Raw genomic sequence first — 72089 nt, forward strand, 5'->3', positions numbered from 1 at the left:
GGGTGGACATATATCAGCGGTGACGGATAGGGTAACATTAGTCCAGGACGGTTTTACAAGGTTAGATAGATCGGTGACCGAACTTGACGCGCAGGTGAAAAAATCTGCCACCGAGGTGAAAAAATCTGTCGCCGAGGTGAAAAAATCTGTCACCGATATACAACTCACTACCGCTAGTTTTTTTGGAACCCCGACGGTAACCGAACCGAATCTTGCAACAATAAAAAATACTATTTTGGAGTTTACGACGCTGTCGGGCCAATTTACCTCGTTACGAAAAAATGTTAACAGGATCGATGACAACTTTGATAAATTCCTTGGTAAAAAAAATGCCAAACCGGATGAAATCACAATAACTATAAATGATATCACTGCGTATGGACAGGAAATAGAAACAATCAAAACTGATGTTGCAACGAACAAAAGGAGTGTAGACGCGCATGAACGGGAAATAGAAATAATCGGCGCTAATGTTGCAACGATCATAAATAATGTAGACTCGCATGGACGGAAAATAGAAACAATCAAAACTGATGTTACAACGATCATAAATAATATGGACACGCATACACAGGAAATAGGAACAATCAAAACTGATATTGAAGCGAACAAAAAAAATGTAGACGCGTATTGGCGGGGAATAGGATTAATCAAAACTGATGTTGCAGCGAACAAAAAAGGTATAGACGTGCATACATATGAAATAGGAACAATCAAACTTGATGTTGCAGCGAACAAAAAAAGTATAACCGAGAATACACGGGAAATAGAAACAATCAAAACTAATGTTGTAACGATCATAAATAATGTAGACGCGCATGGACAGAGAATAGAAACAATTAACACTAATGCTATAGCGAGCAAAAAAAGTATAGACGTGCATGAAGGGGAAATAGAAGTACTCAAAATTAATGTTATAGCGAACAAAAAAAGTATAGACACGCATATACAGGAAATAAATACACTCATTACTAGGGTTGCAGCGAACAAAAAAGATGTGGACACGCATATACAGGAAATAGGAACGATTAAAACTGATGTTGAAGCGATTAAAGACGGACTACCGAGAGTAGCAGAGCAATTCGAAAAAATAAAAATCCCTCATGAGAACATCATCAACACAGTATACACAATTCGGCATGGATCATTCGATTGGACTCCTACACAGAATACAGTAAATATTACCGCAACTGTTAAGGGTATTTATCGATTGACACTGGTTTCAATGATGCAGTTTAATATATTATCGTCGAGTTCATCCGGGTTTAACAATACAATATCAACAATTATAGACAAGAACGCAACTGAACTGTTTACAATTTATGCCGTTGATAGAAATCTAGCCGGGGCAAACATTACATGGTATGTGGAATTTGCAGCGAATCTAAGTAATTAAAAACACTAGCTCTTTTAAAATAAAAATGACCACCAAGGAAATTGAATCAGAGGTATCACCGACGTCACATCAATATCGATTCGATACCGCAAAAGAATTCTCCGCGAACTTAAAAACGCTTTCCGAACAATACCGTGTAAAAATAAAAAAATACCGTCGTAAAATAACCGCCATCGACGCGGTCGTGTACTCAGTGTCGGGCATAGTAGCTGGCGCCGGTGTTATTTTATCCACGGTAACCACGATAGCCCCGATCGCTGTTCCAATCGCTGTCTCCGCAATGACAACAATTGCTGGAGTCGCCAACGCAATCACTAGGAAGATATCATCGTGTTTTCAGAAAAAACTCGACGAGTACACAGTAAAACATCAAATAGTATCCGACGCGTACTCGAAATTATCCGGGTTGATCTCGTTATCGATTGATAATTTGTTCGTATCCGATGTTGAATTCTCCACGATGGTCCAGTTGTATAGCTCCGCGATGTCAAAAATCGAGGATTTTCAACTGGAAGCCGGAACCACCTCAATGGGCTCTGGTTATTAATATTAAACACTAAAGACAACAAATAATAATAATGTCGCTGAACCCCGAAGGGTTTCAATTACTTCAGCGGATCGCGGAGAACACCACTCCGGTACAAACAAATATGATATCAATAACGTCAACGAAACCCGAATTCAGTGTGAACTTCCCGTCGCCGGTTCCAGTGAAGGAAATAGCGCTGGCAAAATTGCGAGTATATCACAGTTGGCCTAATATTCGAGCGGACGCATTTAACGGACAACAACCTAATAACTCGCTGGTTTTTGCACGGACAAATAAACCCGATGGAACCCCAGACTGGAAGGAGGTTACAATACCAACTGGGTCATACCAAATAGAACAAATCAATAAAGAATTTCAACGCAGGATAAAATCGATCACAGGAAAAGAATCAAAAATCGCTATTACGGTTCATGAACCGACGTTATCGTCGACGATTGAAATAAGCACACCGGGGTATATGGTTGATATCTATAACAGTTCAATAAGAACCATACTAGGATGGCCTGAGAATCCACCTCATGAAAACCCCGCGGACAAGCAATCGTATCATGAGATTAATCCCAGTTATCGAGATGTTTTGTTTATTATGAAAAACGCGTCACCCCCCGACTGGTTTACATTTCAAGACAGGAATACCATGTATTGGCATTTTAGGTACGAGAAAACTCCTAGATCGGTCTCGACGGCCGAAGTTAATTTAAATGATATCGATAGGTTTTTTATCGAGATTAATCGTATTTACCAATCACAACTAGAACAGCTACGGGAAACAAAAGCACAAAAACACGTTGAGGTGTTAAATCAACTTATATCAGACATGGAATATATCAATGAACGAATCGTCGGGGTAATATCCGCTAGCAGAACTAATGATAAACAAAAATTCCTAACCGAGTATAATATCGCAGAAGCCGATTTACCCGATTTTAAGTTTCCAAGATACAACGCGCCAGAACTAAGAAAGTCTCTTAATGATTTTATCAGTCCATCAACTTATATCCTCAGACACGATAACGGGGATGATGGTAGGCATATTGCTCCATACAACGTAAATATCGCATCGGTGATAGCAATCAATCTAGTGTGTGATGTTATCGAAGGGAGTTACCAGGTAGATACCAATCAATCAAATCAAGCTCAACAGGGATATATCCTTTATTCATTTTCACCAACAGCCCCTCCGGGATATTTAATCGTTGAGAATCCGATTAATCCGGTCTATATGCGATGCCATGATCGGTTTTTAACGAGAATTAATTTTAAACTCACCGATCAGTCAAATAACCTAATTGATCTACAGGAGGAGGAGTTAGTGATCACTCTGTTTGTAAGATCATAAAGACCCTCATTGTAAATAACCACTTAGCAGCAGAGGGGGCGATGACATCGACGCGGTCGTCGATGTGCTTACCGGACGCTGACGACGCTGGGGATCGGCGCGCAGAAGGTGTTAATTAAACCAAATGACGATTGGACGATCCCCCAACGACGTCGTCGTTTTTTTTTTTACCAGGCGCTGACGACACTAGATCGTTGAGTGCAGAAAGTATTAATTAAGCCAAATGACGATTGGACAAAATGTCCGATTCGCCCCCTCTGCTGCTTTCTGAAAGATGTTTTTCTCCTTGGTATTTAGCCCATGGAGCTCTTGGTAATTTTCCTAATGAAGTAGCGATATCACCACCAGACACATTGTGTCCGGAGATAAATATATATTTTTTGTACCACATTTTACACATTTTTACCTGTAAATGCACGCTTTTTTCTTTTTTAATTATTTTTGCTAATCCACTTGTGGGGGTGGATGCTCTACATCGAACACAATATAGAGCCATATTATTTATTATATTTTTACAAGCAAGAGCCAGTCAAACATATTTCAGCATTACCAACTTCAATCAGAATGATAATAATAGGTCCATCTGGGTCTGGCAAAACGCAATTATTACTTAATTTGATAATGAGATGGCTCAAGTGTGACAAGTTATATTTAGTAGCTCCGTCAGTTGATGATCAGAGATATTATGACGTACTGAAAGATTTTAATGAAAATGTAAAATTGTTGGATGAAGATGGTAATGATATTATTAATTGTATGACCTTAATGGATGTATTAATAATTTAGTTGTAGAAGTTAGAAGCTTCGGTTTGACGTTATTGACCTTATTTTTAACGTTTTCGTAAGAAGCTTTATTTTTCAAAAAAATGACGTTTCAGCAAAAGATCTGTTCACCCTCTCTGCTGCTTCTTTTTTACAGTCCACACACTAAAGAACCCCCGTTTGGGTAATTCGTCAATTATACATAGAATGAAGCATATACACTAACATTTTTAGCATATATTCCGACGTAAACTTAATTACCGATTGGTTGAAACTGCTGTTTGTCTTTGCAACTTCGGTTTTGCATTTAAAACTTTCATTGTTCTTAGAGCGGATGACTCATTGGTTCAGGCTTTCAACTCGTGACCAGAAAGGTGCTGGTTCGATTCAAACCTACGGATCAGCTCGAAATAGTTACTGTAGTGTGCCCTTGGGCGATACACTTCAATATACTTAAAAAATCTTGCTTTACTATAAAACTTCAAGCCAAACCAAACCAAGTCTTATTATTAACCTTCTCCGCACAAAGGCTGGCGATATAATTTTAAAATACTTTTAAGGGATAGCGTCTACCACACTTGTATGACGCTTTAAGCATTGTATATCAGAGTCTTACATCTAAGGCAAGTAATTGTAGTTTAGGTGTTCTATTCTATCTAAAGAACGATGACGAAGACATAATTCTGTTTAACTGTTTATTGTAGAAAGACACATGTTGTCGAGTGAGACATTGCCTGCGGTGCACCCTATATGCACTTAGAAGTACACTAGTACGCATGAATGCGTGCGTTCCTCAGTGATAACTGTGTAGGCTATAAATAGAGAAATGTTTGCGCTAATTCGGAACCGTGGCGGTATTGCATCTCCCAGTTATTGAAAAAGTCTTTTTAAAAATATATATATTCAGTAGGATACAAACTGGCATAAAACCTAGTAAGCTCTCAATTACATCATTACAGGGGGCTTTTAGAAGCATCTAGGTTGCAATATGACTTCATTTTTTGGTTAACGAATTAACTGATTATGATAATGAAAATCAAAGCAGATGGTACGCATCTTTCCTTGATACCGAAAGAACTTTTGACACTGCGTGGCATGAAGGATTATTCTATAAATTGTTACAGCTCGGTATCAATCATAGAATATGGATTGTGATTATCAGTCTATAAACAGATACGCAGAGCGGAAGAATTAATTCAATTCAAGACGAATTTGTAACTGATTTCCGGTGTCAAAAAACAAATGGCAAGGTGGAATATTATCCCCTTGGCATTACGTTGTCTTTATCAGTGAACTGCTTGATATTTTAAACACTTGCAACTTTGGTTTTATATTCCTGGACGATCCGTGTCCTTGTACTACTGTAGCAGATGTTATGCTTCTTCTGAGTCTTTCAAAGCTAGGCACGGATCACTTACTGAATGTACGTTTTAAGTACTCCATAAAATGGAAAATCAGGTACAATTCAAATAAAAGTAATATTATTGTTTTAATGAAAGCTCATCTGGCTGTGTCTCTTGAAACTGGGTTTGTGCATTTCATCATTATCTCAACGTAGAGGTAACCCGTCTAATCCCCCTATCCCACCCTCATCCCCATCCCCACTTATGACTCTTGAGCGCCTTTTGAGGACTGGCCAATATCCGAAATAAAATGCACTCATTTGCTTCCTTGTTGACAGATGCGATCTTCCTCGTTTTTCAGCAGTTGTTCCTCCATCTTGATGTCTTAATTCATGTGAATCCAACTGGTCCAAATAAGAACATACAAACAAATCGAATCAGATCTCACCGCTGCTACAAAAATGTGTTTTGAAATCGAGTCCACCATACTCATGTAGCGTTTTAGTAGTTGCAGTTCAGGGTCTTAGATCTACGGATTGTAACTAGAATTTGGACAGTCTATTATATCCAACGAAAGATAAGGAAATTGTAATTCACTGTAACTGTTTATTTGTATTTATGATAAAACTGCACAGTTTGTTGGGTGAGTCACTGCCTGCGGTGCGCCCTATACCAAACTGGAAGTACAGTCGTACGTATTCATGCGTGCACACCAAATTAACAAATACGTAGACTGAAAATAAAGGACTATTCGTTCTAAATCAGAACCAGTGTTGTTGCCGTTAACTGTGCCTTATTCAGGACTTCACCTTATTCCGGAATCCGGTCTTCTCAACTCAGGTGAGTCACATTATTAACTGAAGGAAAATCAGTTTAATATATAACTTAATAGTTAAAGGGCGCATGCTAGAACACCGGTGTCACCACAGGGACTACATAAAACAAGAACATTAACCAAGAAAACGCCTATTCTAAGAACGTTAACTATTACAAAAATGTCAGCATTAATCAATCAACAACACAGCAATATCTCTCCAGCAAATGTGTCCAATTTTATTAAATTAGACTATGTGCAGAAAGGGCTCAAATGTTGATTATTCACGTGATAATCTTTTGTGATCGAGAACATGGCAAAGCGATGGGGAACTGGAGCATTATTTTCGCTTGAGTCTTGTTCCGAAAAATAAATCCATCTTTCCTCACCTTATTTATCTCATTAAACTGTCTCTAGTCATTATTATAATACTTGGCGTGTAACTGTTTGGCGATTTCAACCCGAGTCTACTTTTGATCGGCCGTGAGCAAATACGGGACCCAACTTTTTCGAGTCAGCTTTGATCTATGAGAGTATTTTAAAAGTGCCCAGATTTTACATTATCTTCTTTGCACAACAGCAGATTTTTTCTCTTTTCCGACACTTTTACGCCACTGTCATTTGTCTATGTTACGTCATACTTATATATCTTCAGGTGCACGGCATGCTGCACGTGTAGATGCAAATTATTTTATGGAACATTATTTTGTCCTTCGATCGGCATTAAATTTGTTGACAGGTTCAAAGAAGTAAAATGGGTTATAAGGGAAAAGATAGGTGCACCTACACATTTGTCAAATTTGTGCAAGTTTTAAGCAGTCAGCAATCGTCTAAATGTAGCGATAAGTCAGCGGCAATAATCAGTATACACGCATATCAATTTATTTTTAGGGGCCCCGAGTGGTCTAAAGCGCTCTCCGTTACGGATCACTGCCATCTCACCTCTATCTGCGTGGGTTCGAGTCTCAGACCCAGCCAATGTGGGTATGTGAGAAAGCTTGCCAGTAGCTTCTCGTGGGTTGGTGGTTCTTTCCGGGGTTTTCCCGGGTTCTTCCTCCACCATTAATACTGGCCGCAATGTATAGCCTATCTTGTGCTGAAAAATGGCGTTAAACCCTACAACAACAACAACAACAACAACAATTTATTTTTAAAAGAGGTATATTGTCGCTGAGACCCGCTATCGTCACCGAAATTGGTAGTGACCGTCGAGAGAGTTCATACAGTTCTCGTACAACCAGCTCATCCAAGGCTACGCTCTGCTTGAAGTACTAGTAGAATGGACGAATAATTGAATGGTGTTATGTGTCTCGGTGCAGGATTTGTGCCTTTTTTTTTTTTTGAATTTATCTGTGAGTCAACTTTTATTATAAACCACGAGCTTAAGCAGCATGAATACCTATGCAACTATTAATTTTTATGCCGCTTTGCATGTACTTGTTAGAAACTATCTCACGAGTTAAAGATGTCAGTGTACGTCCACAGCTGAAAGATTTATGTTGCTTATCTTTATTTGTATCCTATCACGTTTGCTTGTTCATTCATAGCGTAGGCAAAATTTCATTATCATGTGTATTTAATAATTTGTGTAGTTCTTTCAAATAGCACACCAAAGAAAACACAATATTTAAATTTTAACCTTATGTTATGAGTAATGATTGTTTATCATCATTTAAGAAATGTCTTTGCCCATGGCGAGAGAGAGAGAGGGAGAAGAAAAGAGTTATGGGCGCTCCTGAAAGAGGGTGCCACTCATAACATTGTAAATACAGCTATATCTTGGGGAATCTTTGGCTTGCGAGGGTACGGGACCGAGCTGCAAAGACAGAAGCCTGTTTGAGTTTCTGACGAGCAAACTTTATTGAAAATATAAAATTACATTGCAATATCAATCTACATAAGCTTAAATTGCGGATATAAAAAATACATGTAAAACTACGATATTCTTTCACTTACCAACATCATACATTGTATAATTTCTGCTTTTTAAAATATAATAGAGATAACTAAATATCGAATAAATTCACGATAGCAAAAGGATCTAAAATTCAATATTTCAGACTAATACCGTAATTGAAATATATGTTACTGAATTTATTCTAAAATGTCAACATATTAAACTCTATTTCTTAAAGAGTGTTTTATTTCTAAATTAACTATTACTGAGTATGAAGTTGGTAACGAACGTTGCTTTTTACTATAATCAACAATATAATTACAAGCAAATATAAGTTCTTCAAACAATTAAACTTTCCAATATATTATATTAAAGAAGGGTAAAGAAATATTGAAATAATCTAATGTTGACACGTACTGATGTTAGATTAACGTTAATCTTAACACTAAAAATTCTTATCACACTAAAAATCCTTATAATATATGAAAAATTGTACATAGACGATAACCTTACCTGTAAAGACAGAAAACTGTTTGAATTTCTGGCGAACAAACTGGCGTGCCCTAGGGTTGGGGCCTTTTTTATATCAGTTTCTTAGGTTAAAGCCAAATATGGACATTTGTCTAGCCATGTGTTCGCCAGAATCTCAGTGTGAAGCTTCGTAGTCTCTTACAGATTATCGTCTGGGTCAATGTACGTTATTACGTAGGTACTTCTGCAAGATCAGCGCATTTGCCCTCTAGAAAAATCTTTGGAATCTGTCTAATTCGTCAATTTACGCAACCTACCGAATGTACTTTTTGCTGACTTTAAGATTCAGGGGAAATGTATGCATAAGACGGTTTGTGTTTGTTCATAAGGGCGCAATCTGTATTAAATAATATATAATTGTAATACCGAAATAAATGGATTTAATCTCAATATATTTTAATAGAAAATTACTTTCAATATAATTTAATCAAAACTTACTTTTAATACAATTTAGAGAAAATTTCAATCTTATTACTTGTACTAAAAAATTCTGTCCTAATACTTACATCATAAATCATCACGATTTCATTTTAATGTTTTTGAGTTGGTGCAAAAGATGGTGAATCCAAATACCTAAGATAGTAAACCAAGGCTAAACAGAAACACATAAGAAAATACATGTTTGGCTTTTTTAAAAGAACTTTATTTTTTGACCAATGCCCAAATTTTGAATAAATAATTTAGGTTAATGAATTAACATATTATTATTTTAGACTTCACGTAACAATTATGATCGTTGCTTTATTTGTGAACCATCGTAAAACAGTACAGTGCTTTTGGATGAAATACGTATGTTTCCTTTTCCCGAATAATGTACAAATGTTAACTGTTATTATTTTTGTTCTGTACAGGCAATGACTGGCACATTGGGGCCCTGATAGTTATGACCTTGCCAATGATAACACGTTTGGTGCTGAAATTTGCAATTATAGCGTACGCCTGCCTACTAGATCTCAATAAGTACAATCGCCATTTTAGTTTCACTGTCACCTTGACCTCGTATGGAACAGGTCAGTGATTCATAAACGGTGGACATTGTAACATACTTTTCAGTTAATAAGGCTAGATCAGGCCCATAATTCTCATGACTGATTTTATTAAACTTGAAGTAAAGATTTAGAACCCGGACGTTAAATATCGTTCTAAAAGTATTCTGAAAATATTAAATCAGGCATTCCCATACTCGAAGAATTAGTGACTGTTCCACATTATGTCTTTCTTCTTTTTTTAATAAAATAAACAGATTTCGTATACGTTGACTGAGTCTTAAAGCAATAGTTATTGTTATATGGGACTGTGACGCCTAAGTCTGATATAAACATATTTGTTAATGTTTGTATGAAAAGTCTTTTAAATAACTTCCCTGATGTATTCATAAATACTTTCCAAGTAAATTAGGTTGATATTGATATTCATCTGAGAGTACAAGCAGGTCAGATCAATTATTTTCAAGACGTACGCAGAGCGGAATGCAATCATATATTCTTTTCTTTGTTAATCGTAATGTAATGATTTGTCTTTTATATGGTGAATGGTGATTTTATTCTCCCGGCTGATGCATCGAAACATCGTTTGGACCAGTTTGAACAAAAACATCGATCCTTTGGACCAGTTTAAATAAAAATAATTTTTGTAACGACTTTGCTGACTTCTGATTTATAAAGCAGAGAACTTTCAGCAAGTAACAGGTTATAGATCAAAACCTGCAAAAGAGAATAGCTAATCTTATTACTTCCACATTTCTTTGCTTTTACATCTATATACTCGATTGTCAAAAATACGATGACATCCCATTTTAAGTGGAGGGTTAGTTTATGTTGTTAACTTATTACGTCAAATTCGGAAATAAGTTTAATTTTCTTGGAGGATACATGAAATGTTTTCCATTGCAGCCGGGCTCCATTTTATTGTTATGTTAATCTATGACACGGAAGCCATTAAACTACCTCAGGGAGAGCTGAAATGGTCACATGGCATGATCGTTTTAACTTTCCTCATAGAACTTGAAATTCCTATTCTTTTTCATTGTGACAAAATTAAGGATCATTTCAAATCGAAAAACTTAACAGTAATAGAGCAAATAATTGTAGTCACTGTGACGAGCTATGAAAAAGATGCAATAGTACGAGTCACACGTGATGCGCGTGCTATACATGAAACACGTGAAAAAGATATGTCGGAACAAAGCAGTCCTGCTTTTGAGAGTGCTGGTGAATATTTAGAAGAGTATGACCACCCTACAAAGACCTCACAAACAAATCTGACCAACTTTACAAGATTTATAAGATTTCTATTGAGGATAATTCGTGGTTTACCCAATCCACGGAGTTTTCGATTTTATCTTACGGTAAAGGCAGTTCTTATTCAAAAGATTCAGTAGAGAGTTAAGTATGAGAATCTCGATTAGGCTTTGGTCTTCCATTACAGTCGATCAAATGCGAATGGTTCTATTGAGAATTGGATCACGGTTCATGATCATTCACGACGTTGTCTACGTGGAAAATTAAGGATGCATCTGGTACAGTAAGATTTTGGTGCAAAGGCATACAAAAATGCCAATTAAGTGAGAAAAATTGGTAATTAAAGAAATTGCAGCAGGGAATACTGTGCATGAAGCCAATATATTGAATATGATGGGAAGATAATGATGGATTATATCTGATCTCTCGAGCAGTAGCTGACCGTCGTCTCGATAGATGGCAAAACAAGGGATCGTGGATACAATTGCAAACATAGTACGTTGGCATTTTAATTTGGTTAATTTGGCGTCTTGTTTAAAAGCACAGTTTCGTTAACTGGTTGTCCTGGTTAAAAGGTACAGAATGTCTTCAAACAGTTCTGTAAGCTGATAGAAGTAGTCGTAGATGATTTGCATATAAAATCATAAAATCTACCAGTTTGTATGTTGAGTATTTGAATACTCAGTATACAAACTGGCAGGTTTTATAACGCTTCGTAACGCTACTCCAGTCTTTCTGATATGGTCCAGCCTTCATGTACTTGTATTCAAAAAGACATCGATCAGAAACTAATTTCTTCCCCTTGTTGGTTCAGATACTTTTGTTTATTCCACGTGCGTCTACTGTTTTTTTCTTCTAATAGTGAGAAAGCTTCAATCCACAACAGATTTGAAACTTTGGAGCGAGTAATCGTAATGCCTATTCGTTTTGGGATGTTCCAGCACGTACAAATATATAAAGAAAAAATTCATTAGAATTGGGGTCTTCTAAAGAAACATTTTTGATTATTTCTGCGATTTTGTTTAAAGAAATATTATGGGAGAGGGGGTGATTTGGAATTACTGTATTAATTTTGAAGCTGTTCTTATATCACTTCCGTGGCGGTAGATGGTCAGGTCGGATACTCTGAAATGTGTTTGAACTCAAGCCAACATATTTTGACATTGTGTATTTTTTTCCAGATCAAGTATGAATGCCACCAATATCTCAGACGCATCGTATATATTACAGCAATATATTAGTGACAGGAACATTTTAAGCAATGTTCCAAAGAGATCGCGAATGGAAGCAATATAACAATTTGTCCAGTGAAGATGCTCGTCACATTTTGTAAGTTCTAAAAACAATCAAAGAATGTGATTTCATCCGTAAATTGCTTTTCTATTGTTATATCGGCGACAAAATGTTAGGCCTAACTGCAAAGACTCAAGCCGTTATTTCTCATAGAATCATATTTGATATAATAAATAAGTCTACTTGTTACGTACCGTCTGTATTCATTTATAAACCATGTTCAACTGCAGATTGTATAGACCCAGATCTGTCATTGCATAATATGCTGGCAGATCTGGGTCTGTGCAGTTCATTAGGAGTAATCAGTAGATAAAACAACATAGTCCTTGATCTACTGGTGAATTATGCGAGGGAAGATCATGATCTATGTTGTTATATAAGCGTGTGCTGATCTTACATGATGCTTAACAGGGTTACAATAGATAGTTCCCGAATGGTGTCATCAGCAGCCACATTTGTGATGTTACGTATATCTGATTTAATTCATATTTTTTTAAATTTAATTGTTTGTCAGTTTTAACGTTTTTATTCTATTATATGCTATTATAATGTAAATTTATTCACTAGAGATGATACTTTTTCAGAAAATTGTTTGACCTTGACTGTTAATTTGTAAACACCAGGTGATACAAAAATGAAGGAATTATAATTAAAATACAAGATGGAATTTGAGTTGAGGAAGCTGGAGCTGCAGAAAGATAAAGAAGAAACACAAATGCAGTTGCAATTGGAAAAAGAAAAAGAACAAATAAAACTGGAGAAAGAGAAAGAACAAATAAAATTGGAGAAAGACAAAGAACAAACGAAATTGGAGAAAGAGAAAGAACAAAGGAAATTGGAGAAAGAAAAAACAAATGCAATTACAAGCAGAAGAAAAAGAAAAAGAAAGACAAATGCAAGAAAAACAAATGCAGTTAGATAAGGAAGAAAGAGAGAAAGAAAGACAAATGCAGTTACAAAAAGAGCAAATACAGTTACAGAAAAAGCAAATGCATTTACAGTTGGAGAAATAGAAGCAAGAGAGGGAATATCAATGTAGAATGAAAGAAATGGAATTTGCAAGTGAAAAGCACATTCATACTTCAAATCCAAATTTAAGTTTTGATCTTGCAAAGAACATCAGTGCCCCCTTTCAGAGAAAAAGAAGTAGACAAGTATTGTCCTTATTTTGAAAAAGTTGCTAAAAATTTGAAGTGGTCAAGGGAGCATTGGACTCATTTATTACAATGTGTATTCACTGGTAAAGCCAGTGATATTTACCGTTCACTGTCAGTTCAGCAATGTGGTGACTATGATACGGTCAAAGAATGCATCTTAAAGGTTTATGAGTTAGTCCCTGAAGCTTATCGGCAAAAATTCAGAAACTATAGAAAAGAAGCTTTACAAACTCGTGTCGAATTTGCTAGAGAAAAAGAGCAGTTATTTGATAGATGGTGCTTAGCCAAGAAACTTGAACAAGACTATGAAAGTCGTAACCTGTATTACTTGAAGAGTTCACAGACTGTGTACATAGTGACATTAAGTCTTATCTTGACGATCAGATTGAAACCTTGGAAACTGCTGCTCGTGCTGCTGATGAGTATTCTTTAACTCATAAAGTTCCCTTTGTAAATAAGACTTCTATACAACAGTCTATTGGCAGAAACGTATATTAGCTTAATACAAGCCCTTCTAAAACTCAAACTGGCACAACTTCTAAAAATCAAACTTCGGAGAAGCTTGATTCAAGATACTTGTCTCTTCCTACGTGTACCTTTTGCAAGAAAAAAGGACACGTTATTTCTGATTGCTACAAATTGAAAAATAGGCATCAGAATCAAGACAGAACTATTCCACATGCTCTAATTTCTAAAAGGTCGAGGTCACGGTCATGTATTGAAAGCAATACATTTGCTGGGTCTAACAAACCCCAGTCTGATTTGATTGTGGAGAATTATGAACTGTTCACATCGAAGGGTTTTATATCACTTTTGGCTGATTCGGCCAATCCTATCCCTATTAAAATTTTAAGGGATGTAAGAGTTTCTCAGAGTCTTTTATTGTTGGGTACTTTGACTTTTTCTGAGAAGTCCTCTTCTAATGAGAGTGTTCTTATTCCGGGAATAGAGTGCGGCTTCGTTAATTTTCCTCTCCATTGTGTAAATTTGTCATCAGACTTATTTTCAGGACCCGTGACAGTCGGAATGGTCTCTGTTTTACCCGTTGAGGGCATTCATTTATTACTAGGCAACGACCTATCTGAATACAAGGTTGTGGTTAATCCACTTGTAACTGACAAGCATCGCTTGGATCAGAAAGTCGTTCCAGCTGAAAAAGACTTATGTGATGTATTTACAGCTTGTGCAGTTACCAGAGCTATGGCAAAGAAAGTTCTTGAGAATGATGTTGATAAGGAACGTATCCCTTTAGCTGACACATGTACTGGTCAGGCTTTTGATGAGGTCACTTTCACTCCTTATTTGGATCAATCAGAAGGTATTGATCACAGTGATCCTCTTTTAACGACTCATTCTCTTTTCTCTAATCAGGGTGATAAACGACAATCGCTTGTCGTCGAACAGGAAAAAGATCCTCAGATCTCCTGTTTGTTTCAGAAGGCCATTAGTGAAACTGAAGTTCCTGTCTGTTATTTCATTAAAAATGGAATTCTTATAAGAAAATGGTGACCTCCCGAGATACTTTGCTGATGACGAATGGTCAGTGAACTATCAGATTGTAGTTCCTATACCTTACAGACTGGAAATACTTAGTCTGGCCCATGAAACTCCATTGGCTGATCATTTAGGGATCAATAAAACTTATCACAAGATCTTAACTCACTTCTATTGGCCAAAACTCAAGAGTGATGTTGGTAAATACTATAGATCTTGTCATACCTGTCAAATAGTAGGAAAACCAAATCAGAAAATTTCCAAGGCTCATCTACAACCTATTCCTGCCTTTGACGAACCATTCAGTAGAATTATGGTAGATTGTGTTAGTCCCTTACCTAAGACCAAGTCAGGTAACCAATACTTGTTGACCATTATGTGTCCGTCAACAAGGTTTCCAGAGGCAATTCCCTTGAGGAATATAAAATCTAAAACAATAGTAAAAGCTTTTGATAAAGTTTTATACTCAATTTGGCCTTCCCAAGTCCGTACCGTCTGATAAAGGCTCAAATTTCAGGTCTGGAATTTTCCAGCAAGTTATGTACGAATTAGGCATTCAACAATTCATATCAAATGCCTATCACTCTGAGAGCCAAGGTGCATTAGAAAGATTCCATCAGACTTTAAAAATATGATTCGATCATATTGTTTTGATACGGGTAATGATTGGGATGAAGGCATTCATTTACTATTGTTTGCTGTTAGGGAATCAGTTCAAGAATCTTTAGGTTTCAGTCCCTTTGAACTGGTTTTTGGACAAACTGTGAGTGGACCATTGAAGTTATTGAGAAAAAAAAACTATTTTCTAATGAAGATTCTTAAATTAGTCTTCTTGATTATGTTTCTAATTTTAAATACAAGTTGACAAAGGCTTGTGAGGTCGCAAGAGCAAATATGCACTCTACTCGATCCAAAATGAAGTTAAGAAATGATAAAAACTCGAAGTAAAGGAGATTTCAGCCTGGTGATAGAGTCCTGGCTCTCTTGCCAATACCACAAAATCCTCTACAGGCTAAGTATTATGGTCCCTACACAGTTGACAGGAAAATAAATGATTTAAATTACATTATAAATACTCCTGAGAGGCGAAAACCAAAATCATCTCTGTCACATTAACACGATAAAAGAGTATACTGAAAGAGATAGCCAAGTTAAACATGCAATTAATTTGGTTGTACCTGTCCCACTCAGTGAAGATTTAAGTGAAGGAATATCATCAGATTCTACTGACATTGGTGTGACAAATCTTCGGAATTCAGAAATTATGAAAGATCTGCACCAGATATTTTCACATTTGCAAGATCAAGAAAGAAATGAACTTAAACAGTTATTATTTGAATATGAGCATTTATTTCCAGATGTTCCTACAAGGACAAGTAAACTTTTCCATGACGTTGAAATTGTAAATTCCAAACCTGTCAAACAACACTCGTACAGGATGAACCCTCTCAAACAGGTATACTGTGAAGGTTCGAGTCTAGGATTCGGCCAATGTGCGTATGTAAGAAAGCTTGCCAGTAGCTTCTCGTGGGTCGGTGGTTCTTCTCGGGGTTTTCCCGGTTTCTTCCTCCACCAATAATACTGGCCGCCATGCATAGCCTATCGTGAGCTGAAAAATGGCGTTACACCCCACAACAACAACAACAACATAAACAGAATGCAGATATGGCTTTCTGTTATTATCTATATTTGTATTTTATAAGCTGACTTTGCTTCAGTGTGCCTTGTTCAGAATTTTCGAGTTTGGTGGTCGCATATAGAAGAAACTGCCGGGTTGCCCATCGTTCAGGTGAAATGGGCAGAATATCGTCTGCTAGTGACCTTATCTAGAAGCATCTGTATTTGCAAAATACCATTCTATGAACCTGCAAATATTTTTAAGGGGCATACATTACTTGTATTCATTCAGTCGTGAAATATTAATTTTGTTACTTTCATCATGAAAATAAGAGCACGAAAGATGATAATGATATTCATCGCCTATTTCTTAAGACTGGTAACAAAGTATGCAATATCTTTCGTTATAGGGAACAACAGCCCACCAATAGGCTAAACCTTTTTTTTCAGTTCTAAACTAAATTAAATTTTTGGGGAACTTTCCATTCTTGTGAAATAAAAAAACAAAAGTACTTATATTCATCAACAACATACGTATTGGTATTGCTTCCTTTTTTAACCTAATAAGATAACGATAATTTTTGTTTCCTCTTTATTGATTGTATAGCAATATCTGCAAAGAATATTAAGAATATGTTGCATGTCAACAGGATTATCTGCGACAAGTGTGTGTGTGTGTGTGGGGGTATTAACGTAGCTTTGACAATTTTTCAGTCATATCGCTATGATGTCTGCAGTGTGACAGTTTATAGTATGTCTAGCATTGGGGCATCATGCCGCAGACATGTAGCATGATGTCCCACAGTCACATTATTCTGAAACCAGGCCGACCAGTCATAACATTAACCTCTTAATGCTGAGCGCCATGCGAGGCAGCTGCCAGTACCATTTTTATTAGTCTTTGGTATGATTCGGTCGGGGCTCTAACCCACGACCTCCCGCTTCCTATGCGTACGCTCTATCCACTAGTTCACCGGAACGGTCTGACAAGTATGGTGCTATAAGCGTTTAAAACAACATCGATCTAAAATATTTACAAAGTCAGTGAGTTTGGAAGGTACAGTTCATACTATACAATCATTTACTAATAAAAGAGATTCTATGTCGTTTAGGAATAAGGAGAATATTAATGGAGATAAATTTTCTCCTGTTGTACACTTTTTTCACACGAGAAAAAAACACGAAAATGTATTATTTACACAGACACATGATTTGATATCATTACAGATATTTAATTTAACATTAAAACATTTTCATCTGATGCCTACCTAGTACAATTTATGTCATAATCCAACTCTCCTGACATTGTCCAAGGCACTTTTAAAAGCAACTAACGCGCAATAGTTTCTTTTTTCATTTTATTATAACTTCAACAACGCGATAGAAAAGAAAAATAATGTCGAATATTGGATAGCCATTCCTGAACCCAGCTTGAGTCTCAGATAATTTACTATCGTCAAGAAATTTAGACAATCTTAAGTTTAGTATTGCGGTAAACACTATAAGTAGTTAAGTGGGCCACTTTACCGTCAATGGGAATTAGCATTACAAGACCCCTTGGGCAACTCTAGCGTCAAGGGAAATTTAACATGGAGAAAAATCGTGGGCAACTCTAGGGACAATGGGAATTTAACATAGAGTTTGGGTCTGTCTAGGGACAAGGGAAATTAACATGGGGAATAGAGTTTGGGCTTTTGGGATTTTTTTTTTTTTTTAAAAAGTTTTTTTAAATTTAAATTTAAATTTAAATTTACAAAAAGGTGTAGGCAATGGAAAGGCTATCTCTTTTCGAGAAATATGCCTGGCCCTGAAAAGGGCCTTTGGGTTTATGTTAATGTATTCATTAACATAAATGGTACCGCATTGGTCTTCTTCTTGTCCTTAGGCTACGTCTCACTGTTGGTCCGTAAATCAGCACTCTTTTCAGGCATCCTTGTCTTTCTACGTAGATCCTACGTATCCACAGGCTGGTGTTTGTCCTGTGGACAACGGCCCACTTGGATCGGACATACATGGGTATGTCCGTCCGGAACATCATGGAAGACACAAGCGTAGAAGATTGCACATCGGTCCACATCTTGAAGCGACGAGAACAGGTGAATCAATGCACTGAACCGCGCTTATTTATAGGTAGAGGCAGGATTGAAACGGATTGAGTTCATTCTCCAATCCAAACACGCGTTACAAAATTCAGTCAGCCCGCATCCAATCCGAAGAGAGTAGTCTGTGACGTCAGTTGGTCTATATAGATTCGCTAGCGCTTGTGTGCAGTCAATCTATGCGACAGTGATTCAACATGACGGAAACACAGAAAACGATCCATTGGGGTGCACCAGCAAAGGAGACTGCCCAAGGGAACCCGGACTTACTTTCAGAAGAGGTACATTGGGATTTTGTGGATTTTCTTACCTCGCAAGAATTTGTTCCGGAACCTTCGTTACCTTCTTCATTACCGCAAGTGGAGAATTTTAGACAGAGACAGAAAGAAGAATTGGAGAAATTTATGCAACGACAAAAGGAAGCGGAACAAGCTTTTCTCCTACAGCAACAGCAACAGCAACAAGAAGAGGTAAGAAAAAAACAACAGCAACAACAGCAAGAAGAAGTAGCAGCAAAGAAACAAGAGGGTGAAAATCAAACGGCTACGGTACTGTTGGACATTTTAGCGGAGTTAAGAAGTCTGAAACAAATGTATCAGACTTCTTTATCACGACCGAAGAGAATACGACCTTCCCGAGCTAAACACGCCAACCCTGTGACTAAGCCTGTCGTACCACCCTTAGTGATTTCAACCCAATCATCAGAAGTAGGCCTTGGCCGTGGCAAAGGCTTAAGGCAGTTAAAGTTGATTGGTTAAACTCACTCCTACACCATAAAGAAAAAGGCCCTTTTCAGGGCCAGCCATATTTCTCGAAAAGAAATACAATTTCAATTTGCCAATAACTCAAAAATAAACCCACCCATTTTACCCTTATAGTACGTGTCTGTGTATGAGTGCGTGAGTGTAGCTTCTTATTTTAAAATCAAAACTCAAAGACACTTACCTTATATCATTCATGTATTCTTTTATCCATTTTTTTACAATCCAATTCACAATTCACCACAGAACACTTTAAAAAGTTCGTACACTTCTTCTTTTTCATTATTTAGTCTCTCTGTTTTTTTAATTTCTTCACCGTTTTTTCCTCATTTTCTTCCCTTCTTCTTTTCTTCTCCTGTTTCTTTGCCTCTTTTAAATAGAATTGTCTTCTTTCTTCCTCTTCTTCCTCTGAAGAATCCCTCTCTTCTTCCGAAGAATCCCTCTCTTCTTTTGAAGAATCCTTCTTTTCTTCTGACTCCTCTTGTTTCTTTTTTGGGCAATCTGGAGACCAATGTCCTTTTTCTTTACAATAATAACAGGTATCTTGACTTTTGTCTTTTTTAGCCCCTGTTTTTGTTCTTTTTTGACGGTCTGGACACTCTGAAGACCAATGCCCTTTCTTCTGACAGATATAGCAAGTATCTTGACTTTTATCTCGAAAGGAAGGAGAGTAGTCTGTCGGCTGGTCTGAAGAGAATTTTCTAATGACCCCTCGCAAAGCTCTGACGAAACGTTCCATCTGGGTAGTCTCTTCCATCGTTGTGCTCAGCTTGAGAGTGAAATGAATAGTGAAAGGACAAGACACACACCCTTTTTATATACGCTGGTTTGCCAAGACTATAAATTAGTCTATGGTGTTTAAACTTGAGTCATTTGACGTTTTGCACTCAAGATGAAACGATCCCATTCATTCGAGAAGAAAGAAGAAGAAGAAAGTAAGAGGCAGAAACGTGATCTATCGCCTCGTACCAGGGTTGAAATCTTGGCACAAATTCATGCCAGTGATTTTGAAGAGGACATGAGTGAACCAGAATCCGAACCCTCTAAACCAAGTTCACCACCCTTAGTCAACCCTGAAAAGTACTATTCCATTCGAGAGACGGAAAAGCGCTCCTCTAGAAAATTTAGAACCACGGCTTACACCTACACAGTGAAGTTTAAAGATTTCAAGTCCGACGTACCCTTGGAGAAAGCAGAAGGGTTTATCACCGAGATGTGGGATTCTTTGCTCACCGCACTCAAGCGACAATGTCAAGCCAAAGAAGACGATCGCTTGACACTATCCATAGATCACGACGGTTTGAAATCCCCTGTTTGGATCGAGTTTAGCAGACCCGCAGAACTGACCCCTTCCAAAGTCATGGACAAGATACAACACGTACAACAATCTAATGACCAGTTTGACATCACCGATGGTAAAGCCGCACTGAAAATGGCCCACGTCTCTCCTCCTCAAGGGACAGGACGCAAAAAGATGTTATTGGTGGACGACCTTCGCAACACCAAAAAGAGTCTCGTCCGAATTAACAACCCTCAAGACCAGATGTGTTTAGCCAGGGCCATCGTGGTGGGACGAACCTATGCCAACAAGAACGACACGGTAGAATGGAAAAGAACCTGGAACACTATTCAACAATCCGACCGAGCCAAACAACGAAACGAAGCAGAACTCCTGTTGCAACAAGCTGGCCTGTCCAAAGACACACCCTGTGGCATTCCTGAGATGCAAAAATTGCAAGATGCCCTAGCTCCACGCTACACCTTGAAAGTGCACCCTCAAGAAATGCGCGGGTCTCTGTTGTTTCGAGGCCAAGACTTTAAGGACGGAAAATACATTCATGTTTATCATCACGATGACCATTTCGATACCATTACCAGTATCACCGGATTCCTGGGATACAGATATTACTGTGAGAAATGTGACTATGGTTATAATAATCGAGAGCAACACAAGCATTGTGGATGGAAATGCCCAGGATGTTTGGCCTCTCCACCCTGTCTGAGCGAAGAACCAGTGCCTTGTTCGACTTGTCTGCGCACGTTTGTCAGCCCTACCTGTTACCAACAACATTTGAAAACACAAGGTTCACAGAAGAAATGTGCTTGTCAACTCCTGAGATTGTGCCCTACGTGTAGACAAGGCATACGTACCAACAATGCCAAGGCACACGTATGTCGAGGAAAGAAAAAATGTCACATTTGTCACCACATCGTGGACTTGGAACACCAATGCTACGTGCAAAAATACCAACCCCCAACAGAGAAAAAGGACGGTCACAAGAAGAAAGGCAATTTCATCTTTTTCGATTTCGAATGCATGCAAGAGACTGGCATTCACGTTCCTAATTTCTGCGTGGCTCATCGAGCGTGCGAGAAGTGCATTCAAGAACCTATCTTCAGTCATTGCCCTCACTGCAGCAAGATTCCTGGAGGACGGGAAAAAATCTTTCGGGGACCGAACACGCTAGCCGATTTTGCCCAATGGGTCTTAGACCCCATCGACAAGACGTGGAGCCAAGAGGACATCGAACGTTACGGAGATTGTCATCGTCATGCCACGGTGATGGCTCACAATTTCTCCGGATACGATGGACAGTTTCTTTTGAGATACTATACGGAACAAGGCACCGAGCGTCCTAAAGTGACTTTGAACGGAGCCAAAATCATTTTCATGCAAGTGGGACAAGTACAGTTTAAAGATTCGATGAGTTACTTGGCCATGCCTTTGAGCCGAATGCCTAAAACGTTTGGAATGACAGAAATGGCTAAAGGGTACTTTCCACACTTTTTCAATACGGAAGCCAATCAACAAGTCGTTCTACCCCATTTACCCGAGGCTCACTATTACGACCCTGACAAAATGCGTACCGAACAACGAGAAGCTTTCTACGCTTGGTACCAGGCTCACGCCTGGGACCCTTTCGACTTTCAGGAAGAAATGTTAAAGTATTGTCGTTCCGACGTGGATATTTGACGGCGTTGCTGTGGAAAATTTCGAGAACTGTTCATGGAACACGGAGGGGTCGATCCTTTGAAAGAAGCTTGCACCATTGCCAAAGCGTGTTCCTTAGTGTACCGCCAACGATTCATGCCTGAAAACACCGTGGCTGTCATCAGTCCTCAAACGACCCACTATGTCAAGCGTCAATACTCGGTCAAAGCCCTACGTTGGTTACATTACTTGTGCGACAAGGAAGACAAATGGATTCAGCATGCCCGCAACGGAGGAGGCGAAAAGACCATCGGAACGTATTCGGTAGATGGCTGGGACTTAGAAAACCCCAAGATCGTGTACGAGTTTAACGGTTGCTTATTTCACGGATGTCCCGTCTGTTACCCTGACCGTGACACTAAAAATCAGTTTTTGCAACGAACCATGGAAGACTTGTACCAGGACACTTGTCAGCGACGCCTAAAGTTAGAACAGCAAGGATACCAAGTGGTGGAAATGTGGGAACACGAGTACGATCACCGTTTGAAAACCGATCCCGAGTTTAAACGCCTCGTGGAAAGTTACCAGTTGATGGACCCGCTGAACCCGAGGGATAGTTTGTACGGAGGAAGGACCAATGCCACCTGTTTGCTGTACCAAGCCGACGAAGAGAAAGGAGAAGAAATCAAATACTTGGACGTGTGTTCGCTGTATCCCTACGTGTGCAAATATTGTCGCTTTCCTGTAGGGCACCCGCAATTGTTCACGGAACACATCGACCTGAAAAACATTCGACAATACGAAGGCTTGATCAAGTGTAAAGTTTTGCCTCCCACGAACCTATACCATCCCGTCTTACCTCACCATTGTCAAGGCAAACTGATGTTTCCATTGTGTCGTACTTGTGCCGAAACGTGCAACCAGGACCAACCTTGCCATCACAGCCAGGAAGAACGTGCCTTGACGGGAACCTGGGTCAGCGTGGAATTGTTCAAAGCTCTGGACATGGGATACCAACTGTTAGAAGTGTACGAAATTTGCCACTTTCCCAAGACACAACAGTACCACAAGGGTGACCCTACTCAGAAAGGCATTTTCGCCGACTACGTGGATGCCTTTTTGAAACTGAAACAAGAAGCCAGCGGCTATCCTTCCTGGTGTCACACTCCCGAAGACCAAATACAATTCAAAGAGAAATACTACGCACAAGAAGGCATCTCTTTAGACCACATCGAAAAAAACGAAGGCAGGCGATCGTTTGCCAAAGTGATGTTAAATTGCTTGTGGGGTAAAATGGCACAACGACCGTGTTTACCCAAGACGGAATATTTGACAGAACCTTCCCGCTACTTCCAGATGATTCACGACAAAACCAAATACATGAAACACGTGGACGTCGTTCGAGAGGATTTGATCTTGGTCAATTACGAAGAAGATCTGGACTTTGTACAAGACGACCCTTTTGGAAATGTCATCATTGCGGCTTACGTGACAGCTCATGCTCGCTTAAAATTGTACGAAGCTTTAGAACTGTTAGAAGAACGCGTCCTGTACTTTGACACGGACAGTTGCATTTACATCCATCACCCGATTCAACAGCACCCTGACATCGAAGGGGACCGTTTAGGAGCCTGGACAGACGAGCATCCCGACGACAAGATTCTAAGTTTCGTCAGTGGTGGTCCCAAAAATTACGGCTACGAATACCGTGACAAACAAGGAGAAGTGCACACGACGTGCAAAGTGAAAGGACTGACTCTGAATCATCGTACCAGTCGAGTGGTCAACTTTGGGGTATTGAAAGAAGCCTTGCAATCGGGAGAGGATGGAAACTTTAAAGTGACCACCTATCAACCGAACAAGATTGTACGTTTACCCACTCACCACATCGTCAGTCGACCCTTGGAAAAAGTCTATAAAATTGTATACCAGAAGCGAGTGCGACTTCCCAATCACTTCACCTTACCGTACGGTCACGTCGGTATTGGTCTGTATATGAAAAGGAACCCTAGGCAAGATCGATAGTTCATTGTTCATTGAAGTAACTTACCATGTCGTTGACGAAGAAGAAACCAGATTGGTTAGGAGTCAAATGTTGGACATCACCGAGACCAGGGTTTTGAGGCTTGGACACAAGAGGTGGCCCAGTATGCACGAGAGTTATTCAAGGAAAAAAGTTACTTTTCAACCTGTGTTAGTGACGGTGCCAGAAGAACCCGTCACCCAGGACACGACTGTCGTGGACAGGCCTGAAAGACCCTTTCGGGAGGACACTTGTGTGACCTTACCCCTACTATAGAACTGGTTAGAACTTTACCCAAAACATGTTGTACAGACACTTGTGTTTATTCCACGTTTATGGTTATCATGTGCCTTTTATTCTTGTACTTAAGCCTTTGGCTTTTATGCATTTTTGTCTTTCGTATTCATGTTTGAAACATTTAATAAACGTGTTCTGAAAAAGTATATAAACTCTTGTCTTGTTTGTTTTTTCGTGTCACAAGTGACATTTCTCACACCATGGCTACCTCTGCTGTCTCTGCTCCCTCTTCCTCTACTGTCAAAGTCATCGACGAACACTTAGATCGTGCCAGTTGGGAGGCTTTGTATCTTCGCCATCCCTTTAACATGCTCATTGCTGGACCTAGCGGTTCAGGCAAAACCGAATTCGTCAAACGTTTGATCGAACATAAACATCATTTGATCGATCGACCCCCTCAACGAATCGTGTGGTGTTACAAAGAGTGGCAATCGGCGTACAGCCTCTTGCGAGAAAGTCAAGGCGATTCCATCGTGTTTGTGGAAGGCATTCCTAAAGAAGACGACGGCATCGTCTCTGACTCCCGTCTATCCCATTTGGTCATTTTCGACGACATGTTAGGAGAAGACGAAGAAGAAATTAAACTGTGGTTCACGCGCAAAGGGCATCACCGTAATGCCAGTGTCGTTTACATCACCCAAAATTTGTTTCAACAAAGTAAAGCCCATCGCACCATCAGTCTCAATGCGCATTACGTGGTCTTGTTTAAAAGCCCTCGAGATAAATCGCAAGTGCAAGTCTTAGCCAAACAGTTAGGAACGCCTTGGCTGACTCAGGCGTACGACGATGCCACTCAAACTCCACACGCCTATTTACTCGTCGATTTGAAACCTACGACTCCCGAGGATTTGCGATTTCGTACCCGCTTGTTTCACCACTGGTGCCAGGACGGAGGGCCTGTCCTGTACACGTCTCCGTCCTCGACTTCATTTCACTCCCCATAAAAAAATCTATAAAAACCTCAGACCCTTTTTCGTCTGTCTCACTCTCAGTGCGAACATGACGTCCCTTCAGTCGCATCTTCCCGTCAAATTGATTCGTGCCTTGTATGGCATCAGTCGAGAAAAAGATCCACAAACACGAGCTCGTGTCTTAGAAGCTAGTCTCAAAGAAGTCTTACGATGGTTCACGGTGACGGCACGTCAATTACTCCAAGGAATCATTCAGATTCCTCATCAAACCAAACGCTTTTTCGATCGAAACAAAGTCGCTTTGGTCCAACTGGCCGATGCCCGCATCGACACTCAAACCAAAAAACAAATCATTTTGAAACCTGGAGGGAGCGGTACTCTAGGAGGGGTCATCATTCGCTCACTCTTAAGATGGGATCCTAATGCCCCCAAAGTTATACCCAAGACAAAAGTCCAACGAAGCCCCAAGAAGAAAAAGACCAGGTCCCCAAGGAGAACTTCTCCAGAGGCAGGACCCTCCTCTGACCAGACACCACCCCGGAAAAAGAAAAGAAGCCCCCAGAAAAAGAAAAGTCCACAGAAAACTAGTCGCAAGAGAGGCACTTCGGCCAGGACGCAACCTTACACTCGCAAACCACGACCTGCCACAGCGGTGACTGCGTCTCCGGCAGCTTCACGTTTGTCCACTTCTCCGTTAATGACACCCAGAACTGAAGAGTACTTGGAGACGTTGATCACACCAAGAACTTCTCCGTTGATGACCCCCAAAAGAACTTCCCCAGTGGCAGGACCTTCCAATTTAGTGGCAGTGGCTGCTGCTCACAAAGTACCTTCTCCCAAAATCAAAGTTCAAGAAAGATCGGCCATGTTACAAAGTTTACTGGATTTGTCCAAGCAAGAACTGGCTCGATTTAGTCCGTTCTGTACCCCTGCACGACGTGTCATGCCTGTCCTCAAACTGATACGACGTAAAGACAATCAGTGGCGACGCGTTCCAGTATAAAAAAGGCCTGTGACCAAGTCGGGGTATCAGTGTTTTTTCGGTGCTCCTAAAGACTCAAAGATGTCTCCCTCCAGAAAACCCCAAGGAAAGAAAAGGAAAGGACTGCCACCACGTTTAGCCAAACATGGGGACATGTTATCTGTCCTGTCCAAAGCTTCTCCACCCCTACGAAAAAAACTCATTCAAACGGCCTCCAAAGAGGTCATCGATACCGTGTGCGAATGTTGTTTGAACGTTTTGAAAGGCACGATCCCTTTGTCCAAACACCAGAAACAATGCTTAAGCAAACATCGTCACGTTCTTCGCCAAATGGTTCGAAAGAAAATTCCCATTCGTCAAAGAAAGAAGATGTTAGTGCAACGTGGAGGTATTTTACCTCTCTTGTTAGGCCCCATACTGAAAGGAGTCTTGGGAACCATGTTGGGAGGACTGGTGGGAGCAAGATAAAAAGGCCTTCGGAAGTCCCAAGATCTCAGAATCGACCCCTGACAACCCCATGGAAGGACGAAAACTAGCTTTAGTGCCTTACAAACGATGGATGGAATACCATCGTTGGCAAGAACAACGCACCCCGCATTTACCTCCCAATCCCCATTTGAGCGAGATGTCCCAGTTACAACACGAATTGCAGTCCTTGATGGATCGCCAAGATTTGTCCGAAACAGAAAAATCGCAAAAGTACGGTCAACTCTTGCAACGACTGCAACTCTTTCACCAGAAAGCTTTAGACGAAACAGCTCTACCCACTTTGAAAGATTTTAAGACCTTGATGAAAAGTCCAGCACCATCACCAGTACCAGTACCAGTACCACCAGTACCCGTGACCAAGACAGAAAAAGGAGAAGAAGAGGAAGGGTTTCAAACTCCACCAGAAAAAGTACGCAAGTTAACAACACCACCTACCTCCAGAATTGGATGGATTAAAAAGATGATGGCCACCCCTTCTTCCTCACAAGAGAAAAAGAAAGTGAAGACAGAAGTGAAGACAGAAGTGAAACAAGAACCGATATCCCCCGCTCAGACATCCTTCTCCTCTTCGACGCCTATTGCTGGACGCACACGCAAAGCATTACAATCCAAGAAAATACCCCAAGAGAAAAAGAGTAGCATCCTCCAAGAGTGGGTGTCTTATTAACACACCAACCAACACAAAAAAATGGAAAAAGTCTTAGCCAGCATTTACTACGATCCCTCGCATCCTGCAGGTTACGCAGGAGTTCAAAAATTGTATCGTGCTGCCAAAACTCGACTGAAAAGTCTCCGTTTACCTCAAGTGCAACGATGGTTACAAGAACAAGCTACCTACACTTTACACAAACCCATTCGACGCAAGTTTGCCAGAAGTCGCACCCGAGTGGAAGGCATCGATCATCAATGGCAAGCCGATTTAGCCGATGTCTCTCATTTGGCCAGCTACAATCGTGGCTACAAATATTTGTTTTGTGTCATCGACGTCTTTTCCAAATTTGCCTGGGTCGTGCCCTTGACTTCCAAATCGAGCAGCGAGTTAGTGCGAGCCCTGCAACGAGTGTTGAAACAAAGCGGTCGTCACCCTCTTCGATGGCAAACGGACAAAGGTACCGAATTTCTGAACCAAGCTTTCCAAAAAGAATTAAAGAAACGTGACATTCATTTTTTTACCACCGAGAATCCCGAAACCAAAGCCAGCATCGTGGAACGTTTTCAACGCACTTTGAAAGAACGCATGTGGAAATATTTTACGCATCACCACACTCTGAAGTACATCGACATCTTACCGCACCTGGTGCAAGCGTACAACCAATCTTACCATCGAAGCATCGGACGTGCCCCGCAAGACGTGACTCCCGAGAACGAAGTGTTGGTGTTTGAGCGCTTGTTTGGTACGTCCCCGACGAGGGCTGTCCCCAAGAAAAGTGGAGAGTTGGCCGTAGGAGATTGGGTGCGCATTGGCAAAACCAAACGCACTTTCGACAAAGGTTACTTACCTAACTGGACGACCGAATTGTTTCGCGTCACTGGACGAGTGCATGGCCGTCATCCTGCCGTCTATAAATTGGAAGACATGAACGGAGAAGTGCTCAAAGGAACGTTTTATTTGCCCGAGTTACAACGTGTCACCAAAAAAGAAGACGACGTGTACGACATCGAAAGCATTCTCGAACGCAGAACCCGTAAAGTGGGCAAACGACTTGTCAAAGAAGTCAAAGTACGTTGGAAAGGATATCCGCCCAGTTTTGATTCTTGGATCGACGCTTCGCAAGTCATCGACTATAAAAAGAAGTGACCATCATGCCTTTTCACACAGCAGACGCAGCTACGTCGACCACTCCTCCTTCCCCTAGTTCTTCTGTGCAAGATTTACAAAAACAACCCTTGTGGGTGTGGTGTGGAGAACGTGTGCCTAAAACGCAAATCGACTTTTTCTGCCAAATCTTCGTGGTGTATTGTGTCATCGGGGCAGCCATCGCCAATTTGAGTTTGCAACAAGGAGACAAACAATTGTGGATCATTGTATTGAGCAGTTGCATCGGTTATTTGCTTCCTAATCCCTCCCTGAAATTCACCTCGAACGGGAACCCCGGGAACCTTGTGTCCAGTGCCAGTGCCAGTCACCACTTCAATCACAACCAGAACCCCATTTTAGACGGAGACACGCCTCTGACGTCCAGTAACCCCTCGGACAGCCACAGAACTCTGGAATTATGAGTCACCAAAACCAATTTTACTTAACTTTACCCAGTGACAGTTCCATGGAGGTGTTTCCCAAGAACACGTTGTGCTGTTACACGGCCAAATTAACTCAAGCCATCCAGTTAGATCACGAAGCCCATTGGGAAGTGGCTTTAGTAGAAATGATTCACCCGACCCAAGTCCTCAATGTCCTTCCCAATCAAACTTTTTTTGATGTGGAAGTTCATGACGAGCAAATGCAACAGTGGATGGATAGCAATGTCAAATATGACAAGAAAACCCGTACACAAAAGTACACCACCTATCACTTGTTCATTCCCCCAGGCTATTATTTTAGTGGTCAACATTTGGTCAGCACCATAACCTCCAGGTTTAATGTCGTGTTTCTGAAAGCTTTGGAGCATGTCAACAAAAGTGTCACCATGGAGTACCACAAAGCAGCTCGTCGCTTCTTGATGAAATTTGAACGGAGTAAAATCCTGTCCATTTTATTTTGTCCTGAATTGTTTGACATGTTGGGCGGAGACATGGACATGAGAAAGACCATGCTCAAGAAAAACGAATTACCCATCGTTTACGACAACGAGTCTTTTAGCAAGTTATTTCGTGCCCCGGTAGAACTGAACCAAGGACTGAATTTGATGTTCGTGTATTCCGATGTGGTGGAGTACAACGTGGAGGGACACACCTCCGTACCGTTACTGCGTGTCATTCCTTTCAAAGTAGATTCTGTCACGAACGCTGACGAGGAAGGTGGAAACACTTACCACGTCCACCGCGAATTTGTCCATCCTCACTATTTGCCTGTCAGCAAGTCGTATTTGGACACGGTCAACATTGCTATAAAAGGAGATCTGGGACAAAATATTCCATTCACCAAAGGAAAAGTCACGGTGAAACTCCATTTTCGAAAACGGTTCTCTCACGACTCGTAAGTAAGTCATGTATCCAGTGTACCGAGGGGTTGCTCGACAGCGAGGACACGGTTTAGGAGACATGTTAAAATCGGCCTTTCGTTCGGTGGCCCCAGTGTTGAAACCGATGGTGACACGCGGATTGCACGCCTTGAAAGATGCGGCACTGACGCAAGGCAAAGAATTTCTCCAAAATGTCATCATCGACAAACAAAACCCTAAAGAAGCCTTCATGAGGGCTGGCAAAAATGTCTTGCTGCAAACGGGCAAAGACATTTTAGGCCAACGAGAAACACCTATAAATGCCCTGCACGCTACCGAGTCAGGCATTCAGCAAGGACAAGGCAGAAAGAGACGTCGAAGAAAACACCCTTTCACCAGACTTCAAGCGAGAAAGGCCAAGAAAAGAAGAACCGTTCGAGACTTAGACGTTTTCGATTATTGAGAAAAAAGAGACAAAAAAATGATGCACCGAGAATCTTGCGCTTGTTCCAAGACGGAACTGGATCTGTTTGCCATGCCCCCCCCCCCACGATGATGACGATGCAAGAATCCCAGTGGGTGGAATTTCACCCCGTCTCCTCACTGATCGATTCCGCTCCCATCGAGTTTGAAATCAAAGGACAGCCCGAAGATTACATCGATCTGAATAGCAGTTACTTGTACCTGAAAGTCAAAATTCTAGATAAGACTGGAGGTGCTATAGACGATGAAGCAGTAGCTCCCGTCAACAATTTCATGCATTCCTTGTTCAGTGGAGTGGACTTGTACTTGAATAACAAACTGGTCAGTAGCAGCATGGATACTTACCCTTATCGTGCCTACCTGGAAAATCTCTTGACGTACGGAATAGATGCCAAGAACACTCATCTCAATGCCTGTGTGGTATGGGAAGCTGACGAACCTACCAAGTTTGAAATATTGGAAACTGATGAAAAGAAAGACAACAATGATGGATTTGTAGAACGAAGAAAGAGAATCACGGGAGCCGACACAAGTTTAGAACTGATGGATCGTTTGCATTTGGACATGTGGTTGCAAGAAAAGTATTTGCTGAACGGGGTGGATGTCCGCCTGAGACTGAATCGTAGCAGTGCCGCTTTCCATTTGATGGCTGATAGTGACGGTTACAAAACCAAAATCCTAGAAGCCAGACTCTACGTACGCCGTGTGGAAGTGTTACCTAAAGTGGGAAACGACATCAGTCAGACGTTGAGTAGAACGACTGCCAAGTATCCCATACGACGCGTGGAAGTGAAAACCTTCACCATTCCCAAGGGACAGCGATCCATGATCGAAGATCATCTGTTCCAAGGACAGTTACCCAAACGTTTGATCGTTGGTATCGTCGAGAATACAGCCTTCAACGGAGCTGCCGAAAAAAATCCTTTCTACTTTCAACACTTTGGCGTGTCCAAAATCGAAGTCAGTCGCGATGGCAAGACCTTGTGTACCCGACCTTTCGAACCTGACTTTACCAAGAAGAATTACTTGAGATCGTACTTGTCCCTGTACGAAGCCACCGGACAGTTAGGAACCAATACCAGTCACGGTATTACGTACGAGGATTATGCAGGAGGCTACGCTTTGTGGGCTTTCGATTTCACTCCAGACCAAGGCAGCGACGAGGGACATTTCCACCCTATAAAATCCGGCCAGATTCGTGTGGAAATTCAGTTTAAAGACCGAGACCCTGATGAAACGGTGAACGTCATTCTGTATGCAGAATTCGATAATACCATAGAAATCAACAGTTTGAGAGAAGTCATCCTAGATTACTAGGAACCATGGAAGACTGTTATCCCTCTTTACCTAGTGGAGAAACTTTTAGTGTTGGATTATTGTTAAAAAATGTTAGAGTTCTTGTTGTTTAGTGTTAAGTGATTTTTGAATAAAAAATGTTGTGTTTTGAAAAAAATTGTTTGATGTTATATTGTTGGATTATTGTTAAAAATGTTAGAGTTGTTGTTTAGTGTTAAGTGATTTTTGAATAAAAAATGTTGTGTTTTGAAAAAAATGCCTTTGTCTTTTGTTTAGCTATAAGAATGTTGGATTGATGCTCTTTCATTTCTTACTATCCCTCTCATGACACTCACTAAACGTTGCGACTCAAAAACCGTGTGGGGGATGTTTTCCTTCACGTCCGCGCTTTGACTTTAAGAACCGGGTTGTTTCCAGTCTAACCATCCATTGTCGACTCATCCTCCTAAGAAGATGTGCTCCAAACTAGCTAAACTCAACGAAGCCTACGTGAATTTGCATAGGGTCAGACACAGTCTGATACCGAAGCCAGAAGAAATAGAGAATGTGAGAATGTTAAAAATCACTGAAGACCTGATAGAAGAGCTCTTCAGAGAAGAAATGAACAGGGAAAAAGAAGAATGGACAGAGAAGTACAGACTTCAGAGACAGCAGTAACAACAACAACAACAAGAGCAGCAGCAGCAGCAACCTGAACCTGACAGAGGCTTTGTCGATTGCCGTATCGACACCAAAGAGTTCTTCTTTTCTTTCCGAAGAAGCAGACCTATCGCCAGAAAGTCTATCCTCAGAGGACATCGCATTCTTAGAAACTAAAAAAAGAATGCCATAGCAAACAAAAAAAACAGCCCTTTTCAGGGCTACCCCAATACTCTAGAAAAGAAATAACGATCGATTTGCCAATGTGTGTAGGTAGAGTAGTGTGAAAATAAACACTAACTCTTTTTAAAAAATGTGAGGGTATGTGTTTGTGTGTTAGTAAGTGCTTAAGTAAGTTGGTATGAATAGTAGATTAAAATCATGTTTTTTTGGTGTTTGAGGTGTAGATTTGGAGTTAGATTGGATTGCTTTGCGTATGTGGATAGTCTAATGAAGTGATTTATAAAAAAATTTAAAATAGTGATGGGTAGCATAAAAAGTGAGTGAGTGTTTCTTTTAGGTCCGCGCGTTGTTGTTTTTGGTCATGATGTAGGTAACATCAATTTTATGTTTTTTAGGGGGATGTTTTCCTTCACGTCCGCGCTTTCACTATAAATTGAAACTCGCTGGGCAGTCTAGCTACCTTGTTGATTGATCAACACCAAAAATGAACACGAGACTGTCTAAACTGTTGGAACTTCATGTGCATCTGGAATATGCCAGGCGCCTGTTGAATGAACTGGCCGCGGAAGCCATTGTGGAGGAGGGAAGGATAAGAGAGGAGGAGGAAAGAAGAAAAAAAGAAGAGGAGGAGAGAAGATATAAAGAAGAAGAAGAAGAGGAAAGAAGATACAAAGAGGAGGAGAGAAGAAACAAAGAAGAGGAGGAGGAGAAGGAAAAGAAGAGAAGAAGAATAAATTTCAGAATCCCAGAGAGCGAAAATTGGGATTCTGAAGCGACATATCCTGCCTCTGCTCTCTCCCCCAAAAAAGTAAAAAGTAACTGGGGGATAAGATGTGTATGTGGCGCCAGGCCTGGAAGGTGCCACCATTAACCAGGTGTCCATGAAGTTCCAAAAAAAACAGCCCTTTTCAGGGCTACCCAATACTCTAGAAAAGAAATAACCATCAATTTGCCAATGTGTAGGTAGAGTAGTGTGAATATAAACACTAACTCTTTTCTAAGATAGTGTGGGGGTATGTGTTTGTGTGTTGGTGCTTGTAAGAGCTAAGGTATGTTTGTGTGAATAGTAGATTATGGGTTTCTTTATTGTTTCTTAGCGTATGTGGAGAGTATAGTTTGGGTTTTGTAACCGCTCACGTACGATTGTGTGGATAGTAGATTATGGATTTTGTTTATTGTTTCTTAGCGTATGTGGAGAGTATAGTTTGGGTTTTGTAACCGCTCACGTACGATTGTGTGGATAGTAGATTATGGATTTGTTTATTGTTTCTTAGCGTATGTTTTTTGTGTGTTTGTGTTTGTACCCGCTCACGTACGATTGTGTGGATAGTAGATTATGGATTTGTTTATTGTTTCTTAGCGTATGTGGAGAGTATAGTTTGGGTTTTGTAAGCGCTCACGTACGATTGTGAGGATAGTAGATTATGGATTTTGTTTATTGTTTCTTAGCGTATGTGTTTGTGTGTTTGTGTTTGTGTGTTTGTGTTTGTACCCGCTCACGTACGATTGTGTGGATAGTAGATTATGGATTTGTTTATTGTTTCTTAGCGTATGTGTTTGTGTGTTTGTGTGTTTGTGTTTGTACCCGCTCACGTACGATTGTGTGGATAGTAGATTATGGATTTGTTTATTGTTTCTTAGCGTATGTGGAGAGTATAGTTTGGGTTTTGTAAGCGCTCACGTACGATTGTGAGGATAGTAGATTATGGATTTTGTTTATTGTTTCTTAGCGTATGTGTTTGTGTGTTTGTGTTTGTGTGTTTGTGTTTGTACCCGCTCACGTACGATTGTGTGGATAGTAGATTATGGATTTGTTTATTGTTTCTTAGCGTATGTGGAGAGTATAGTTTGGGTTTTATTATATGAAATGAAAAAGTAGGGGATGTTTTCCTTCACGTCCGCGCGTTGTTTGGTCATGATCTAGGTAAGATCAATTTTACGTTTTAGGGGGATGTTTTCCTTCACGTACGCGCTTTAAGTATAAGAACCCACAGTATTCGTCGTTCAAACCATTCTGCAAAGAATAAAAAAAGAAGATGGCTTCTAACCAAATGGACAAAATACAAACATTACAAGACGTTTTAGACAACTTAGGAATGATGGAGCAGATGTTGATAAGACTGGTTGAAGACCATTATTCCTATAGTCCCCATCGTGTAAAGATGGAAATTAATAACTTAAAAAAGGTAAAGGACAAGATTAGTGGTGTCATGAAAGAAATAAAGGAGGAGAAGGAGGATGAAGAGGAAAGAATAAGAATAAGCAAATGGAACGAAAAGATTGAAAAAGAAGAAGAAAATGAGAAGAGGAAGAAAGAAGAGGAGGAAGAGAAGAAGAAAGAAGAGCAGGAGAAAAAAAAGAAAGAAAAGAAGAGAAAGAGTGTTGGAGATAAAATAAGAACTTGGTGGAGAAAAAGAAGAAACTAGAAGCAGAAGAAAACCCAAAGGCCCTTTTCAGGGCCAGCCATATTTCTCGAAAAGAGATAGCCTTTCCATTGCCTACCCCTTTTTTTAAATTTAAATTTAAATTTAAATTTAAAAAAAACTTTAAAAAAAATAAAAAAATCCCAAAAGCCCAAACTCTATTCCCCATGTTAATTTCCCTTGTCCCTAGACAGACCCAAACTCTATGTTAAATTCCCATTGTCCCTAGAGTTGCCCACGATTTTTCTCCATGTTAAATTTCCCTTGACGCTAGAGTTGCCCAAGGGGTCTTGTAATGCTAATTCCCATTGACGGTAAAGTGGCCCACTTAACTACTACTATACCAAGACAACTTACTAAAGTAATAGCTAATTTGTCATATCGGTTTTGTCACATTTATCTTTTATAAATTGGCACAATAACACCATTGGTCCAACTCTCCGGTATATAGCAAGTATTCAAGATCATATTAAAAAGTTTTACATGTACATTTAACATTTCAGCAATTGAGCTTTTTATATATTCATTAACATATAGTATTGATTGAACCTGCCGTCACTATCCGTGTTCACTAAGTTTATTTCTTTCAAAACCTCTTGCATTACCACACTTTGAACTGGTTCTTTTTTTTCCTGTCGACATTATTTATCATATTCCAGTATCTCGTTGGATCTTTTGACTGTAAAATGTTATTTCCTTTGCAATAATTTTTTATTTAAAACTAGAGTAATGTTTAGCAAGAGTTTTCTTACAGTGTTTACTGGCTGTTAGGATATTAGCTTCCTCTGCAGTTTTTCTAAGTTCGTGGACTTTCCGATACAAATGGACATATTTTTTTTGGGGGGGGGGGGGTTGGCTTTCATACTAAATGCCAAACCATGGCTTTAAGTCGGCTTTTTTTTCTTGTGTGCATTCAGCTTTGTGTCCTTTATGAGCAAATGTTGGTTCAGCCGAGCTTATAATATTTTAAAGTCACTGATGACTATATTTACATCGTCTTGCGTTATATTATCTTTATTGATGAGTTCATGCAATTCACAGTCAATTTAATTCAGACTTTGATTATTTATGTTCACCAGGGATTCGTTTTTCCTTTTCGTATCCTACAATCTCTTGGGTATATTTTCTGTGATAGAACCATCAAGTACACGTAGCAGAGTATTTCGAAATTGATATGATAAAGCACAGTGACTATCTGACATATCTGAATGCAAAGGGTGAAAGTCCGACTTTTGTAACAATTGAAAGCCACTTAAATTCGTTTGTAAATAATTATGATCTTGTCACCAGATATGAATTTTCCAGCTCCTATGTCTACACCCACCCTTCTGTTATAAATATACACGTTATTATTTCTACGAAAATTCAATAATGCATACCATACCTATTTATATTTCTGTCTTGTGAGTACCGTACCTAGGGTATACCATATTTGTCTGGATGCTCAGTCCCCTCTGTTAATTTATTGAGTCATTGTCGAGACTGAGTACTTCAGCCTGGTTTGTATTAAGAATGTTATTACAGATATCTGATAAGGTAGCAGTTCTGGCATTTAAGTCACAAACAAGAAAAATATAACTAATATAATTATAGCTATTAGAAAAATGTAGCATTTCATTTTCTATTTCATTAAATGTTTCATCAGAGCTATACTTCGAACCTTCAGGGGTTATATATACTGATCCAACAATGACAGGTTCACTACCAGTCATTTCTTCATTTTTAATTTTGACCCATTTTGAAAATCGGTAAGAATCCTAAGTTCTCGTACACCTGGATGGCTGTACATAAAAAGGGCCTCATATTCCACAGGTAACCTGACTTATAGGTACAGTCGAACCTGTTTTAAAACACCAGCACTTCTGCCAAAACGTAATGGTCTCTCATGACAGGTCTCTTAGGACAGGTCATAACACTATAGGATCAATAAATCTGTAGATGGAGAACCTGGTCCCTTAAGACAGATGATTTCTCCAAACAGGCTTTACTGGTTAACCAAGTCATTTAAATCTGAAACAAATCCATGTTATTAGTAATGGGTGGAAAACTCTGAAGGCAGCGCAGGGATAATTACTTTTAATTGGTAGTCATAATCATATATTATTTATCACTGAAAGTTTAAATAATCACATGTAGCCGACTATCAAATGTTTTCTTTTAAAACAGTCCAAGCCGGGGCCCCGAGTGGCCGAGTGGTCTAAAGCGCTAGTCCGTTACGGATCACTGCTATCTCACCTCTGCGTGGGTTCGAGTCTCGGATTCGGCCATGTGTGTGTGTGTGTGTGAGAAAGCTTGCCAGTAGCTTCTCGAAGGTCGGTGGTTCTTTCCGGGGATTTCCCGGGCTCTTCATCCACCATTAATACTGGCGTGTACTGAAAAATGGCGTTAAACCCTACAACAACAACTGTAAATGAAAACCAGAACTTGATATTTTATTTTTATTTCACTTCTAAGTCAAAATTCAAAAGGTGATTTCAATTTAAAAAAGAAATGTAATTTATTCAATTACCTCAGCTCAAAGATACCTTCAACTGTAATCACATTTTGCAAAAGCAATAATCCCTGAACTTTAATATTTTTTTTGTTCTGTTTTTGTTTTGGTTAAACAGCAGTTACTAACTATATTGTGCCAAGGAAATGCTCAATCCAGGCTTGTTTAAGCATGTATGTAACACTCAAGACTTTGATTACAAACCCCGATACTGTACCAATTCAGTACCATGATTCCCTTTCAATTTAAGACATGCAGTAGTCACTCACCATAAAGCACATTAGAATTATATAGTTTTGTCATTATATCTATCTCACTGTATGGCACCTTACTATAGATTACTTCCTGATATAGTATGGTATGGTTATGGGAATTCCACGTTTGGAATGAAATAGTTTGATATTAAATCTACCTCACTGTAAGGCACCTGACTATAGTATAGTTCCTCATATAGTATGATATTAAATCTACCTCACTGTAAGGCACCCGACTATAGTATAGTTCCTCATATAGTATGATATTAAATCTACCTCACTGTAAGGCACCTGACTATAGTATAGTTCCTCATATAGTATGATATTAAATCTACCTCACTGTAAGGCACCTGACTATAGTATAGTTCCTCATATAGTTTGATATGGTCAAGAATTCCACTTTTGGAATGATATAGTTTGATATTAAATCTACCTGACTGTAAGGCACCTTACTATAGTATAGTTCCTCGTATAGTTTGATATGGTCACAAATTCCACTTTTGGAATAATATAGTTTGATATTAAATCAACCAGACTGTAGGGCACTTTACTATAGTACAGTTCCTCAGTTAGTTTGGTATGGTCATGAATTCTGCTTTTGGAACAAATTTGATACTGAATCTACCTCAGTACAAGACAACTTGTTTATAACACAGTATAAAAGTTTGACCCACCAGACAGTAATGTAGTGAGGAATCAGTTTATTATAGTTGTCTCAATGGAAATCAAATTAATGACACAGACTAAAGAGCATCTTAGTATCAATTTTACTTTTAAATTTACTTTTAGAAAAAACAGTATCAACTTTGTAATCCAGTTTATTCATGATGTATCCAAAAATAAATATTATATAAAAATGAAATGTACATGAGTCTTCCAAAAATTCATTTCATCCTGATGTAAAACAAATAAGATCAGAAATAGCACAGAATGTTAAAATAAGACATTTGATACATTAAGGAAAAATGACACAAGATTTCATTTGGAATTTCTACACAAAAAAAAAATTACAATTCCAGCATTACAAAGATGAACTTGCTTTTATTCATTCATATTTAAACATGTAAACCTTTATTTTATATAATATCTACTTGTATTTAACTATACTATCTTGGCCTTTTCCTATGGGAGAGGACCAAATTAATAAGGTTGACTAATTTTGGGTCTTCATAAGTACTCCAGCCACTCAGTCATGTAACCAGTGGTATCACTAGGATTGGTGTCACCCAGTGTGGTAAATGATTGTGTCACCCTCACAGACCTCCTTCCTGCACAAAAATTCAAAAAAAATTTAAGACAGTCATTTTGGTGTCATCCCCTCTAATGGTGTCATCTGGTGTGGTCTGCACCCCCCCCCCCCTAGTGACACCACTGTATGTAACCATGATTTAACATTGTAGACATGTTCCCAAAAACATGATCAACAACACAGTATAGCAACAGCCATGTTTAGTCATGTGATCTAAAGTAAATGATGATCCTATATCTTCGATAACTATGACAATCAATGAGTTTATAGACAATTGTCATCTACATATGATACGATGAAATTGACTATTAGTAGAGGAAGCAATGTAACAATAAGATATTTATACATGTACTTTCAACTTTTACATGTATGTTAGCAACAACAACAAATTCTAAATCAATAAATTTGAGTAAAAAAGGATGTGCAAAACAATGCTTAGTGATACAAACATGTCTATGTGAAGTTTACATTGCTAATGAAGCACACATACACAATACATCTTATCTGTTTCTCTAAAACATATAAGCTTGTTTTAAATATTTGTATTATGCCTTATGAAAGTAACAGTGTCAACTACTGGTCATATAAAATGCCACATGTAAGGTAACAAAACATGTGTCTCTCATGCAATTGTACATTGTGACATCATGTCTTCCTCACACATCATATTTCTCTGTCTTGTTCAGTTAAGTATAATTAACAATTTACATCCATTGTTTGGGGAAGCTATGAAAATTTGTTCACCCATGACAAGTCATGTTCCATACAGGTGACTTAACTTGGGTGAACAAATCTTCTTTCCCCATCTAACAAAGGCAATAAATGTAGAACACTAGAATGTATGTGTTTGGGGGGTTTTGTGTGCTTTAATGCCATTTTTAAGAACATGAGAGGCTATACATGGCAGCTGTATATTTTCTTAGAGGAAGAACCACCGATCCACAGGAAACTAATGTCCGATACTTGAACTCACAGAGAGGTGATATGTGTGAGTGGTCTTTAAAGATGAGTGCCTTGGATGGTTCATGTAATAGAACATTCAACAGGATCAAAGAGATGAAAACATCTTATGAGATATTGCTACTCATGTTTCCCTTTGTAGGATCAAAAGTGTCTACACAGTACATGTAATCTTACTTCTATGTATTTCAAGTGATTTTCTCTTTTTATCTCTTAAAAGAGAAGCTATAAAAATAATTATAAAATATTTTGAGAAAAATATGCAAGCAATTACCTTTGGTGAGTATTTTCTATTGAAATGATTTTGCATTTTTTGTTTGAAGTGTTACACTAAAATTTTCAAACAATATCAAGTCAGGCTGCAGATCTCAACTGGCCTTGATATAGAAAGTGCCTTATTATTAGAAACACAGGCTATTCTTAAATAACTGAAAGCTGACATCACGCCACAGGCTGTGAGGGAAGAAACACCTCCAAGTCAATATAAATTTGGCCATGAGAAACACACTATAATCTACGTTAAAGAAATTATATCACAAACACAATGTCATCTTGACCAATATTGGTGCAAATTCTGTGAGGTACTCCTTTAAAGTTATATTTTATTTTATTCATTTTCTGCTACTCCATCAAATAACAGCTGCCTTTTTCCCTGTGACGCAAGTTATGTTACATAAAGGGAGATCATTTTGCAGCTCCTCCAGTACAGTACTGGGTATTTTAGGTCCACAGAGAAGAGTATTCAAAGATTCCAGCTTTTGCAGTGCTCTCAGGCCATCAGCATCTATAGAACTGCACTCAGAGATGTCAAGATAGCGAAGTTTCTTCAGACTGGATACTAGTGTTGCCAATGCACCATTTGTAATCTCAAAGCAGCGTCTCAGGCAAAGATGCTGCAAGTCTTTCAGGTTCCTGCTAATATGATGTATAGAAAGGTCAGAGATGGACGTTGCTGCAATATCTAGATGAGTAAGCTGAGGCAGATTTTCTGCAACTTTCTGAAGACCATTGTCCTTGACCCTATAACATCCACATAAATTTAACTCCTTCAGATTGCTGTATTGACAGAATTCTTCAATGTCAAAATTGTCCACCCGCACACAGTGACTGACAGATAAAGACTTCAAACTAGGGAGAGATGGATTTCCGGACTTTATCCAGCGTGGCTGCCATGAACAGCGGTCAAGCTTCAATGTATGAAGAGTTGATGGTAACTTTCGAGCATCAATGTTACTTATGTTAACATAGTACAAATGTAGCTCTTCAACACTAGGACAGCGATCTCTAATATCGTCCAGCATGGCATTTGAAACAGACTGGGACTTCCATTTTGTTTCTGTTTACAAGAAAGAAAAATGTTAATTTCATAACAATGAAATTATTACTGCAAATTCAGTTATTTTTGCATACATTAAATTATGTTGGTGTTGAAAAGAAAAAGATTTTTGTCGGTACTGGTACTTAAATTCATGGGCATTGAATTTTCTAAGAGTAGAAGCTATTTTACCCTGGTGCTGGTTTTTAATGAGAACAATGGAGTAATACAAATAAATGGATGTTTGCTTAGAGCACATAATATAAATCAATATCACAATGATGAAATTCCCACCAGAGTCCATAAATCCCCGTAGCTTAATGGATAGAAGACATTCGGACAGGTGGGCCCTAATGATCTTCCAAATCTTCTGAAGGTTGAGTCTATAAGGTGAAAGGTCAACATGGTGCCACAGTGAACTGTCATTTGTTACTCTCCGCCATTTTTTGCACACCCTGAAAATCAAAGGAGAATATTTAAATAAGCTTCACTGAAAACACAGTTACTAAACCACTGAGACAATATCATTTGCTCATTCTTATAGTTAAGTTGCCATTTCCACTGGGGTACATACATATCAAGTTTTTCATTTTCTAAATATTATCATATTATGATTACCACAAGAATAATAATAATATTGCAACAGTTAAATGTATGCTCAAATAATTTTGTTAGTCATGGAATATTATCAAACTGACATCGCTAAAGCTGAATGCTGTTGTTATTGGTGGTGGTGTTATAGGGTTTAATGCCATTTTCAACATGGTGGCCAGTATAACTGGTGGAGGAAGAACCTGGAAAAACCCTGAAAGAACCAATGACCCATGGGAAGCTAATGGTGAACTTTCTCATGTACTCACATGTGCACTCTTACAACATTGTAACATGTTTTGGTATCTTGCTGCAATAACTTTCATTTTTTGATCTTGCTACTTCCTTGATTACTACCCATTTTACTACCATTATCTATTTCTTCTTCTTTCAGGCTTCTATTTTTATCCCTAGTTTGTAGATTGCCCCCATTATTTAAACATGATGGAGTCAAAAATGTCCCTATGCTTTCATATTTAATGTTAGTTTTGTGGATATAAAACAATCCTTTGGTCAGTTTATACAGCTAATTATCAGTGAAGCAATTAAAAGGCAAGTTGGTCTGGTGTAAATAACCACCCTTTCACATATTAATAGATTTGTAAAGCTAGGGTAATGCACTAAATCCTTTGATGACTGCACTGGGGGACCATATTATGTTAATATCCATAGGTCAGGTTCACAAAGTGGACAACCCAATTCATTCTGAGTTATAGATAATCAAAAAGATGCATGTTGAAGAACAAAAGTAATTACACATCTCTGCCTATGAATGAGAATGTTTAAGCCATCTGTATTAAAGATTACAAGCAAGTTTGTGAACAAAGGCAACATTTGTTTGGAGTCAGCAAGATTATTTCAGTCATTAGAATAGTGTTCAAGTGTGATTCATTTTTTAAGGTAAAATGTCTACATCTATTTCCTTTGATTCAAAAAGTAAGCAAAGTCCAGCAAATCTAAAATTTCAGAACTCCTGGTTGACAGAATTTTTCTTTTGTGAGGCACTATAGCAATGGGGAGAATTTAATTCTTTGCACATACTACAAACAAAACAAGTTATTCTGCAGTGTATGACATTCATCAAAATTGCAGCAACCCCCTGTATGCAACATCAGGACAACCAGAACATATTCAACATCTTAACTGAACATTCAGATTAGTTCTCTTTTATTATTATTTATTATCTTAATCTTTTTAAACAGAACTATTAACTGACTCAAGCTTTTTTAGGATGAGTTTAGCAATAAAATAGACTGACTGAAAGACAATATAAAAGATGCACTTGTTTTCACAGTTGATTTTTGTTGATAAGGTGTTAATGCATGTACTGGACAGAGGCATTTATTACTGCTGTATTACCTGTAAAACCCTCATTAAACTTGAAGATATTATGTCCCCTCCATCCACCCCCTTCTCCCAATTAGGGGCCATCTATTTAGTACGTATGCAAAAATCTGGCAAAGTTTGACCCTTCCCTGTGCACATACATACTTTAAAACACACACATCCACCTGCGTATGTATGCTTGACGCACCACCACCCCGAAATCTATAGAACGGCATATATTTAATCCATGCAGAAACCATAAAGGATTAATAATATTAACATGTTTAATAAAACAGATAGTCCACCGACATTGAATGTCTGGCTGCATCAAATAAATAAGCTGCATAACTTTAAGTACCGCTCCGGTGGCCTAGTGGTTAGAGCATCCACCTCAGATGCAGGAGGTCATGGGTTCAATCCATGGCCGAGTCATACCAATGATTTACAAAAATGGTACTAACAGCTTCCTCACTTGGCGTTCAGCATTAAGAGTTAGTGTTAGGACTAGTCGGCCTGGTGTCAGCATAATGTGACTGGGTGAGACATCATGCTTCATGTCTGTGGCACGATGCCCAAGTGCTAGACATCACTACAAACTGCCACACTGCAGACATCGTAGCAATATCACTGAAAAATTGTTAAAGCTACGTAAAAAAAATCGAAATCACAACATCACAACAAAAGCATAACTTTAAACAGTTTGTCAAGTGTCTGTTAAAATTCAAACGCCGACTGAACCCAGTCCAACAGGTTACATATTAGACAATTTATTATAGAGGTTTCACCCCAACACCCTGTTTCCTATGCATACATACATTATCAGTAGTCCCCCCCTCCATATGCAGGCACAGGCATTTAGGTTATCCCCCTCCATTCATACATACTAAATGGACGAGCCCTAAATGGTCAGTCCAAATTAATGTTCATTTTTCTATATTGACTAGCATGTTTCATTATCAAACTGTTTCATATTCAATTCTGACAATGGTAACATTATGGTTGTCAAGAACAACTTGGTTCTGCAGAATTATTATTTTTGGAGGGGGGACATGAGTGGTCAGCAGTTAAGTTTTATGGATGTAGAATAAAACATGTTGAGAGCTGAAATTGGGGGTGGGGAGTGGTCTCCCCATGCCCCTATGTGCGTGCATCCTTGCCAGGATTTGCTCAAAGAAACCAGCAAGGAAATTTGAACAACTGTACCATCTAGTCTCTAATAAATAATAAGATGAACACAAATGAAAACTGCATTACCTTCAAACCCCCTACTGAACTATTGAGAACAATAAAGGTAGCATCTGATTTAGCCTTCATTTTCATGATTTTGCCACGCAATAGATTTTAAAGACAGAAAATTTTATCTTTTTATTTATTGTCAGTTTAGTTAAGATTATGTCAATGTTTGCACAGAGACAGAACGTGAGATTGTATCATTTGGACATTAGCTTGCAAATTCATTGTCTCGTGTTTAATCATTCACAACTGAATTTTAGTGTACACTTCAAGATGAGTTTTATGAATACAAAGCCAGAACAGCGTAGTTTGCATCAGACCACCAGGTAGTTCTCAGCCTCTTTTTTTCTGACATTACTGGTAGCAAAGGCGGAGAACTATTTGTTGGTCTAAGCACAGGTGCTCGACGTGAGCTTGATGTTGAAAAAAGCAATAATCTGAGGGGGGAAAAAATCATACTGAGTGACAAAATTACCTACTTCATGTCCTACAACGTAAAACGCATCACCCTATATTTTGTGGAATACCGGAGAACTCACCCCATGGAGAACTTGCCCAGCAAGATCTCACCCCATGGAGAACTTGCCATGGGAGAACTCATTCCAGGTGTCAGGAGAAGTCACCCCATGGTGGTCGGAGAAGTCGCCCCACTTCACCTGGAGAAGTCGCCCCAAGGATCATATATAGCAATTCTGAGATGTCGCCACATGGTTGTTAATGCTTTATTTATTGTTGTTTTTCTTCAACTTAATAACTTATTAAATCTATAAAATTTGCAAGTTTTCAACTTTTCCGTGTGTAGGATAATTTCTATTTTGTAAATATGTTTGTAATTTATTCAATGAATTTTGTAACTGACATTCATCTGAAATAATGTGTCAGTATCTTTTGGACTGGCTATATGTTATACAGTTTTTACATGACATGGGATGACATGAAGAATATTCCACATATTGGTGGATATTAGTTTCCTTGATATGAATATTTGAAGAAATAGTGTTATCAATATTTTTTATTACATTTACATCTAAAATTGAAAAATGCATACCAGATGCAGTATAAGTAAATTTAATCGTCAGTTGAAAATGATTTAGGCAATCAATGATTTTTTTCAGTTCTTCATTGGAATGCTTCTAGATCAAAAATATGTCATCTAAAAATCTGAACCAAAGAGATGGATTAAACTTTTTGTCTTGAAGAAAATCCTTTTCTAATTTACCCATGAAAGGGAAGAGTATGAAGGAGCCATATTAATACCCATTGATGTACCCATTATTTTATGTAATTTGTATTAATAAATTTAAAATAATTATTTTCCATGATAAGTTTTATTATTTTACAAATATCTTCACTAAATAGTGTGCTATTATTAGGATTGTTATCAAGAAAATATTTACACACTTCAATATCATCTGCATGCAGAATGTTGGTATGTAGTGATGTTACATCTAATGATACCAGGATTGAAATTATCAGATAGATGTGGAATAGACTTCAACTTTTTAATGAAAGTAGTTGTATCTTTAATGTATGAAGGAAGTGATTTCATTAAAGGTTGTAAAATGCTATCAATACATTTGGAAAAGTTTTCAGTATATGAATTACAACCTGGAAAATTTAAAGGTAAATTATGATCAGGATTTTTATGAGTTTTGGGTAATATGTAGAATTGAGGTATACGTATGTTAAGAGGGAAAGTATCAAATTCCTCATATAAAGAATTATTATTTTTAGAGATCTCATTAATCCATGTTGAATTTTTTTTTTTAATTTCTAATGACAGGTCTTCGATAATATGTTTGTAGTATTTTTCATCATTTAATTGACGTTCAACTTCTTTAACATAATCATCTTAATTCATAATAATAATAGTGTTTGACTTATCATCCTTTTTAATCACTATACTGTCGTCATTCATTAGATTATATAAAGGCTTAAATTCGTCCTTATAAATATTACTATGATATTGCTTTTTCCGATTACCAGTTAATATCTCTTTTGTGATCGCGTATATATAAAAATCTAAATATGAATCACGTAAAAGATGATATAATTCTGTTATAAAAAGGTTATATGGGTGACAAGTTTTGGGGTGACTTCTCCAACCAATTGGGACGACTTCTCCAGATACGTTGGGGCGAGTTCTTCCAGGGCGAGTTCTCCGCACACCTATTTTGGGTGGTGGGGTGATGCACAAATGCATAAATGTGATACGTCTTACACTGTAGGACTAAAAGAGACACTTTTATAGTATGATAGACAGTGTGTCAGAACGGGCATGTGGTAATTTGAGGCAATTTTGTCATTCGGTATGATTTTTTTTTCCTTCAAATTATTGCTTTTGTTTTTCAACATCAAGCTCGCGTCGAACACCTATGGATCTAAGTTCGTGTTGCATACGACTCTTTTTAAGAGAACGTGACTTACCCTCCCGCAATACAAAGATCTTTAGTTAGAAAGTATGAGAATATCTTCAGCAGAAGGTCCTCTGGTAGATCATTGATTACAGTTGACATTTTCAAGACTAAAATGTTACATAAGATGACAAATTGTACAAAAAACACTTTAATATGAGTAATATAGAGTGACGTCCCCTGCAAACATTCCTCACTTTATTAGATGTTTTGGTCATTCTGGATGGGTGCCAAAAGACAACAGGAACAAAAATGGATATATAGCATTGTGTGGATCCCGAGTTCGCTCACCTGGGAAAAGTGGGTGGCACGACTCTCCCAGTCTTGTGTTCAGTAGACAATATAGCGTAGTTTACTATCACACAGAATCACCCACCAACTCGTTTGACCCCATTTATGCTGCTTTCCTCCGGGTATCAACCAGACAGACTGGAAACCTTAGATAGCCTTTTTATCAGCTCTTCCATAGACCAATAAGTATATCTCCTCTTATTTGTTTCTGACATTACTACCAGTAATGTCAGGAAAAAACAGAGAAAAAAGGACTAGTTCGTCTAAGCTGTTCCATAGTTTTGGTCACTTTTCCCAATTCTGCTTTTATTGCTATGAAATGATCATCTAAAAGTAGTAAAGTGGGCCACTATAGCCTCAGTGGAAATTTAACATGGGGAAAACTCATGGGCCACTATAGCCTCAAGGGAAATTTAACATGGGGAAAACTCATGGGCCACTATAGCCTCAAGGGAAATTTAACATGGGGAAAACTCATGGGTCACTATAGCCTCAAGGGGAATTGAACATGGGGAAAAAAGTCTTGGGTCACTCTAGCCTCAAGGGAAATTGAAAATGGAACAGGGTTGGGACCCTATTTTAATAAGGTTCCGACCTGAGGGGTCTATGAAAAGGGAACATACGAAAATTGAAACGGGGAGGATTCTCTATTTTTTTTAAACAAATAAAAAAAAATGGGGTAGGCAATGGAAAGTAGATTTCTTTTCGAGAAATTGGAGTGGCCCTGAAAAGGGCCTTTGGGTTTCTTCTTCTTCTTCTTCTTCTTCTTCTATTTCCTCCACTTCTTCATCCATCCCCTTATCTTTTCTAATAATCCTTTCTTCTTCTTTATATCTGACTCCGGTAACCAGTCAGGATGGCCCAACTCTCTAAACTTCGTCTGTATCTTCATCCAATTCTTGTTAAGCCGCTCAAACTCCTCCTTTTTCTTTTTGTTTTCCTCATCTTTTCTTTCTTCCCTCCATCTCTCTTTAATATTCTCTACTTCTTCCTCCATTACTTTTCTCATCAGATCTTCCCCTTTCTTCATCTTGTCCAACCCCCATTTTACATTCCTCCACTCTGTCCAGTACAATATCTTTTCTAGGAAGCACCGGACTTGGATGACATGATCCAGTGCTTCCTTCAAACTTCCCACTCTGAAGTAAGGTGGGTTAATGAAGCCTCTTGACTTATTGACTTCTTCTTCTATCATCCCTGCTATGATATCTCTTGCTGTCTTTAGGCCTTGAACTTGACTGGTTACCAAGTCTTTCATATCTCCATGCCTCCATTCCTCTTCTATTCTTCCTACAACATATTCTACATCCATTATCCAAAAATAGATGTCTCTCAATAGATTAAATAAAACTGATACTGGAGTCATTTTGTCTCAGTTATTCCTTAGAATGGCTCGAACATCAAACTTTGTGGGTGTTTATAGTTAAAGCGCGGACGTGAAGGAAAACATCCCCTAAGACATAAAATTGATATTACCTAGATCATAACCAAACAACGCGCGGACGTGAAGGAAAACATTCCCTACTTTTCTCATTAGTAGTAAATGGGGGCACTTTACCGTCAATGGGAATTAGCATTACAGAGACCCCTGGGTCAGATTAGCGTCAAGGGAAATTTAACATGGAGAAAAATCGTGGGTCAGATTAGCGTCAAGGGAAATTAACATGGAGAAAAATCGTTGGACTGTTGAGCGTCAAGGCGAATTGAACATGGGAATAGAGTGTGGGTCTATCTAGGGACTAGGGGAATTTAACATATGGAAATTGAACATGGTGGGTCTGTATAGCGTCAAGGGGAATTGAACATGGTGGGATTGTCTAGGGACAATGATGGTAGAGGGTCAAACACAACAGAGACAGAGACATACATGCACTAGTACAAGCGTGAGATTTATATATAAAGCATTACCAAGACCTGAAATCTTGCTGGGGTGTTCAGAAATTTGCATAATTGTAATGATGCTATAAATAGCTATAATCAAGGAAATGCTCAACGACAAAATGGATGTGACTAAAAGTAACGCTAAAATGACGAAATTGTCCCAGAATTTAAAGGAAAATAAACATATCCCCGAAAATTAAGTTACAATGGTTTAGACTAAAATGGATAAAATTAGTAACTACTTATAATATCAACTTCTGTGACGATCGTGAATAAATACCTATGTATCTATAATCAGCTGAAATTCCCATGAAATTCCACTATCTATTTATAGCTCCAACTTGTGGGTTTTTCCTTTGGAAAATCCCACTATCTTTTTATAGCCTCAGCTTGAGTGACGTTCCTGTTTATGAATTCTAGTATATATGTATAGCTACAAAATGTGGAAATCCCCCAAGTCGATATTTATAGTCTCAAAATTTCCAGCCTCAGTGACGTCACTGTACTGAACACTAGGGGATAAATGGCAACAGTGTTGCAAGTGGCTGACCTGAATACGCGCTACTGTAGGTAGGTAGGTAGAGTGTATCTGATAGGGATAAAGTGAGTTTTATAGGGACAAACAGAGACCAATACACACACACACACACACACAATATACGCGCGCAGACTCACACACACACACACACAGAGGGAAGAGGAAAAAACAAACCCCAAAATATACTATCCACACTTGGGAGGAAGAAGAAAAAACAACCAAATATACGATCTACACAACGTACGCTAACACACACACACACACACACACACACACACACACACACAGAGAGAGAGAGAGAGAAGAGGAAAAAACAAACCCCAAATATACTATCCACACTCGGGAGGAAGAAAAAAAACAACCAAATATACGATCTACACAACGTAAGCGAACACACACACACACACACACACACACACACACATACACACACACACAGGGAAGAGGAAAAAACAAAATCCAAATATACTATCAACACAGAAGGGAGATAATACAAACCCCAAATAAACTATCCACACAAACGTACGCGAACGCATACAAACCCCAAATAAACTATCCACACAAACGTACGCGAACGCATACAAACCCCAAATAAACTATCCACACAAACGTACGCGAACGCATACAAACCCCAAATATACTATCCACACTCGGGAGGAAGAAGAAAACACAACCAAATATACGATCTACACAACGTACGCGAACACACACACACACACAGAGGGAAGAGGAAAAAACAAAATCCAAATATACTATCAACACAGAAGGGATACAAACCCCAAATAAACTATCCACACAAACGTACGCGAACGCATACAAACCCCAAATAAACTATCCACACAAAAATACGCGAACGCATACAAACCCCAAATATACTATCCACACTCGGGAGGAAGAAGAAAAAACAACCAAATATACGATCTACACAACGTACGCTAACACACACACACACACACACACACACACACACACACGCACGCACACCACAGAGGGAAGAAGAAAACCATTATACACTATCCACACGGAGTGAAGAAATAACCCTTATATATATATATATATATATATATATATATATATATATATATATATATATATATATATATATATATATATATATACTATCAACAGAGAGTGAAGAAAATAACCCATTATATTCCATCAACACAGAGTGAAGAAGAAAAAGTTTTTTGAAAGCACCTAAGCCCTCACCTGCAATGACCAACTCTGCCAAACACCTACACCCCACCCCACCCCCCACTCCCAACACTACAAAACCCATTTAACCCGTTATTTTATGGCATCAGTGTGTGATTTAGGAAACATCAAGACACAAAATGATGGATGAATAGACTGACTATTGTTTACCGACTTGCATGCCTAAAGAGCGTGCGTGAAGGAAAACATCCTTCCATTTCAATTCTAACTAAAACATGATCCAGAGGGATAGAGAGGTGAAAGAGCACAATTTCATAAAGTGTGAGTAAAAACAAAACACGCCATCCTTATTATACAATGTCAAGACCAAGAGACACTTACGTTTTCTTTCTGGTCTATTCTCTTTTAGAAAGTAGTATGAAATTTCACATCAGGGCCAACGCATCGGCTCACATTGTCAATTTTTCCATTTCCATGTCTTTACTGGCACAAGTTCTTCATCATCTTCAATTTCTTCTTCTTCTTCTGAATCCCTCTTCTCTGTTTCGTCTTGTTTTTTTTTTCTTCTCTTTTCTCGTAGGGCATTCTGAATTCCAGTGTCCTTTCCCCTGACAACGATATTAGGTATCTTGACTTTTGTCTCTCTTTCTTAGACGAAGCAGGTATTTTGGAGACAAATACCCATTTACCTTTGCAGATATAGCAAACTTAGCACACACTTTCGTATGACTCTCATCAAATCAACGACCAAAAGAGTAAGTTTTGTTGCCACTTTCGCATGTGAATTATGCTTTCGTATGACTTTTAGCAAATATTTGACCAGCAGGTCGATCTGTGCTGACTCTTCCATCTTCGTGATCGTTTGAGAGCGGAATGAATACTCTGACGCTAAGACACTCTCCTTATATACAGGGACCTGCTGCGTATGAAACCTAGTCAAATGTAATTTTGCAATAAGATGAAACGATTTCATTGAGGAAGTAAAAGGCAATGATGTACCGTATCGCCTCACACAAAACCTGAAGTGTTAGCTTAGATCCGTGTCAGCAATTTCGAAGACATAACTGAGCTTTCATCAATGCTCTCCATTTATACCACAAAACCACGAGTCCTGATTCACGCCAAAAGAAATTTCGTTCGGTCCATAAAAAATAGTATCACATCCGAGAAACGCAAAACCGAACTTCCAGAAAACTGAGAACGACGGCTTACACCTACAACGTGAAATGTATGAGTTCAAGTAGTGCGTAAAACTTAGTCAAATTAAATTTTTATAGTCAAGACGAAACGATCTCTTTTCGAAGAAGAAAGCAGACACCAAGCGACAATGGCGATCCGTGTCACACAACACTTTTCAAAATGTGTATTATTAGAGGTTTGTTCTAGCGATCTGCACGGTTAAATTAAATGTTCATGTATTTTGCAATAAGACGGACACAATTTCCATGGGATCGCCCATGGAACCATTGTTCGTGCATTAGTTTAATTTTTTAAAATATTTTTTTATATAAATCGCCTATAGGATAGACCCAGTAAAGCATGGCCATTCTCGTCACTGTGTGAATAGCTACTCAAGTCAATTCGAAGTGAACGCGGTAAGAAAATAAGTATAGCCAATGAAATGGCTTACAACGGGTGATGCATTGTTTTGTTCTAGGACTGTGTGGCATAATAATCCCTATGTTCTTGCGTTGTTACCATTACAGTGCAGACAGACTGAAATGTGAACTTACAAGCCCTCTTTGTGTGTGTGTGTGTTGTACCATTTCTTCTTATCACATCAAAATACTGAGCGTCACAGTATTGGTTCGCGTTTTCAAGCTGACCATTTTTTTATATCTCACTTAAACATTTTAACATAAACACTCACACTCACATCGGTAGAGTCAGAACAGACGTGTTATAGTACTGAGGGGCATGTTATCTTTTCTTTTTGTTTGTTTGTTTGTTTTTTTTTTTCAAACTAATAAATTTGGGGTTTGTATGAAGTAAAGAACCGAAAGTACAGTGAAACTCAAGGATGATGACCCAATCTGTCTGTCTATTGATGCGTGTATTTACTTAAGAAGAAATATGACCTCTAAAACACAAAGAGATACGGCAAGCATGATTAGAATGAACATAACGATGTTTTCCTTCACGCCCGTGTAATTTAGAGCTTCAATCCTCTTTGAAGACAAACTTGGTCTCCTTTTGTAGGGCTTGAAATAATAAAAAATCTGAAAAAATCTTAAGCACTTTGCTATAGATAATTTCATCAACAGACTAAACAACATAAATATCGTTACAACACTAGAAAGCCTTAAATCTTCTATCAAAAAGAAATGCATAAAAAAATTAAAGATTAACGATAACTAACCAATGAAACCGAATTTAACAAAGGCAGTGACATGTGAAGAAATGGCTCTCACTTTGGAAAGGTAGGCGAACGTACTCTGTCATGCACCATCAACTTGAAAAAAAATTATAAACAGAGAGAAACCTGAATTCAAAATTCAGTTTTTTTTTCTTCAAAATTGTTTCGTTTCTTTTTTCTTTTTTTTTTGGAACAAATCTAAGCACTAATATAGAGTGGAAAAGGGAAAATGCACATACAAGCTTTGATATTTCTTAAAAAAATGAGGGGATATTCCTAACGTTCATAATCACCTATATATGCTTAGACTTGTCTGTGACTTATCCACAAAACAAGATGTACATATTTCTGGTCAAGCTGCAAGTGTGTGCGTGTTTTTGAAAATGGTAAAAATTGGATATACAATTTTCTCGTGACACTTATAAAGTGAAGAGTCTGTGCAAGTGTCAAAAGCCAAAGTCATATAAGTTTTGTATTTTGTACGGCTTGTAAAGATTTCCACTTTAGAAAATGTGAAGTATCACAAGTTATTATCACAAACAGAAGTGGAACATAGGGGCTTGCAAGAAAGAAAATAACCCAGACAGTTGGTGTCATCAAGAGTGCTAGAGACGGTACCCGAACTTGCTTGCCTGCTTACTTGAATTAAAGTGATTTTCGCTCTAATGGAGCATATATCACTGGTTTAATAACGCACCGCGTGATTTTTAATTACTCCTGGGGAAGGAAAGAGAGCCTCATCCCCAGGCTTTTATGTACTCACAGACTACTTTTAAATTTAGCCACTCAGGTGTAGGACTAACTAGTCCTTAACAACCTGACTGAAAGGCTTTAAACATGAGTGGGAATAGTCTCACCACACACTCATTTTTCTGTCCGAGCGTGGTAAAGGAGGAAAAAAGGTGCTCAAAAAGACAGCCATGGGTGTTAAGTACTCAACAGAACGCTAGCCCGTACTTATTTCAAATCAAGTCCCGTTTTTGCTAATAGACAGTAAAAAGTACCAATAATGTGTTAACCACTTGTGCAATTAGTTCATATCTAACGAGTCTGTTAAATTTCGTACTTCCTAACATATCTATCTAATATTAGTACTTAGTGTAGTGTACATAAAAATAGCCATACTGATCTTATTTAAATTATTATGTCTGAGAGACATATACCAGTTTGGTCACTGTTAGGTTTAAAAAGTTAAGTTTGTTGCCGTGTTCCAATGGGTCAAGTTTGTTTCGAGAATGGTTTAGTCAAGGAGGGATACCAAGCCAAATATGGTTCCCTAGTTAATAAAAAGCAATCTTTTGGAGCCCTAAAAAAGGCTGTTTTTTTCTGTTAGAAGGTAACACGTCTCTCTTTTGCTTTCACGTTCTTTCTCGCACTCCTAGTCTCATGATTCTTGATATCAGGAAATGCGTAGCCATGATGGGCGGCAATGTAAGCAGCGGCTTCTACCAGTTGACTGAGGGGGTATCCAGCGTAGGTTTGTTTGTAGAATTGGGAAGAACTCTGACCCTAATCCCCATTGAGAAGGTCTTGGTTTAAAGGTGTCTAGAGATTTGTAGGCAACGTATTGTATGACTCTAATAAACTACCCTGTTTTGTTGACGCCATACAATGCTTGATCTAGTCCCATTTCGGTGTACTTCTCAACGAGTGTCAGCGTCCCCCTCCTCCTCCTCAACCGCCTCAATTTCCTCTTCTGGTTCTGATACTAATTCTTTAGTTGAGGTAGATAGTTTCAAGTCCGCTGCTATGGTGTCTGTCGCTGTTATTGTTGTTGTGGTTGTTCTTTCAGCTGAGATTGCCTGCAGTATCGGAGTGAGAAAAGAACGTTGTTGTTGTTGTAGTGTTTAACGCCATTTTTCAGCACGCGATAGGCTATACATGGCGGCCAGTATTAATGGTGGAGGAAGAACCCGGGAAAAACCCGGAAAGAACCACCGACCCACGAGAAGCTACTGGCAAGCTTTCTCACATACCCACATTAGCCGAATCCGAGACTCGAACCCACGCAGACAAAGGTGAGATGACAGTGATCCGCAACGGAGAGCGCTTTAGACCACTCGGCCACTCGTTTTTTTTTGTTGGTGATAATATGGATAATGTAAGTTCGGGTACAACGAAATTAAAAGAATTAGGCCCAGAACTCGGTGTGGAGGGAAGAAATATACGCAACAGTAGCGGGAGCAAGAAATGCAGACCTAGCCAGTTAGCACTCCACCCACCTCGAGAACACAAATAACATCTAGTCAACATCCGACTATACCTAACAAACAACCTGCCCCGGAAAGAGTGGTGGCAAAACAAAGGGCCAATTATGTTAGACAAACGGTATGGCAAACTCAAATGTAATTATCGGAGGCACTACTTTCTTTTCTGGGGCCCCGAGTGGCCGAGTGGTCTAAAGCGCTCTCCGTTACGGATCACTGTCATCTCACCTTTGTCTGCGTGGGTTCGAGTCTCGGATTCGGCTAATGTGGGTATGTGAGAAAGCTTGCCAGTAGCTTCTCGTGGGTCGGTGGTTCTTTCCGGGTTTTTCCCGGGTTCTTCCTCCACCATTAATACTGGCCGCCATGTATAGCCTATCGCGTGCTGAAAAATGGCGTTAAACACTACAACAACAACAACGTTCTTTTCTCACTCCGATACTGCAGGCAATCTCAGCTGAAAGAACAACCACAACAACAATAACAGCGACAGACACCATAGCAGCGGACTTGAAACTATCTACCTCAACTAAAGAATTAGTATCAGAACCAGAAGAGGAAATTGAGGCGGTTGAGGAGGAGGAGGGGGACGCTGACACTCGTTGAGAAGTACACCGAAATGGGACTAGATCAAGCATTGTATGACGTCAACAAAACAGGGTAGTTTATTAGAGTCATACAATACGTTGCCTACAAATCTCTAGACACCTTTAAACCAAGACCTTCTCAATGGGGATTAGGGTCAGAGTTCTTCCCAATTCTACAAACAAACCTACGCTGGATACCCCCTCAGTCAACTGGTAGAAGCCGCTGCTTACATTGCCCCCCATCATGGCTACGCATTTCCTGATATCAAGAATCATGAGACTAGGAGTGCGAGAAAGAACGTGAAAGCAAAAGAGAGACGTGTTACCTTCTAACAGAAAAAAACAGCCTTTTTTAGGGCTCCAAAAGATTGCTTTTTATTAACTAGGGAACCATATTTGGCTTGGTATCCCTCCTTGACTAAACCATTCTCGAAACAAACTTGACCCATTGGAACACGGCAACAAACTTAACTTTTTAAACCTAACAGTGACCAAACTGGTATATGTCTCTCAGACATAATAATTTAAATAAGATCAGTATGGCTATTTTTATGTACACTACACTAAGTACTAATATTAGATAGATATGTTAGGAAGTACGAAATTTAACAGACTCGTTAGATATGAACTAATTGCACAAGTGGTTAACACATTATTGGTACTTTTTACTGTCTATTAGCAAAAACGGGACTTGATTTGAAATAAGTACGGGCTAGCGTTCTGTTGAGTACTTCACACCCATGGCTGTCTTTTTGAGCACCTTTTTTCCTCCTTTACCACGCTCGGACAGAAAAATGAGTGTGTGGTGAGACTATTCCCACTCATGTTTAAAGCCTTTCAGTCAGGTTGTTAAGGACTAGTTAGTCCTACACCTGAGTGGCTAAATTTAAAAGTAGTCTGTGAGTACATAAAAGCCTGGGGATGAGGCTCTCTTTCCTTCCCCAGGAGTAATTAAAAATCACGCGGTGCGTTATTAAACCAGTGATATATGCTCCATTAGAGCGAAAATCACTTTAATTCAAGTAAGCAGGCAAGCAAGTTCGGGTACCGTCTCTAGCACTCTTGATGACACCAACTGTCTGGGTTATTTTCTTTCTTGCAAGCCCCTGTGTTCCACTTCTGTTTGTGATAATAACTTGTGATACTTCACATTTTCTAAAGTGGAAATCTTTACAAGCCGTACAAAATACAAAACTTATATGACTTTGGCTTTTGACACTTGCACAGACTCTTCACTTTATAAGTGTCACGAGAAAATTGTATATCCAATTTTTACCATTTTCAAAAACACGCACACACTTGCAGCTTGACCAGAAATATGTACATCTTGTTTTGTGGATAAGTCACAGACAAGTCTAAGCATATATAGGTGATTATGAACGTTAGGAATATCCCCTCATTTTTTTAAGAAATATCAAAGCTTGTATGTGCATTTTCCCTTTTCCACTCTATATTAGTGCTTAGATTTGTTCCAAAAAAAAAAGAAAAAAGAAACGAAACAATTTTGAAGAAAAAAAAACTGAATTTTGAATTCAGGTTTCTCTCTGTTTATAATTTTTTTTCAAGTTGATGGTGCATGACAGAGTACGTTCGCCTACCTTTCCAAAGTGAGAGCCATTTCTTCACATGTCACTGCCTTTGTTAAATTCGGTTTCATTGGTTAATTATCGTTAATCTTTAATTTTTTTATACATTTCTTTTTGATAGAAGATTTAAGGCTTTCTAGTGTTGTAACGGTATTTATGTTGTTTAGTCTGTTGATGAAATTATCTATAGCAAAGTGCTTAAGATTTTTTTCAGATTTTTTATTATTTCAAGCCCTACAAAAGGAGACCAAGTTTGTCTTCAAAGAGGATTGAAGCTCTAAATTACACGGGCGTGAAGGAAAACATCGTTATGTTCATTCTAATCATGCTTGCCGTATCTCTTTGTGTTTTAGAGGTCATATTTCTTCTTAAGTAAATACACGCATCAATAGACAGACAGATTGGGTCATCATCCTTGAGTTTCACTGTACTTTCGGTTCTTTACTTCATACAAACCCCAAATTTATTAGTTTGAAAAAAAAAAACAAACAAACAAACAAAAAGAAAAGATAACATGCCCCTCAGTACTATAACACGTCTGTTCTGACTCTACCGATGTGAGTGTGAGTGTTTATGTTAAAATGTTTAAGTGAGATATAAAAAAATGGTCAGCTTGAAAACGCGAACCAATACTGTGACGCTCAGTATTTTGATGTGATAAGAAGAAATGGTACAACACACACACACAAAGAGGGCTTGTAAGTTCACATTTCAGTCTGTCTGCACTGTAATGGTAACAACGCAAGAACATAGGGATTATTATGCCACACAGTCCTAGAACAAAACAATGCATCACCCGTTGTAAGCCATTTCATTGGCTATACTTATTTTCTTACCGCGTTCACTTCGAATTGACTTGAGTAGCTATTCACACAGTGACGAGAATGGCCATGCTTTACTGGGTCTATCCTATAGGCGATTTATATAAAAAAATATTTTAAAAAATTAAACTAATGCACGAACAATGGTTCCATGGGCGATCCCATGGAAATTGTGTCCGTCTTATTGCAAAATACATGAACATTTAATTTAACCGTGCAGATCGCTAGAACAAACCTCTAATAATACACATTTTGAAAAGTGTTGTGTGACACGGATCGCCATTGTCGCTTGGTGTCTGCTTTCTTCTTCGAAAAGAGATCGTTTCGTCTTGACTATAAAAATTTAATTTGACTAAGTTTTACGCACTACTTGAACTCATACATTTCACGTTGTAGGTGTAAGCCGTCGTTCTCAGTTTTCTGGAAGTTCGGTTTTGCGTTTCTCGGATGTGATACTATTTTTTATGGACCGAACGAAATTTCTTTTGGCGTGAATCAGGACTCGTGGTTTTGTGGTATAAATGGAGAGCATTGATGAAAGCTCAGTTATGTCTTCGAAATTGCTGACACGGATCTAAGCTAACACTTCAGGTTTTGCGTGAGGCGATACGGTACATCATTGCCTTTTACTTCCTCAATGAAATCGTTTCATCTTATTGCAAAATTACATTTGACTAGGTTTCATACGCAGCAGGTCCCTGTATATAAGGAGAGTGTCTTAGCGTCAGAGTATTCATTCCGCTCTCAAACGATCACGAAGATGGAAGAGTCAGCACAGATCGACCTGCTGGTCAAATATTTGCTAAAAGTCATACGAAAGCATAATTCACATGCGAAAGTGGCAACAAAACTTACTCTTTTGGTCGTTGATTTGATGAGAGTCATACGAAAGTGTGTGCTAAGTTTGCTATATCTGCAAAGGTAAATGGGTATTTGTCTCCAAAATACCTGCTTCGTCTAAGAAAGAGAGACAAAAGTCAAGATACCTAATATCGTTGTCAGGGGAAAGGACACTGGAATTCAGAATGCCCTACGAGAAAAGAGAAGAAAAAAAAAACAAGACGAAACAGAGAAGAGGGATTCAGAAGAAGAAGAAGAAATTGAAGATGATGAAGAACTTGTGCCAGTAAAGACATGGAAATGGAAAAATTGACAATGTGAGCCGATGCGTTGGCCCTGATGTGAAATTTCATACTACTTTCTAAAAGAGAATAGACCAGAAAGAAAACGTAAGTGTCTCTTGGTCTTGACATTGTATAATAAGGATGGCGTGTTTTGTTTTTACTCACACTTTATGAAATTGTGCTCTTTCACCTCTCTATCCCTCTGGATCATGTTTTAGTTAGAATTGAAATGGAAGGATGTTTTCCTTCACGCACGCTCTTTAGGCATGCAAGTCGGTAAACAATAGTCAGTCTATTCATCCATCATTTTGTGTCTTGATGTTTCCTAAATCACACACTGATGCCATAAAATAACGGATTAAATGGGTTTTGTAGTGTTGGGAGTGGGGGGTGAGGTGGGGTGTAGGTGTTTGGCAGAGTTGGTCATTGCAGGTGAGGGCTTAGGTGCTTTCAAAAAACTTTTTCTTCTTCACTCTGTGTTGATGGAATATAATGGGTTATTTTCTTCACTCTCTGTTGATAGTATATATATATATATATATATATATAAAGGGTTATTTCTTCACTCCGTGTGGATAGTGTATAATGGTTTTCTTCTTCCCTCTGTGGTGTGCGTGCGTGTGTGTGTGTGTGTGTGTGTGTGTGTGTGTGTGTGTGTGTGTGTTAGCGTACGTTGTGTAGATCGTATATTTGGTTGTTTTTTCTTCTTCCTCCCGAGTGTGGATAGTATATTTGGGGTTTGTATGCGTTCGCGTATTTTTGTGTGGATAGTTTATTTGGGGTTTGTATGCGTTCGCGTACGTTTGTGTGGATAGTTTATTTGGGGTTTGTATCCCTTCTGTGTTGATAGTATATTTGGATTTTGTTTTTTCCTCTTCCCTCTGTGTGTGTGTGTGTGTTCGCGTACGTTGTGTAGATCGTATATTTGGTTGTGTTTTCTTCTTCCTCCCGAGTGTGGATAGTATATTTGGGGTTTGTATGCGTTCGCGTACGTTTGTGTGGATAGTTTATTTGGGGTTTGTATGCGTTCGCGTACGTTTGTGTGGATAGTTTATTTGGGGTTTGTATGCGTTCGCGTACGTTTGTGTGGATAGTTTATTTGGGGTTTGTATTATCTCCCTTCTGTGTTGATAGTATATTTGGATTTTGTTTTTTCCTCTTCCCTGTGTGTGTGTGTATGTGTGTGTGTGTGTGTGTGTGTGTGTGTTCGCTTACGTTGTGTAGATCGTATATTTGGTTGTTTTTTTTCTTCCTCCCGAGTGTGGATAGTATATTTGGGGTTTGTTTTTTCCTCTTCTCTCTCTCTCTCTCTGTGTGTGTGTGTGTGTGTGTGTGTGTGTGTGTTAGCGTACGTTGTGTAGATCGTATATTTGGTTGTTTTTTCTTCTTCCTCCCAAGTGTGGATAGTATATTTTGGGGTTTGTTTTTTCCTCTTCCCTCTGTGTGTGTGTGTGTGTGAGTCTGCGCGCGTATATTGTGTGTGTGTGTGTGTGTGTATTGGTCTCTGTTTGTCCCTATAAAACTCACTTTATCCCTATCAGATACACTCTACCTACCTACCTACAGTAGCGCGTATTCAGGTCAGCCACTTGCAACACTGTTGCCATTTATCCCCTAGTGTTCAGTACAGTGACGTCACTGAGGCTGGAAATTTTGAGACTATAAATATCGACTTGGGGGATTTCCACATTTTGTAGCTATACATATATACTAGAATTCATAAACAGGAACGTCACTCAAGCTGAGGCTATAAAAAGATAGTGGGATTTTCCAAAGGAAAAACCCACAAGTTGGAGCTATAAATAGATAGTGGAATTTCATGGGAATTTCAGCTGATTATAGATACATAGGTATTTATTCACGATCGTCACAGAAGTTGATATTGTAAGTAATTACTAATTTTATCCATTTTAGTCTAAACCATTGTAACTTAATTTTCGGGGATATGTTTATTTTCCTTTAAATTCTGGGACAATTTCGTCATTTTAGCGTTACTTTTAGTCACATCCATTTTGTCGTTGAGCATTTCCTTGATTATAGCTATTTATAGCATCATTACAATTATGCAAATTTCTGAACACCCCAGCAAGATTTCAGGTCTTGGTAATGCTTTATATATAAATCTCACGCTTGTACTAGTGCATGTATGTCTCTGTCTCTGTTGTGTTTGACCCTCTACCATCATTGTCCCTAGACAATCCCACCATGTTCAGTTCCCCTTGACGCTATACAGACCCACCATGTTCAATTTCCATATGTTAAATTCCCCTAGTCCCTAGATAGACCCACACTCTATTCCCATGTTCAATTCCCCTTGACGCTCAACAGTCCAACGATTTTTCTCCATGTTAATTTCCCTTGACGCTAATCTGACCCACGATTTTTCTCCATGTTAAATTTCCCTTGACGCTAATCTGACCCAGGGGTCTCTGTAATGCTAATTCCCATTGACGGTAAAGTGCCCCCATTTACTACTCTCATTTCATATGATCTGCTATCCACATACGTGAAGCATCAATAAACAAACCCCTAATCTACTATTCACATACGCAAAGCATTAAAATTAAACCCAAATCTACTATCCACACAAACCTACGTGAGCGCTTACAAACACACACACACACACACACACACACACACACACAACAAACAAAAAAAACACACTCACACAAATAAAAAGAGTCAGTGTTTATATTCACACTACTCTACATACACACATTGGCAAATCGATTACTATTTCTTTTCTAGAGTATTGGGTAGCCCTGAAAAGGGCTGTTTGTTTTTGAACTCCAGTGACACCTGGTTAATGATGGCACCTTCCAGGCCTGGCACCACACACACATCTTCTTCCCCAGTCTCTTTTCACTCTTTTTGGGGAGAGAGCAGAGGAGGGATAAGTGGCTTCAGAACCCCAATCTTCTGTCTCTGGGATTCTGAAATTTCCTCTCTCCTTTTCTTCCTCTTCTTTGTTTCTTCTTTCCTCCTCTTCTTTGTTTCTTCTCTCCTCCTCTTCTTTGTTTCTTCTCTCCTCCTCTTTCATCCTTCCCTCTTCTACGATGGCCTCTGCAGCCAGCTCATTCACTATACGCCTGGCATATTCCAGGTGTACATGAAGTTCAAGCAGTTTAGCTAGTCTGTTGTTCATTCTGGTGGTGTTGATCAATCAACAAGGGTAGCTTGACTGCCGAACGATTTTTAATTTATAGTGAAAGCGCGGACGTGAAGGAAAACATCCCCTAAAACAAAATTGATCTTACCTAGATCATGACCAAACAACGCGCGGACCTAAAATAAACACTCGCTCACTTTTTTATACTACCCATTACTAATTTAAAAATTTTCATTAATCACTTCAATATACTATTCACATACGCAAAGCAATCAAATCAAACCCCAAATCTACTCTTCACGCACGTCAAACAGCAAAAAACATGATCATAATCTACTATCCACACAAACGTACGTGAGCACTTACAAACACACAATCATATACACAAACACATACACTCACACTATAAAAAAAGAGTCAGTGTTTATATTCACACTACTATACCCACACACATTGGCAAATGGATTACTATTTCTTTTCTAGAGTATTGGTTAGCCCTGAAAAGGGCTGTTTTTTTTGTTTGCTATGACAATCTCTTAGTTTCTAAGAATGCAACGTCCTCTGAGGATAGACTTTCTGACGATAGGTCTGCTTCTTCTGAAAGAGAAGAAGAACTCTTTGGTGTCGATACAACAATCGACAAAGCCTCTGTCAGGTTCAGGTTCCTGCTGCTGCTGTTGTTGCTGTTGCTGCTCTCTCTGCTGTTTCTGAAGTCTGTACTTCTCTGTCCATTCTTCTTTCTCCCTGTTCACTTCTTCTCTCAAGAGCTCTTCTATCAGGTCTTCAGTGATTTTTAACATTCTCACATTCTCTATCTCTTCTGGCTTCTGTATCAGACTGTGTCTGACCCTATGCAAATTCACGTAGGCTTCGTTTAGTTTAGCTAGTTTGGAGCACATCTTCGTAGGCGGATGAGTCGACAATGGTTAGACTGGAGGGTACCCCGGTTCTTAAAGTCAAAGCGCGGACGTGAAGGAAAACATCCCTCCACGGTTTTCGAGCCGGAACGTTCAATGAGTGCCATGAGAGGGATAGTAAGAAGTCAAATAGCATGAATCAACATTCTTATAGCCAAACAAAAGACAAAGGCATTTTTTCAAAACACAACATTTTTTTTACTCAAAATCACTTAACACTAACCAACAACTCTAACATTTTTAACAATAATCCAACAATATAACATCAAACATTTTTTTTCAAATCACAAACATTTTTTTCAATTAACACTCTACTTTACACAGGGCTGACAACGTTGTGAATGAAATTGTGATTGTCCACACACCAAGGAATCTGTGCCTTGTAATTTCACATTATTGAATCGGGTGATCTGAGCATTTCTTCTCATAAAGTCGATGATATCGTCTTCCAAAGGGGGCAATCCATACGAATCAAAATATTCCACACATCCTTCTTGAGGAAAGTAGACGGCTACCCAGTGGGTTCCTGGGAGATGACTGTCGTCCGTGTTGATGACATAAGCTAGATGGTCTTGAGGTTTGCGATGAGGGAGTTCATCTTTAGCACATACGACAGGATTCCAAGAAGCCGTGTACGAACTGTGGTTCAAAAGGTAATAAAGTTCCCAGGTATCCATGTCTTGTGTGTTTTTCTTCTTCTTCTTCACAGGTAACAATAAGTCATCAATTCGATCCTGACTTTTTGCTTGAAAATGTCTGACAAATAACCGTTTCTTCGCTGCGTCTCCCCACTCTGATTCAGGAGAGCTTCGATACGATGGATCTCTTGAGTTGTTAATGGTGGACAAGAATGTTCACGCAAGTCTTTATGCCACTGATGCAACACGACTTCGTCCGAGATGAGACTCCAAGCTTCGTCCAGATACTCGTTCAATTTTTCTTCTTGACTCAGCATTAGGCATTTATCGTGTTGAATTTGACTGGGATGATCGTTTTGACATCCATAGCAATCTTTCTTGATCAATTCCGTCATTTTTTGGACCAAGTGTTTGGCAAAACAGGAGACTAAATGGGCTTCTTGTTCTGGCCATCTTGACTTCATCATGATAACTTCTTCGTCTTTGTCTTGAGATTTTTCTTCCCCGGTCTTCTCACATTCCATCTTCAAAGTTTCTCCACTAGGTAAAGAGGGATAACAGTCTTCCATGGCTTCTAATAGTCTAGAATGACTTCTCTCAAACGTTGATTTCTATGGTATTGTCAAATTCTGCATACAGGAGAACGTTTACTGTGTGATCTGGAGGTGGATTTGCAAACTGAAGTTCCACACGAATCTGACACGATTTTATAGGGTGGAAATGTCCCTCGTCGCTGCCTTCGTCTGGAGTGAAATCAAAACCCCACAAAGCGTAGCCTCCTGCATAATCGTCGTACGAAATACCGTGACTGGTGTTGTTTCCTAACTGTCCGGTGGCTTAGTACAGGGACAAGTACGATCTCAAATAATTCTTCGCGACACCAAAGTTGGGCTCAAAGGGTCGGGTACACAAGGTCTTGCCGTCGCGACTGACTTCGATCTTGGACACATTGTAATGTTGAAACTCAAAAGGATTTTGATCGTGGGTTCCGTTGAAGGCTGAATTCCTGACGATACCAACAATCAAACGCTTGGGTAACTGTCCTTGGAACAGATGATCTTCGATCATAGATCGCTGTCCAGCGGGAATGGTGAACGTTTTCACTTCTACGCGTCGTATCGGATGCTTGGCGGTCGTTCTGCTCAACGTCTGACTGACGTCGTTTCCCACTTAAGGTAACACTTCCACACGACGCACGTAAAGTCGGGCTTCTTGAATGATAGTTTTGTATTCATTGGCATGGGCCATCAAATGGAAAGCGGCACTGCTACGATTCAGTCTCAGACGGATATCCACCCCGTTGAGCAAATACTTTTCTTGTAACCACATGTCCAAATGCAAACGATCCATCAGTTCTAAACTTCGCCCTTGCAGAATTTTCTTACGACGGTCGTTAAACCCCACATTGTGAGGATTTTCATCTTCTGTTAGGACTGTGTCGTTAAACGTGCCTACACCTGCCGTGTCAGGTTTCCATACCACGCAAGCATCCAGATGAGTATTCTTGGCTTCTTTTCCGTACGTCAAGAGATTTTCCAGGTAGGCACGATATGGGTAAGTATCCATGCTGCTGCTGACCAGTTTGTTATTCAAGTACAAGTCCACTTCGCTGAACAAGGAATGCATGAAATTATTGACAGGAGCTACTCTAGCATCGCCTCCTGGATTGGTGTTGTCCGTTTTGATCACTTTGACTTTCAAGTACAGGTAACTGCTATTCAGATCGATGTAATCTTCGGGCTGTCCTTTGATTTCAAACTCGATGGGAGCGGAATCCGTCAAAGAGGAGACGGGATGAAATTCCACCCACTGGGGTTCTTGCATGGTCATCATGGTAGGGGGCATGGCAAACAGATCCAGTTCCGACTTGGAACAAGCGCAAGACTCTCGGTGCATCATTTTTTTTCTCTTTCTCAATAATCGAAAACGTCTAAGTCTCGAACGGTTCTTCTTTTCTTTGCCTTTCTAGCTTTAGAAAGGGTGTTTTCTTCGTCGTCTCTTTCTGCCTTGTCCTTGCTGAATGCTTGACTCGGTAGCGTGCAGGGCATTTATAGGTGTGTCTCGTCGGCCCAAAAGGTCTTTGCCCGTTTGCAGCAAGACATTTTTGCCTGCCCTCATGAAGGCTTCTTTAGGATTTTGTTTGTCGATGATGACATTTTGGAGAAATTCTTTGCCTTGTGTCAATGCCGCATCTTTCAAGGCGTGCAATCCGCGTGTCACCATCGGTTTCAACACCGGGGCCACCGAACGAAAGGCCGATTTTAACATATCTCCTAAACCGTGTCCTCGCTGTCGAGCAACCCCTCGGTACACTGGATACATGACTTACGAATCGTGAGAGAACCGTTTTCGAAAATGGAGTTTCACCGTGACTTTTCCTTTGGTGAATGGAATATTTTGCCCCAGATCTCCTTTTATAGCAATGTTGACCGTGTCCAAATACGACTTGCTGACAGGCAAATAGTGAGGATGTACAAATTCGCGGTGAACGTGGTAAGTGTTTCCACCTTCCTCGTCAGTGACCGTGGCAGAATCCACTTTGAAAGGAATGACACGCAGTAACGGCACAGAGATGTGTCCCACCACGTTATAGTCCACCACATCGGAGTAAACAAACATCAAATTCAGTCCCTGGTTCAGTTCTACCGGGGCACGAAATAACTTGCTAAAAGACTCGTTGTCGTAATTGATTGGTAATTCCTTTTTCTTGAGCATGGCTTTTCTCACGTCCATGTCTCCGCCCAACATGTCAAACAATTCAGGACAAAATAAAATGGACACGATTTTACCCCCGTCAAATTTCATCAAGAAGCGACGAGCTGCTTTGTGGTATTCCATGGTGACACTTTTTTTTGACACTTTCCAAAGCTTTCAGAAACACGACATTAAACCTGGAGGTTATGGTGCTGACCAAATGTTGACCACTAAAATAATAGCCTGGGGGAACGAACAAGTGATAGGTGGTGTACTTTTGATTTTTTGTGCCAGGGGTTTTCTTGTCATATTTGCCATAGGTATCCAAGTACTGTTGCAATTGTTCGTCATGAACTTCCACATCAAAAAAATTTTGATTGGGAAGGACATTGAGGACTTGAGTCGGGTGAATGATTTCTACTAAAGCCACTTCCCAATGGGCTTCGTGGTCTAATGGGATGGTCTGAGGTAATTTGGCCGTGTAACAGCACAACGTGTTCTTGGGAAACACCTCCATGGAACTGTCACTGGGTAAGGTTAAGTAAAATTGGTTTTGGTGACTCATAATTCCAGACTTCTGTGGCTGTCCGAGGGGTTACTGGACGTCAGAGGCGTGTCTCCGCCCAAAATAGGGTTGTTGTTGTTGTTATTGGAGTGGTGACTGACACTGGCACTGGACACAAGGTTCCCGTGGTTCCCGTTGGAAGAGAATTTCAGGGAGGGATTGGGAAGCATGTAACCGATGCAGCTGCTCAATAAAATGGTCCACAATTGTTTGTCTCCTTGTTGCAAACTTAAATTGGCGATGGCTGCCCCGATGACACCACGAAGATTTGGCAGAAAAAGACGATTTGTGTTTTAGGCACACGTTCTCCACACCACACCCACAAGGGTTGATTTGCAAATCTTGCAGAGAAGAACTGGGTGAAGGAGTGGTAGCAGTAGTAGCTGCGTCTGTGTGAAAGGGCATGACGGTCACTTCTTTTTATAGTCGATGACTTGCGAAGCGTCGATCCAAGAATCAAAACTGGGTGGATATCCTTTCCAACGTACTTTGACTTCTTTGACACGTCGTTTCCCCACTTTATGGGTTCTGCGTTCGAGAATGCTTTCGATGTCGTACACGTCGTCTTCTTTTTTGGTGACACGTTGTAACTCGGGTAAGTAAAACGTTCCTTTGAGCACTTCTCCGTTCATGTCTTCCAATTTATAGACGGCAGGATGACGGCCATGCACTCGTTCAGTGACACGAAACAATTCGGTCGTCCAGTTAGGTAAGTAACCTTTGTCGAAAGTGCGTTTGGTTTTGCCAATGCGCACCCAATCTCCTACGGTCAGCACTCCACTTTTCTTGGGGGCAGCCCTCGTCGGGGACGTACCAAACAGGCGCTCAAACACCAACACTTCGTTTTCGGGAGTCACGTCTTGCGGGGCACGTCCGATGCTTCGATGGTAAGATTGGTTGTACGCTTGCACCAGGTGCGGTAAGATGTCGATGTACTTCAGACTGTGGTGATGCGTAAAATATTTCCACATGCGTTCTTTCAAAGTGCGTTGAAAACGTTCCACGATGCTGGCTTTGGTTTCGGGATTCTCGGTGGTAAAAAAATGAATGTCACGTTTCTTTAATTCTTTTTGGAAAGCTTGGTTCAGAAATTCGGTGCCTTTGTCCGTTTGTCATCGAAGAGGGTGACGACCGCTTTGTTTCAACACTCGTTGCAGGGCTCGCACTAACTCGCTGCTCGATTTGGAAGTCAAGGGTACGGCCCAGGCAAATTTAGAAAAGACGTCGATGACACAAAACAAATATTTGTAGCCACGATTGTAGCTGGCCAAATGAGAGACATCGGCTAAATCGGCTTGCCATTGATGATCGATGCCTTCCACTTGGGTGCGACTTCTGGAAAACTTGCGTCGAATGGGTTTGTGTAAAGTGTAGGTAGCTTGTTCTTGTAACCATCGTTGCACTTGAGGTAAACGGAGACTTTTCAGTCGCGTTTTGGCAGCACGATACAATTTTTGAACTCCTGCGTAACCTGCAGGATGGGACGGATCGTAGTAAATGCTGGCTAAGACTTTTTCCATTTGTTGGTTTGTGTGTTAATAAGGCACCCACTGTTGGAGGATGCTACTCTTTTTCTCTTGGGGTACTTTCTTGGATTGCAATGCTTTGCGTGTGCGACCGGCAATAGGTGTCTCAGAGGAGGATGTCGGAACAGGGGATATCGGTTCTTGTTTCACTTCTGTCTTCACCTTCTTTTTCTCTTGTGAGGAAGAAGGGGCGGCAATCATCTTTTTAATCCATCCAATTCTTGAGGTAGGTGGTGTTGTTAACTTGCGTACTTTTTCTGGTGGAGTTTGAAACCCTTCTTCTTCTTCTATTTCTGTCTTGGTCACTGGTAGTGGTGGTACTGGTGATGGTGCTGGACTTTTCATCAAGGTCTTAAAATCTTTCAGAGTGGGTAGAGCTGTTTCGTCTAACGCTTTCTGGTGAAAGAGTTGCAGTCGTTGCAAGAGTTGACCGTACTTTTGCGATTTTTCTGTTTCGGACAAATCTTGGCGATCCATCAAGGACTGCAATTCGTGTTGTAACTGGGACATCTCGCTCAAATGGGCATTGGGAGGTAAATGCGGGGTGCGTTGTTCTTGCCAACGATGGTATTCCATCCATCGTTTGTAAGGCACTAAAGCTAGTTTTCGTCCTTCCATGGGGTTGTCAAGGGTCGATTCTGAGATCTTGGGACTTCCGAGGGCCTTTTTATCTTGCTCCCACCAGTCCTCCCAACATGGTTCCCAAGACTCCTTTCAGCAATGGGCCTAACAAGAGGGGTAAAATGCCTCCATGTTGGACCAACATCTTCTTCTTTTGACGAAGGGGAATTTTCTTTTGAACCATTTGGCGAAGAACGTGACGATGTTTGCCTAAGCATTGTTTCTGGTGTTTGGACAGAGGGATCGTACCTTTCAAGACGTTCAAACAACATTCGCACACGGTATCGATGACCTCTTTGGAAGCTGATTGAATGAGTTTTTTTCGTAGGGGTGGAGAAGCTTGGACAGGACAGATAACATGTCCCCATGTTTGACTAAATGTGGTGGCAGTCCTTTCCTTTTCTTTCCTTCGGGTTGTTTAGAAGAGGGATGTTTTCTGGAGGGTGACATCTTCAGGAGCACCAAAACACTGATACCTACTTGGTCACAGGCCTTTTTTATACTGGAACGCGTCGCCACTGATTGTCTTTACGTCGTATCAACTTGAGGACAGGCATGACACGTCGTGCAGGGGTACGTAACGGACTGAATCGAGCCAGTTCTTGCTTGGACAAATCCAGTAAACTTTGTAACATGCCCGAACTTTCTTGGACTTTGATTTTGGGAGAAGGTACTTTGTGAGCAGCAGCCACTGCCACTAAATTGGAGGGTCCTGCCACTGGGGAAGTTCTTGGGGTCATCAACGGAGAAGTTCTTGGTGTGATCAACGTCTCCAAGTACTCTTCAGTTCTTGGTGTCATCAACGGAGAAGTGGATGAACTTGAGGCTGCCGGAGACGCAGTCACCGCCTTGGCAGGTCGTGGTTTGCGAGTGTAAGGTTGCCTCCTGGCCAAAGTGCCTCTCTTGCGACTAGTTTTCTTCTGTGGACTTTTCTTTTTCTGGGGGCTTTTTCTCTGTTTCTTTTTCTGGGGGCTTCTTTTCTTTTTCCGGGGTGGTGTCTGGTAAGAGGAGGGTCCCGCCACTGGAGAAGTTCTTGCAGACACGGGTCTCCTTGGGGACCTGGTCTTTTTCTTCTTCTTGGAGCTTCGTTTGACTTTTTTCTTGGGGAGAACTTTGGGGGCATTAGGATCCCATCTTAAGAGAGAGCGAATGATGACCCCTCCTAGAGTACCGCTCCCTCCAGGTTTCAAAATGATTTGTTTTTTGGTTTGAGTGTCGATGCGGAGATCGGCCAGTTGGGTCAAAGCGACTTTGTTTCGATCAAAAAAGCGTTTGGTTTGATGAGGAATCTGAATGATCCCTTGTAGTAATTGACGTGCCGTCACCGTGAACCATCGTAAGACTTCTTTGAGACTAGCTTTTAAGACACGTGTTTGTGGATTTTTTTCTCGACTGATGCCATACAAGGCACGAATGAATTTGACGGGAAGATGCGACTGAAGGGACGTCATGTTCAAAATGTGTGTGAGACAGACGAAAAGGGTCTGAGGTTTTTATAGATTTTTTTGTGGAATGACGTTAAGTCGAGGACGGAGACGTGTACAGGACAAGCCCTCCATCTTGGCACCAGTGGTGAAACAAGTGGGTACGAAATCGCAAATCCTCGGGGGTCGTAGGTTTCAAATCGACAAGTAAATAGGCGTGTGGAGTTTGAGTGGCATCGTCGTACGCCTGAGTCAGCCAAGGTGTCCCTAACTGTTTGGCTAAGACTTGCACTTGCGATTTATCTCGAGGGCTTTTAAACAAGACCACGTAATGCGCATTGAGACTGATGGTACGATGGGCTTTACTTTGTTGAAACAAATTTTGAGTGATGTAAGCGACACTGGCATTACGATGATGCCCTTTGCGCGTGAACCACAGTTTAATTTCTTCTTCGTCTTCTCCTAACATGTCGTCAAAAATGACCAAATGGGTTTGACGGGAGTCAGAGACGATGTCGTCGTCTTCTTTAGGAATGCCTTCCACAAACACGATGGAATCGCCTTGACTTTCTCGCAAGAGGCTGTACGCCGATTGCCACTCTTTGTAACACCACACGATGCGCTGAGGTGGACGATCGATCAAATGATGTTTATGTTTGATCAAGCGTTTGACGAATTCGGTTTTGCCTGAACCGCTAGGTCCAGCAATGAGCATGTTAAAGGGATGGCGAAGATACAAAGTCTCCCAACTGGCACGATCTAAGTGTTCGTCGATGACTTTGACAGTGGAGGAAGAGGGAGCAGAGACAGCAGAGGTAGCCATACTGTGAGGAATGGCACTTGTGACAAGAAATCAAACAAGACGAGAGTTTATATACTTTTTCAGGACACGTTTATTGAATGTTTTAAATATGAATACGAAAGACAAAAATACATAAAAGCCAAAGGCTTAAGTACAACGATAAAAGGCACATGATAACCATCAACGTGGAATAAAAACAAGTGGCTGTACAACATGTTTTGGGTAATGTTCTGACCAGTTCTATGGGGGGGGGTAAGGTCACACAAGTGTCCTCCCGAAAGGGTCTTTCAGGGATGTCCAAGACAGTCCTGTCCTGGGTGACGGGTTCTTCTGGTACTGTCACTAACAGAGGTTGAAAAGTCGCA

At 39.6% G+C, this 72089-nt stretch overlaps 1 protein-coding gene across 1 annotated transcript; it reads right to left on the reverse strand.

Annotated features, from left to right (window-relative positions):
* Positions 1-37476: 37476 nt before the first annotated feature.
* Positions 37477-47061, reverse strand: LOC149807392 (F-box/LRR-repeat protein 12-like). The gene is made up of 3 exons (XM_089966200.1): positions 46899-47061; positions 41616-41776; positions 37477-41342 (listed from the first exon to the last, which is right to left on the reverse strand). Exons 1-3 carry the CDS (start codon positions 46985-46987, stop codon positions 40636-40638), a joined length of 957 nt encoding a protein of 318 aa, XP_089822326.1. The 5' UTR covers positions 46988-47061; the 3' UTR covers positions 37477-40635.
* Between the last annotated feature and the right edge of the window lie 25028 nt (positions 47062-72089).

This window comes from Sinohyriopsis cumingii, chromosome 1 (genome assembly GCF_028554795.1).
Source record: "Sinohyriopsis cumingii isolate HCF-2022 chromosome 1, ASM2855479v2, whole genome shotgun sequence".
In the NCBI taxonomy this organism is placed as follows: domain Eukaryota; kingdom Metazoa; phylum Mollusca; class Bivalvia; order Unionida; family Unionidae; genus Sinohyriopsis; species Sinohyriopsis cumingii.

Bases quoted from the DNA above. Each gene is read 5' to 3' on its own strand.
- LOC149807392 (XM_089966200.1), bottom strand. From the start codon at position 46,987: ATGTCAACTGTAATCAATGATCTACCAGAGGACCTTCTGCTGAAGATA. The intron at 41,777-46,898 runs GTAAGTCACGTT...TTTGATTTTCAG, and splicing joins GATCTTTGTATTGCGGGAGG to GGTGTGCAAAAAATGGCGGA. The intron at 41,343-41,615 runs GTGGGAATTTCA...TCTTGTAAACAG, and splicing joins ACGGGGATTTATGGACTCTG to AAACAAAATGGAAGTCCCAG.